This window comes from Chlorocebus sabaeus, chromosome 11, assembly GCF_047675955.1.
Source record: "Chlorocebus sabaeus isolate Y175 chromosome 11, mChlSab1.0.hap1, whole genome shotgun sequence".
NCBI lineage: Eukaryota > Metazoa > Chordata > Mammalia > Primates > Cercopithecidae > Chlorocebus > Chlorocebus sabaeus.
Window position 1 is genome coordinate 99,180,786 of NC_132914.1, and position 71,658 is coordinate 99,252,443.

Consider the following 71,658-nt stretch of genomic DNA (forward strand, 5'->3'; position numbering starts at 1 on the left):
CCTGTAGCTTCAGCTACTTGAGAGGCTGAGCATTGCTTAAACCCGGGCGGCAGAGGTTGTTGTTAGCTGAGATCATGCCACTGCACTCCAGCCTGGGTGACAGAGTGAGACCCTGTCTCTCTCTCTCTCTCTCACACACACACACACACACACACAGAGTGAGAATTGCACCCAAAGATGGGCCTGTTGAACTTTCTTCAGGGCTCACCAAATGTGACCAGAAAAATAAGAAGGGTTCTCATAAGAAGGGTTCTCTGAGTTAGGGCTGCTGGACTTCTATCAACAATTCCTTCTGAGATCCCTTCCACATATACAAACATACACAAAGATATGATGGACAGAAGGCCTTCCAAATCAGATCCCTAACCAAGAATTCCAACAGTATCCCTTCCAAACTAACCTCCTATTCTCTGTCTGAGAAATCTCCCTGAAATCTTCCTCATCAAGGAGAAGTCTCCAGAATCAGGACTCTTCCTATTAGTTAGGGAGAGCCAACTGAGATCTCCCAGGAGCCAAACAAGATAGACACCCTATGATGGAGCTACAAACAGATACCCTGCAGTGGGGCTACAGACAGACACCCCACCATGGGGTTACAGATAGACACCACATAATAGGGCTACCGTTAAGGAATGACTCTCCAGGACTATTTCTCTATTGCAATTAAATCCATGCTCTTGGGGTCGACAGTGTTCTGCCAGTAGAGAGTACCAGAGTCAGCCCCCAGTCCAAGAGAACTAGGTGGCTGCTTGGGCTGGCCTCTGGATCCATTGCTGGAGGGGACTACTGAACCATAGGCAGGTAGTTACAGGGCAATCCCAGACAAGCCCCCAAATTTGTAATTGCCCAACGGGTTCACCTTGTCCACTGCCTAGACAGAGCCAATTTATCAAGACAGGGGAATTGCAATAGAGAAAGAGTAATTCATGCAGAATCAGCTGTGTGGGAGATGGAGGAGTTGTATTATTACTCAGATCAGTCTCCCTGAGCATTTGGGGATCAGAGTTGTTTGTTTTTTTTCTTTTTTTTGAGACAGAGTTTCGCTCTTGTTGCCCAGGTTAGAGTGCAATGGTGCAATCTCAGCTCACTGCAACCTCTGCCTCCCAGGTTCAAGCAATTCTCCTGCCTCAGCTTCCCAAGTAGCTGAGATTACAGGTGCCTGCCACCACACCCAACTAATTTTTGTAGTTTTAGTAGAGACGGGGTTTCACCATGTTGGTCAGGCTGGTCTAGAATTCCTGACCTTGTGATCTGCCCGTCTTGGCCTCCCAAAGTGCTGGGATTACAGGCATGAGTCACTGCGCCTGGCAAGGGATCAGAATTTTTAAGAATAATTTGGTGAGTGGGGAAGGTCAGTGAATTAAGAGTGCTGATTGGTTGGGTCAGAGATAAAATCATGGGAAGTTGAAGCTGTCCTCTTGTGCTGAGTCAGTTCCTGGGTGGGGGCCGTAAGATCAGATGAGCCAGTTTATCGATCTAGGGTGGTTCCAGCTGATCCATCAAGTGCAGGGTCTGCAAAATATCTCAAGCACTGATCTTAGTGATACAATGATAGAGGCAGGAGGCAGAGAAATTCTAGGCAGACGGGCAGGTCTCTGGCGAATCCCCACCCTCAAGCTGAAAAGCCTGAGCCATGGCTCAAAGTGAGAACTTATATCTCTGTTTTCCTGCTTGAATGTTGCCTTTTCCTAAATCACCTATGGCCCTGCCCTGCCCTAGCCTGTGCCTATAAATACCCCAGACTCATCTTCAGAAAGGAGAAGCAGCTGGACACTGGGGACCATGGCTGGACGTTAGAGAGAAGTGACTTGACTTCAAAGGGACAGTTTGATGGCAAAACTTCAGAGAACAATCCGGTCAGAGACAGCTGACTTCAGGGGAAGATTACCTACCCACTCCATCTTTTTTTTTTTTGCTCCCCTTCCCGCTGAAAGCCACTTTAATTAGTCATAAAATCCCCTGCATGACCATCCTTCAGGCAGTTTGTGTGACCTCGTTTCTCCTGGACTCTGGACAAAAGCTCAGGAGCCACAAGTGTGGATTCAAAAGGCTGTCTACTGGCCCTTTGCCTTTGCTAGCAGAGGGCAGTCGCCTACACGAAGGGGCAGTGGGTCCACCGAGCTGTTAACAAAGTTGTCCATGGATGGCAGAGCTGAAAGAGCACTGTAACACACCCCCTGGGGCTTTGGAAGTTGCTGTACCCCTGCCTGGATGCTGCTGAGGGGCCTGCACAAAGTTCACTACTGCTGGTGCCCAAAAGCACTCACTCTGGCTCCTGTACCCATTCACCTGCGTGCTCCCTCCTGCAAGGGGTGGAACACAACGGGCCTGCTTGAGTGGAGTTTGATCCCACTGGTGCTGAAGCAGCCAGCCAATTCCAGTGTTTGTGCACTCCAATTCCTGCCTTGCTCGCTTTCCTGCTTCCTCCTGCAAGGAGTTGAGAGTGGCGGTCTAAGTAAACGAGGCACACCTGTTGCAAGTCCCATGAAAAGGTCAGGGAAATATCCTGCTTCATTAGGAACAGTATAGGGAGGGTCAGAATCTTGTAGACTCCAGCTGCATGATTCCTAAACCATAATTTCTAATGTTGTGGCTAATTTGTTCATCCTACAAAGGCAGTCTAGTGTCCAGGGGAGAAGGGGTTTGTTTTGGGAAACGGCTATTATCATTGTTATCATCTTTGTTTGTGTGGTTGTTTTTTGTTTGTTTGTTTTTTTGAGACAGAGTCTGCCTCTGTCGCCCGGGCTGGAGTGCAATGGTGCAGTCTCAGCTCACTGCAACCTCCACCTCCTGGGTTCAAGCAATTCTTCTGCCTCAGCCTCCCGAGTAGTTGGGACTACAGGCATCCATCACCACGCCTGGCTAATTTTTGTATTTTTAGTAGAGACCCCATTTCCCCATGTTGGTCAGGCTGGTCTCGAACTCCTGACCTCAGGTGATCCGCCTGCATCAGCCTCCTGAACTGCTAGGATTACAGGCGTGAGCCACCGGGCCCGGCTTATCTTTGCTTTAAACCATAAACTGTAAAGTAAGTTCCTCCCAAAATTAGTTCAGCCTATGCCCGGGAATGAACAAGGACAGTTTGGAGGCTGGAAGCAAAACGGAGTTGGTTAGGTCTGCTCAGTTATAATTTTGCAATGGTGGTTTCAATGTTCACTTTAATCAGCTTGTTCAATTGGTGTCTACCAGATTTCTCCTGCAAAGATCTTTTTTACCCTTTCCATACTCAAGTCTTCAGAAGCAAGTCACTTAGTCCACACTCCTTTTTATTACATTTTTACATTTTATGTATTTATTTATTTCAGACAGGGTTTCACTCTGTCACTTAGGCTGGAGTGCAGTGGTTTGAGCACACCTCATTGCAACCTCTGCTTCTGGGCTCAGGTAATCCCCCCACCTAAGACTCCTGAGTAGCTGGAACTACAGAACTACAGGTGTGTATCACCATGCCTGGCCAATTTTTTAAATATTTTTTGTAGAGGTGGGTTTTCACTATATTGTACAGGTTGGTCTTGAACTCCTGGCATGAGCCAACATGCCCAGCTTTAGTCCATACTCCAAGAGAGGGGATTGGCCAGGTGTGGTGGCTCATGCCTGTAATCCCAGCACTTTGGGAGGCTGAGGCAGGCAGGCCACCTGAGGTTAGGAGTTTGAGACTAGCCTGGCCAACATGGTAAAAACGCCATCTCTACTAAAAATACAAATATTAGCCGGGTGTGGTGACAGGCGACTGTAACTCCAGTTATTTGGGAGGCTGAGGCAGGAGAATCTCTTGAACCTGGGAGGCAGAGGTTGCAGTGAGGTGAGATCATGCCACTGCACTCCAGTGAGGTGAGATCATGCCACTGCACTCCAGACTCCGTCTCAAAAAAAAAAAAAAAAAAAAAGAGAGAAAGAGAGAGGAGATATTCCAACTTTTTGAATGGAGAGATAATTGAGGTTTTCACTGCTTGTGAATAAAAACATATAGAAGTAAAGACATGAGGCTGGACATGGTGGCTCATGCCTGTAATCACAGTACTTTGGGAAGTCAAGGTCAGCAGATCACCTGAGGTCAGGAGTTCAAGACCAGCCTGGCCAACATGGCGAAACCCAGTCTCTACTAAAAATAAAAATTAGCCAGGCATGGTGGTGTGTGCCTATAATCCCAGCTACTCAGGAGACTGAGGCCAGAGAATCACTCGAACCTGGGAGGCAGAGGTTGCAGTGAGCCGAGATCATGCCAGTGCACTCTAGCTTGGGCAGTAGAGCGAGACTCTGTCTCAAATTAAAAAAAAAAAAAAAGGCCGGGCACAGTGGCTCACGCCTGTAATCCCAACACTTTGGGAGGCCGAGTTGGGTGGATCACAAGATCAGGAGTTCGAGACCAGCTTGGCCAACATGGTGAAACCCCATCTCTACTAAAAATACAAAATTATCCAGGCTGCAGAATGGTTGTGTTGGCAGGCATAAAAACAACATTAATTTCCTTGTGCATCTCCACCAGAGCTCTTGCATGACTAGGTGCATTGTCAATGAGCTGTAATATTTTGAAATACATCTTCTGAGCAGTAGGTCTAAAAAACAGGCTTAAAATATTAAGTAAATCATGCTATAAATAGATGTGCTGTCATCCAGGTGTTATTGCAGATTTAGCATAATTCTTTTTTTTTTTTTTTGAGACAGAGTCTTGCTCTGTCACCCAGGCTGGAGTGCAGTGGTGGGATCTTAGCTCACTGCAACCTCTGCGTCCCAGGTTCTAGGGATTCTCCTGCCTCAGCCTCCCAAGTAGCTGGGATTACAGGAGCATGCCACCATGCCAGGCTAATTTTTTATTTTTAGTAGAGACAGGATTTCACCATGTTAGCCAGGATGGTCTCGATCTCCTGACTGTGTTCTGCCTGCCTCGGCCTCCCAAAGTGCTGGGATGACAGGCGTGAGCCACCGTGCCTGGCCAGCATAATTCTTAAGGGCTCTAGGATTTTTAGAAGGGTAAATGAGCATTGGCTACAACTTAGTCATCGACTGGCTGCATTAGCCCCTAAGAGAGCTTGTCTTTGGAAGCTTCGAAGCCAGGCATTGACTTATCTCTGGCTGTGAAAGTCCTAGGTGGCATCTTCTTCCAATAGAAGGCTGTTTCATCTACATTGAATTTCTGTTGTTTAGTGTAGTCACCTTTATCAGTGATCTTAGCTAGATCTTCTGGGTAATTTGCTGCTTCTGTATTAGCACTTGATGCTTCACCTTGTACTTTTATGTTACAGAGATGGCTTCTTTCCTTAAATCTCATGAACCAACCTCTGCTAGATTCGAACTTTTCTTCCATAGCTTCTTCACCTCTTTCGGCCTTCACAGAACTAAGAGGTAGAGTCTTGCTCTGGATTAGGCTTTGGCTTAAGGGAATGTAGTGGCAGATTTGATCTTCCATCTACAAGACTAAAGGTTTCTACATATCAGCAATAAGGCTGTTTTACTTTGTTATCTTGTGTTCACTGGAGTAACATTTTATTTATTTATTTATATTTTATTTTATGTATTCATTTATTTATTTAAAATAGAGTCTCAGTCTGTCACCCAGGCTGGAGTACAGTGGTGTGATCTTGGCTCACTGCAACCTCCTCCTCCCAGGTTCAAGAGATTCTCCTGCCTTAGCCTCTGAGTAGCTGAGATTACATGCATGTGCCACCATGCCCGGCTAATTTTTCTATTTTTAGTAAAGATGAGGTTTCACCATGTTGTCCAGGCTGGTCCTGAACTCCTGACCTCAGGTAATCCACTCGCCTTGGCCTCCCAAAGTGCTGGGAAGGGCCAGGCACAGTGGCTCATGCCTGTAATCCCAGCACTTTGGGAGGCCAAGGCAGGTGGATCACTTGAAGCCAGCAATTCAAGACCAGCCTGGCCAACATGGCGACACCCCATCTCTACTAAAAATACAAAAATTAGCTGGGTGTGGTGGTGCATGCCTGTAATCCCAGCTACTCGGGAGACTGAGGAAGGAGAATCGCTTGAATCTGGGAGGTGGAGGTTGCAGTGAGCAGAGACCGTGCCACTGCACTCCAGCCTGCACGATGGGAGTGAGACTCCATCACAAAACAACAACAACAACAACAACAACAACGACAAAATTAGCTGGGCATGGTGGGGCATACCTGTAGTCCAAGCTACTTGGGAGGCTGAGACACAAGGATTGCTTGAACCCGGGAGGCAGAGGTTGCAGAGAGCCAAGATCACACTACTGCACTCCAGTCTGGGTGACAGAGTGAGACTCTGTCTAGGAAAAAAACAAACAAACAGAACTTTTACATTTATAGTGTATTTATTTTAAATATATATGTATACATGCCCTTTTTCCCACTCATTTACATATTTTTATTTGGAAATGTTTATATCAGTACAAGGAAACAATTTGAGACACTGGATGTCGTTAGTTATCATTAGTTTATTATGAAAGAAAAATACTGAAATTATTTACATGAAGAAAGATTTCAGAACTTCAGTGGAATGGGCAGCTTCACGTTGATGCCATTTCAATAGCGACTTATTTCAGTCTATGTACTTTCCAAGAATGTCACCATCTCCAAATAGGAAATAATCCTCGTCATATAGAACTACTTTGGTGCCTCCATATTCCGGGAGAAGAACTTTATCTCCAGCTTTCACGCTAACTGGTTGAATCTCTCCACCCTTTCCTTTAGAACCCGATCCAACAGCGACTACTCATGCTTGCAATACTTTTCCTTGAGATTTTTCTGGAAGCATAATGCCTCCTCTGGTTATCCTTTCAGCAGCACTCCTTTCAGCCAGTACTTGGTCAAAGAGTGGAAGGAACTTTCTAAACGCATGGCCTGCCATGACTCCCTCCGCCTCAGATTGGTACTGTTCTCTCGTGTATACATTATTCATCTTAAGCGACAAATTCTTGTTAGTTCTATAGACAGACAACTCTTTTTTTTTGAGACTGAGTTTTGCTCTTTGTTGCTCAGGCTGGAGTGCAGTGGCCTGATCTCGGCTCACTGCAAGCTCTACTTCCCGGGTTCAGGCCATTCTCCTGCCTCAGCCTCCCGGGTAGCTGGGACTACACGCGCCCGCAACCACCCCCGGCTAATTTTTTGCATTTTTAGTAGAGACGGGGTTTCACCATGTTAGCCAGGATAGTCTTGATCCCCTGACCTCGTGATCCACCCGCCTCGGCCTCCCAAAGTGCTGGGATTAAGGCGTGAGCCACCGCACCCGGCCAGACAATTCTTATATTTGTGTTAAAAGTGATTAGCCAACTGAATTGCTTAATTACATAAGGGTAAAATGATCAGGTGAATTCTCTTTGATATTATAATTTCTTTCCTTAGGGAGAGGTTTTTTTTTTTTAAATTTGATGAATCAGTAGCTGGGCAGGAAAGGGAAAAAGGGAAGGAACAGAGTGATTTTCAGAACATAGAAACCTAGGTAGAGATTACAGTGAAACCATGGTGGCTAGCTTTTGTGATTTTTTTTAATTTTTTTTATTTTTTTATTTTTTTATTTTTATTTTTGAGACGGAGTCTGGCTCTGCCGCCCAGGCTGGAGTGCAGTGGCCGGCTCTCGGCTCACTGCAAGCTCCGCCTCCCGGGTTTACGCCATTCTCCTGCCTCAGCCTCCCGAGTAGTTGGGACTACAGGCGCCCGCCACCTCGCCCGGCTAGTTTTTTGTATTTTTTAGTAGAGACGGGGTTTCACCGGGTTAGCCAGGATGGTCTTGATCTCCTGACCTCGTGATCCGCCCGTCTCGGCCTCCCAAAGTGCTGGGATTACAGGCTTGAGCCACCGTGCCCGGCCGGTGATTTTTTTTATTTTTAAATTTTATTTATTTATTTATTTAAAGACAGAGTCTCTGTCGCCCAGGCTGGACTGCAATAACATGGTCTCTGCTCACTGCAACCTCTGCCTCCCGGTTCAAGCAATTCTCCTGCCTCAGCCTCCTGAGTAGCTGGGATTACAGGCGCCCACCACCACGCCTGGCTAATTTTTGTATTTTTTAGCAGTGATGGGGTTTCACCATGTTGACCAGGTTGGTCTTAAACTCCTAACCTCATGATCTGCCCACCTCTCCCTCTCAAAGTGCTGGAATTACAGGTGTGAGCTACAGAGCCCGGCCTTTTTTTTTTTTTTTTTTTTTTTTTTTTTTCAGACAGGGTCTCGCTCTATTGACCAGGCTGGAGTTCAGTAGCTGCAATCTCAGCTCAACTGCAATCTCTGCCTCCCAGGTTCAAGCGATTCTCATGCCTTAGCTTTCCGAGTAGCTGGGATTACAGGCACTCACCACCATGCCCAGCTAATTTTTGTATTTTCAGTAGAGACGGGGCTTCACCATATTGGCCAGGCTAGTCTCGAACTCCTGACCTCAGGTCATGTGCCTGCCTCAACTTCCCAAAGTGCTGGGATTACACTGCACCTGACCATTTTAAAATTTCTATTTATTTGTTTTTGAAATAGAGTCTCAATCTGTGGTCCAGGCTGGAGTTCAGTGGTGTGATCATAGCTCACTGCAGCCTTGAACTCCGGGCTCAAGTGATCCTCCCACCTAAATCTCTTGTGTAGCTGGAACCGTAGGTTATGCACCACCACACCCAGTTAATTTTTAAATTTTTTGTAGATATGGGGGTGGGTCTCACTATATTGTCCTGGCTTTGGCCTCCCAAAGCATTGGGATTATAGAACTGTGAACTACCATGCCTGGCCAGCTTTCGTGATTTTTCAAAAGCCTTATTTAAAATTTTCTGTTCCGTTTTGTATGGTGGGTACTCACTCCACAGCCACAGTGATCTCTTGAAATACTAGTCTGCCCATGTTCCTAGTTTCTCCTTAATACCAAAAATAATCCTAGATTCTCAGCAGGACTTTAGTGACTTGGCCTCTTTGTTCCTCTCTCCATTTGCTGCCTCACACTTATTTAAGTGCTTTCATAGTCCCAGGGAAGCAAGCTCTGTGTATGCATATTCTCCAGTTGTTTTCTGGGCTTGGAATGGTAATCTCATTTTTCTTTGCCTGGTTAATAATTATTTCCTTTTGAAAAGTCTGAGGTCATCTGTCAGAAAATCTCCCTGGTCCTTCATCTGAGCCGGGGCCCCTGGCCCTCAGCTCTGGGCATGTCTCTACTTTACTTTTTAAAATCCTCTCCTTTCCATTTCATAGACCATATAACATAATTTTGTTATTTTGTTTTTATTTTGTTTTGTATTTTTGAGACAGAGTCTCGCTCTGTCACCCAGGCTAAAGTGCAGTGGTATGACCTCAGGTCACTGAGAAAACCTCCATCTCCCAGGTTCAAGCGATTCTCCTGCTGAAGCCTCCTGAGTAGCTGGGATTACAGGCGAGAGCCATGGTGCCTGGCTAATCTTTTGTATTTTTAGTAGAGACGGGGGTTTCGCCATGTTGGCCAGGCTGGTCTTGAACTCCTGACCTCAGGTGATCCACCCACTTCGGCCTCCCAAAGTGCTAGGATTACAGGCATAAGCCACCACGTCCGGTCTAATTTTGTTATTTTGATCGATCAGTGTCCTAGTCCTGAGGATACTATTACTATTTCATCTTTGTAGCCTAGCGTGGCACCCATGAAATGTGTATATGGCTGAAAGGAACCTACGTTTGGTCACCAATGACCCAACAATTTCGGCCACAAATGTTGGGCTCAGACTCCCTAAATTATCAAAATCATGTGCTTACAAGTGCCTCCAGAACACAAATCCCTTTCACAGGGTTTGAAACGTATCAAGTCACCATTAATATCATCTTAGGCCAAGGCTCCAAGTCTGGGCTACTCCAGAACCCTGAGGGGAGAAAGGGAATTTTTTTTTTTTTTTTTTTTTTTTTTGAGAAAAGGTCTTGCTCTGTCACCCAGGCTGAGTGAAGTGGTGTGATAAAGGCTCACTGCAGCCTCGACCCCCAGGGCTCAAGTGATCCTCCCAACTCAGTCTCCTGAGTAACTGGAACCAGAATTTTTTTTTTCTTTTTTCTTTCTTTTTCTTTTTCTTTTTCTTTCTTTCTTTTTTTTTTTTTTTTTTTTTTTTTTTTTTTTTTGTGGCACGGGTGTTTCCCTATGTTACCCAGGCTGATCTCTAGTTCTTGGGCTCAAGCAATCCTCGCACCTCGGCCTCCCAAAATGATGGCATTCCAAGAGTGATGGCTTTTGAATGCCTCCCAGTGATGGCTATTCACGGTGCCTGGCCTGGGAAATCTTATTTCCAGGAAATATTCTCCAGTTGCGCTCTGCTGGAAAGCAGCACAATGGGACTCCCGGCTCCGTGGGACCGCAGTCCCACCCGCACACCCCGCACCCCACCCCCCTACTCTCCACCCAACCCGTTCCCACCCTGTCTGGGTTTTCGGGTGTTCACCATTGAGGTGGGAACCACATCTGCGCCCCGTGGCCTGACGAACCTCACTGAACACTTCTGCCCGACCCCCGCAGCAGTAGCGCGACCGGATGGCGTGGGTGTCACCACGCGGTGGACACTCTCTCTGCCGCGACGCGCCGGCGGCGGGACCTCGGAGGGGGCGCCCTCGGGGTGCGAGGCCCGGCACTCCGGAAATCCCCCGGGAGGGAGGGGTTGGGAGAAATAAATCCTTTTCTCCAGAGTTGCGCAAGAACCAGCGCGGTAGGGCCAGGGTGGGAAGGCCAGAGCGGGCGTCCCAGCCAGTGACTCCAGGCCGCCCGCCCGTGCCCAACCCAGCCCCAGCCGAGTGTCCGAACCAAAAGCGAAAGGAACCCGACCCCCGCGTCCCCTCCGGCGACTCCGGCGTCGCGTCCGCTGGGAGGTCGCCGCGCGCCTCCGACCCTGCCGGGCAGCTTTGTGACTTCACTCGTTTCGCAACAAGCCCGGGCCGCCCGCGCCCCACCCACTCTGGCCCGGCAGCCTCGCCGCCCGCCACCTCGCTCCGCTCCTCGCGCTTCCCCTCCCTCCGGGGCTGGGCGTGCCCCGGCCGTCGCGGAGCCTCCCCTCCCACCGTCCGTGACTGTCCGCGCCCGGCCGCCGCCTCCAGGCAGCCCGGAGCAACCCGGCACCTGGCCTGGCTGGGCGCAGCACTCCGTTGGCGGCGGCGGCGCGATGCTGTGCTTCCTGAGGGGAATGGCTTTCGTCCCCTTCCTCTTGGTGACCTGGTCGTCAGCCGCCTTCATCATCTCCTACGTGGTCGCCGTGCTCTCCGGGCACGTCAACCCCTTCCTCCCCTACATCAGGTGAGAGGCAGGGTGGGCGCCAGGGCCCCAGGAGCAGGCACAGGGACCAGAAGGAGCGCTGCTGATGGAGAGGGAATGCGTCCGGACCCAGCTGGGGGCGTCGTGTGGTCAGGCTGAGGTATGAGCAGGAGGAGAGGTGCTCCCGACAGCCTGGGATGTTTAGGGAGGCAGTGGGTGGGGCGCCGAGCACTTTTGCCTGTACCTGGAGCGTGGAACAGGGTGGCAGCAAGGAGAGGTTCAGGATAGACGGTAGAGCTTTCAGTCTGGGTATGGGACAGAATCTCAGCAGGACGTTCTCAGGCGATGTTTGAAACAAGGTGGGTCCTGATAGATGACATGTTTTGTACAAGAGGTAGATCCAGGTATATGCTAAACAGCCACCATTTTCACTTCTGCATCCCAACATCCCTTGAAGTGGATGTTTGGGCTCATTTTTCCTGCAAGGGAGCGGTGGTGTAAAGTTGATGAAATATCATCAACGTGACACTGATGTGACACTAGTTAATGGTAGGAGCAGAATTCACACCCAGCCATGCAGAAAGCAACACTGTGCCGCCCCCAGGTCCTTGGAAGTCTGGCTTAAATTCTCTGGAGCTGCACCAGACACCTCTGGACACTGTGACCCCAAAGCCCTCAACTTGTCAACAACTTGTGACATGTTTTGTATTATTTCACCCATTCACTTTTCCTGTGCTTTGGCCTCTACCTTTCCTGAGGGACATTTCAGTGCCAGGGACAATGATCTGATCCTCCTATGTGGGTTCCAGCTCAGTGCCTTTCTCATAGTGGCGGGATTCTTTAAACGTTAGAACCATCCATTCTTATCTAAGTAGTGTGACTCCTCTGGACATGCATTGGTTGGTGAACAGATGATAAGGCTAGTGACACCCAAGGTTTGTTACTGCTATGATAGAAAATGTAGGGCGTCTTCTTCCCTGCAGCCATTCTGTCTGGTGAACAATGTTCTGTGTTTTTTGTTTGTTTGTTTGTTTGTTTGTTTCATTTTTTTGGGGCGGGGGTGGGGAGTGTGGAGAAAGGGGAAACAAAGATCAAGCAGGAGGGGACTAGCATTTTTTTAAAAAAATTTTGTTTTATTATTTCATTTTATTTTATTTTATTTCATTTCATTTCATTTCATTTTTTTGAGAGGGAGTCTCGCTCTGTCGCCCGGGCTGGAGTGCAGTGGCCGGATCTCAGCTCACTGCAAGTTCTGCCTCCCGGGTTTACGCCATTCTCCTGCCTCAGCCTCCCGAGTAGCTGGGACTACAGGCGCCCGCCACCTCGCCCCGGCTAGTTTTTTTTTGTATTTTTTAGTAGAGACGGGGTTTCACTGTGTTAGCCAGGATGGTCTCAATCTCCTGACCTCGTGATCCGCCCGTCTCGACCTCCCAAAGTGCTGGGATTACAGGCTTGAGCCACCGCGCCCGGCCAAAAAAAATTTTATTTTTTTGAGACAGAGTCTCGTTCTGTCACCTAGGCTGGAGTGCAGTGGCGCAATCTCGGCTCACTGCAACCTCTGCCTCCTGGTTCAAGCGATTCTCCTGCCTCAGCCTCCTGACTAGCTGAGATTACAGGCATGCACCACCACACCTGGCTTAATTTTTTTGTATTTTTAGTAGAGACGGGGTTTCACTATGTTGGTCAGGCTGGTCTCAAATTCCTGACCTCAAGTGATCCTTCTGCCTTGGCCTCCCAAAGTGCTGGGATTACAAGTGTGAGGGGAACTCTCACTTGTAATCCCCGTGCCCGGGGAACTAGCATTTAAAAGATGCAGGGAAGAGAGCAATAGGTAGAATAGTACACAGAAGCAAATTTGAAGTACCTATGAAAGAAGAGATGTTATTTATATTGAGAAGTTGTTCCCATCTGGCCTGTTGTTTTTTTTCCATTTATTATTATTATTTTGTATTTTCAGTAGATTCAAAGTCTCACTATATTGCCTAGGCTGGTCTTAAACTCTTGAGCTCAAACAATCCCTCTGCTTTGGCCTCCCAAAGTGTTGGGATTATAGGAGTAAGCCACCACGCCTGGCCCTCCCATCTGGTATTATGCTTGGAAGAAACCTAGGCTTGGTTTCTCATGGCACATCTCAGGCCCAAGTGCCATCATCCTGCTTCTGAAGCAGGATAGATCCTTCTAGACTTGTGTAAAAGTAAAGAGCTATGGCCGGGCGCGGTGGCTCAAGCCTGTAATCCTAGCACTTTGGGAGGCCGAGACGGGCGGATCACGAGGTCAGGAGATCGAGACCATCCTCGCTAACGCGGTGAAACCCCGTTTCTACTTAAAAAAATAGAAAAAACTAGCCGGGCGAGGTGGCGAGCGCCTGTAGTCCCAGCTACTTGGGAGGCTGAGTTAGGAGAATGGCGTAAACCCAGGAGGCGGAGCTTGCAGTGAGCTGAGATCCGACCACTGCACGCCAGCCTGGGCAACAGAACGAGACTCCGTCTCAAAAAACAAACAAACAAACAAACAAACAAAAGTAAAGAGCTGCTTGGCTGGGCGTGGTGGCTCACACCTGTAATCCCAGTACTTTGGGAGGCCGAGGTGGGCAGATCACGAGGTCAAGAGATCGAGACCATCCTGGCCAACATGGTGAAACCCTATCTCTACTAAAAATGCAAAAATTAGCTGGACATGGTGTCCCAGTTACTCGGGAGGCTGGGGCAGAATTGATTGAACCCGGGAGGCAGAGGTTGCGGTAAACCGAGATAGAGCCACTGCCCTCCAGCCTGGTGATAGAGCGAGACTCCGTCTCAGGAAAAAAAAAAAAAAAAAAAAAAGTAAAGAACTACTCTACCTGCAGTGCTCCTTCTTTTGTTTGTTTGTTTTTTTCAGACAAAGTCTCACTCTGTTGCCCAATCTGTAGTGAGGTGGTGGGATCACAGCTCACTGCATCCTCCACCTCCTGGGCTCCATTGATCCTCCCACCTCAGCTTCCTGAATAGTTGGGGGCTGTAGACAGGCATGCACAACCATGCCCAGCTAATTTTAATTCTTTTTGTATTCGTAGAGATGGCATCTTGCTGTGTCCTGCAATGCTTCCTTTTTTTTTTTTTTTTTTAAGACAGAGTCTTGCTCTGTCGCCCAGGCTGGAGTGCAATGGTGCAATCTTGGCTCACTGCAACCTCCACCTCCCGGTTCAAGAAATTCTCTTGACTCAGCATCCCAAGTAGCTGGGATTACAGGCACCTGCCACCACACCCAGCTATTTTTTTTGTATTTTTAGCAGAGACGGAGTTTCACCATGTTGGCCAGGCTGGTCTTGAACTCCTGACCTCAGATGATCCACCTGCCTCAGCCTCCTAAAGTGTTGGGATTACAGGCGTGAGCCACCGCACCCAGCCTGCAGTGCTTCTTATTGAGAAAACAGTAGCCATGTTTGTCCCAGATCTGAAGACTGAGGACAGATCATGTGTGATATTCATTGGTCAGGCTGTCAAAGGCAGGTTTTGAATGTTCATGAAGGTGTCTGATGTAGTTGTGATTAATATCACTCCAAGGTGAACTTGAAATGGGAGACATTCAGAAATGGGAAAATAAGCTGACAAGGTAAACCACTTGTGAGATGCTCAAATCACAGACCCTACAAGGAAGGGGTTTACAATTTACCAAGGAAGCCTTCAGGAAAAGCAGAGTTACAGGAGAAAAAGGCATGGAATTGCCAGGAGTTCTCAGCCAACACACAACAAACATATGTATTGATTGCCCATGTGTGCCTGGGGCTTTTAGGTTGTTTGCTCTCTGCTTGCCTGAGCAGCCGGAGCTGCTTCTGCCTGCTCCTAGAAAACAAGTCCTTGGTGCAGCAACAAGATGTGGGTAAGAACCACACATAGAGAAGAAGGCCGGGCGCGGTCTCTACTAAAAATACAAAAAGTTAGCTGAGCGTGGTGGCACATGCCTGTGAGCCCAGCTGCTCAGGAGGCTGAGGCATGAGAATCACTTGAAACTGGGAGCTAGAGGTTGCAGTGAACTGAGATTATGCCACTGCACTCCAGCCTGGTTGACTTGAGTGAGACTCTTTCTCAAAAAAAAAAAAAAAAAAAAAAAAAGAAAAAGAAAAAAAGAACCAGACATAGAGAAGTGATGGAAGTAACTCTACATTTATCCACTGGCCCTGAAATATTCAACCTTATCTCTCTCTCTCTCTCTCTTTTTTTTTTTTTTTTTTGAGATGGGGTCTTGCTATGTTGCTCAGGCTGGTCTTGAACTCTAGGGCTCAAGCAATCACCTGACCTCAGCCTCCTGAGTACCTGGGATTAAAAGTGTGCACCCCCATCCCAGGCTGACAGTATCTCTCTTAGCTCATCACCTCCTCCTCTCCTCTATCCCTACCCTTTGTACTTCTCTTCAACCACACTGGCCTTGTGTCTTAACACATCAAGCACCCCTCCTTCTCAAGGCCTTTGCGGTGGCTGTTCCCTCTGCCAGGTGTTCTTCCTGCAGCTATTTTTCACTTACCTCTTTTGTTCAAATGTTACCTTCCTGCAGACTTTTTCACTTACCTCCTTTGTTCAAATGTTATCATCTCGATGAGACCTGCCCTTATCACCTTTTTAAAAAATCGCACCTGACCACTACTGGTCCCCATATCCAATCTTATTATTCACCATAGCACCTATCACCTTCTAACAAATCATGTGATTTAACTTATTCATTATGTTTATTTTCTGTCTCCCTTCACTGGATTGTAAGATCCATGAAAGCTCTCAGTATTTGCTGAATGAGTATTTCTTGGATACTCACTCTTTATCCCAGGACAGGGCAGATCCCGTAAGGAAAAGCTTGACATGGCCATTCAGTTTGGTGGCTGGTGATTTGGAAGTCCTCAGGATGAGTTTCCTTTTATATTCTAACATTGTTCAGCCATTCTGATGGTCTGATGTTTTTAGCACAGCTGAACACTTTAAATAAGAACCACAGCCATAAGGAGAACCTCTCCCTAGTATGACATTTAGAATCAACTTTCTTATCAGATGCTTTCTCCTTGTAACATTGTTATTCTTCAGCATATTGGATAAATTGGCAAATGGCTCTTAGACATATGAAAAGATACCCAACTTTATGAATAGGAATAAATATTCAAATTAAAACTCACTGATGCTAGTTGTGATCTACTGGGTTAGCAGAAACCCACATGTTTGACACTAGTACTGGTGAGAATATGAGGAATATGGGGAAACAGTCTCTTTCATACATTGCTTACAGGAAAGTGAACTGATTTCAGTCTCCATGGTGGGACTTGGGCAATATCTATGGATATGACAGATATACGTACACACCCCCATCATTTGATGCAACAGCCATTTTTTTTTTGGAAATTTATCCTATAGGTATACATGCCCATGTGAAGAATGACATTTCTACAAAGTTACTCAGGGCATTGCTTTGAATAACAAAAGATTGGAAACTACAAATGACCATCAGTAGAGAATTGCCTAAATAAATGTGGTTTATTTATTAAAGGATACCTCAAGTGAAAGCTCTCTGTACCTAGCAGATTCTTTTTACGTCAATATACTTGTATGGAAAAATCTCCAAGATACATTGTTACATGGGAAAAAGCAAGATGCAGAACAACATATGTTCTCATTAGTGGAGAAAAAAGAGGAGAAAAATAATATGTATTTGCATTAGCTTGCATAAAGAAACAAATAAAAGTTGTTTATCTGTGTGTGATGGAGGGAGGAGTAGGTCAAGGTCAGTGAGACACTGGCAGATAAGGAGAAAGGATGATTATAAGCCATACCTTTTTGTTTTATTTTTTAGCCAAATGAATGGGTTTCCTATCAGAAAATTAAATTAAAAACATGAGGCTGGGTGCAGTGGCTCACTCACGCCTGTAATCCCAGCACTTTGGGAGGCCAAAGTGGGCAGATCATGAGGTCAAGAGATCGTGACCATTCTGGCCAACATCGTGAAACCCCATTGCTACTAAAAATACAAAAATTAGCTGGGCGTGGTGGTGTGTGCTTGTAGTCCCAGCTACTTGGGAGGCTGAGGCAGGAGAATCGGAACCAGGGAGGTGGAGGTTGCAGTGGGCCAAGATTGCACCACTGCACTCCAGCCTGGTGACAGAGCGAGACTCCTTCTCAAAAAAAAAAAAGAAAAATTAAAAACATGGGCCCAACCACCATGAGATATAACAAGTTAGAATAGCATAAAGTGATATTTCTTATTCTGAAACCATTAACAAAAGCATATCAAAAGGAAGGACAAATAAAAGCTAACCTCAAAAAATTAGTTTAGATTTGCACTTGGGTGCAGTGCCTCATGCCCGTAATCCCACACTTTGGGAGGCTGAAGTGGGCTGATCACTTGAGTCCAGGAGTTTGAGACCAACCATGGGCAATATGGTGCAACTCTGTCTCTACAATAGTCTCGCCTACTCAGGAGGCTGAGGTGAGAGGATCACTTGAGCCTGGAGTCTGAGGCTGCAGTGATCTGTGATCACACTGCTGCACTCCAGCTTGGGTGACAGAGCGACACCCCTGTCTCGAAAAAAAAAAAAAAAAAAAAGATTTGCACAAGGCCACACCCACATTCTCAAGCCGAATCACGCTTAACTTGTTATAGTTTCTTATCAAATTATTAACTTTTTCCAGCTGGTAGACCACTCACTGTCTTCCATCTTCTTTTTGGCGTGTGTCTCTTGCCATGATATCTTGCTCATGATATTCTGTGATCCTTTACTCTTCAATGTTGCCAATTCTAGATCCTGGCTTTTTATTAGCACGTCTCACTTTCCGTGTGAATACAGTTTTGTGGCATAGATTGCGGCCTTTGGCCACCCATATTGTTCTACCTCAGGACCCCACACTCTCTGCTCAGTAGTTGATGACAGACAACTGGGTCACCTAGAATCAAGCCACTTTAAAAGGGGGAACAAAATTGCAGAGTAAATGAAGTAAAAGAAGTTTGGTCAGGTCTTTAACTTCAAAAATGATACTAACAATTAGGAAAATAACGAGTTTAACTTACATTTATATAACAATCACAAATTTTGGGTTATGACAAGTATGTGTTAATTCTTCAGATGCTGATCTTTATAGATAAAATATCTTTATAGAGAAAATGCTTTTTTTTTTTTTTTTTTTTTTGAGGTGGAGTTTCACTTTTGTTGCCCAGGCTGGAGTGCAATGGCACACTCTCGGCTCACTGCAACCTCCTGCCTCCCGGTTCAAGCTATTCTCCCACCTCGGCCTCCCGAGTAGCTGTGATTAGAGGCATGTGCCACCTTGTCCCCGCTAATTTTTTTTTTTTTTTTTTGAGACAAAGTCTCACTCTTATCCGCCAGGCTCAAGTGCAATGGCGCGATCTCGGCTCACTGCACCCTCTGCCTCCCAGGTTCAAGCAATTCTCCTGCCTCAGCCCCCTGAGTAGCTGGGATTACAGGTACCTGCTACCATGCCCAGCTAATTTTTGTATTTTTAGTTGAGACGGGGTTTCACCATGTTGGCCGGGCTCGGACTCCTAACTTCAGGTGTTCCTCGTCCTCAGCCTCCAAAAGTGTTGGGATTACAGGCGTGAGCCACCGCGCCTGGCCTCGCCGGCTAATTTTGTACTTTTAGTAGAGATGGGGTTTCTCTCTGTTGGTCAGGCTGGTCTTGAACTCCCGCCTTGGCCTCCCAAAGTGCTGGGATTACAGGCGTGAGTCACTGCACCCAGCCTTGCATTCTTTTTCCAATACAGAAAAATAGTTTTATGATTATATTATAGTAAGTCTTTCATTTCACATTTAACTTTTTAAGGAAAGTTTTCTTCTCTTTTTGTTTTTTATAAACCCTGGTGTCAAGCGCTGACTTTCAGTAGCTCATAGCAAGGGAGGGAGCTGCTTTGCTACTACGAAACTCTGCCCCAGAAGCAGGTTGTCTATGAGTGGTTTAATACCAGGTTTCCCATTAACTACATTTAGCTTTTGACGGGGCATATGAAGAGGTTCATTTATGCAAAAAAAAAAAAAAAAAAAAAAAAGTCTGAAGACTCCAATTTTCCCGATGGACTTTTTTTTTTTTTTTTTTTAAGACAGAACTTTGCTCTGCCGCCCAGGCTGGAGAGCAGTGGCATGACCTCAGCTCACTGCAACCTCTGCCTCCCAGTTCAAGCAATTCTCCTGTGTCAGCCTCCTGAGTAGCCAGGACTACAGGCTCCTGCCACCATGTCCAGCTAATTTTTTGTATTTTTAGTAGAGACAGCGTTTCACCATGTTGGCCAGTCTGGTCTTGAACTCCTGGCCTCAAGTGATCTGCCCGCCCCTGCCTCCAAAATTCCTGGGATTATAGCCACCGCGCCCGGCCTCCCAGTGGCCATTCTTAATCTGTATGTAAGGATATTGATCTTGTTTATTGCCTGTCTCACACAAAATATACGCTCCATGAGGATAGAGATTTGGGGTTTGTCTATAGCATTTGTGACAGAGCCTGACACATTGCAGGCGCTTGGTAAATATTGGTTGAATGTTGAACAAGATAATTTGTGTCATATGGTCCTGTTTCATTAACCTTGTTAGTTTCCTCCTCTTTAATTGTTAACTGATTCTGCCAGCACCTCATTGTTCATTGACTTTGGTTGCAGTTCTGTTTTCCAGCACAATTAGAAATGAAATCCTTGTGTTTCAGAAGATTTGTGGTCCCAGTTTGTGGTTGATTTGACTTGCATTGTTGACTATTTACAATATTTAATAATAATACTAAGAGGGAACATAGCATGATTAAGAGCTACAACTTTGCAACAGACAGCCTGGATTAGGGTATGGCTCTATTATGTGTCCCAGCCGTAGAACTTTGGACAGGTTACTTGACGTGTCTCTGCTTCTCTATTGGTTAATAATTGCATGTACTTCATTATTAACACGAATTCACAGAAAACTCATTAACACTCTGGTGGGAGAACATAGTATGTAGAAGTACTTGCTATTAGTATTATCAAGGGGGCCATCCACATTGGTCTGGATAGGAAAGGATGTTTGGTTGGGAGCTAACTTTAGAAGTGATCGCTTTATATGTGAATGTAATATCAGAAGCTCTTTTATTTAGTAGCCTCAACTTAATCAACTTGCTGGGTTAACTGATAAATTCGTTCTTTGAAAAATGCACTGACTGAAGCCAATGACCCCTCAAAACTCCTTCCTGTGAGGGCCACTCTGTAGGTACTTGCTTCTCTTACCCATGTCTTTGTATTCTTATCAAATGCCAATTGTGTTTATTCCCAAATTGTATTTATGTTCGTGCCAGTTGTATTTTGTATTGTAACTGTGTGACTTAACGCAACACATATTAACTGTTGATCTGTGTAGGGAAAAAGAGAATTGTAATTTCTAAAAAAATTTGTTTGGGCCGGACACAGTGGCTCACGCCTATAATCCCAGTGCTTTGGGAGGCTGAGGCGGGCAGATCACTTGAGGTCAGGAGTTCAATGCCAGCCTGGCCAACATGGTGAAACCCCGTCTCTATTAAAAATACAAAATTAGCCAGGCATGGTGGCACACGCCTGTAATCCCAGCTACTCGGGAGGCTGAGGCAGGAGAGTCGCTCGAATCTGGGAGGCAGAGGTTGCAGTGAGCTGAGATTGTGCCATTGCATTCCAGCCTGGGCGACAAGAGTGAAACTCCATCTGAAAACAACAATAACAAAAAAAAATTGGTTGAATGCTTTGGAAAGATTAAAAAGAGAGAAATTGTCCAAAAAAAATTTGCAGTCCTTTTGGTAATTGATCTGACAACTGTAAATATTTAGGAAACTGGTGTAAGGAAAACTGGAAGGAGTCTGAATTCAAATTGCTTCAAAAGTGTTTTTAAGACTTCCCTCCACTTTAAAGAAACCAAAATTGGAAATGAGATGATTCAGAGTAGATGTGATTTATATGCCAAGAAGACATAGTGGACCCATACTCTTATAATGGCATTGGTCTACATCCACAGGTGGGCAAATTAATATACATTGATATGCTTTAAGTTAAAATAAAATGTTTGTGGTATGTATTCACTCATACAAGTTTTTAAGACTTTTTAAAGTACTCACTACTGTCATCTTTTTTTTTTCTTTTCCTTTTTTTTTTTTTTTCTTTTTTGAGACAGAGTCTAACTCTTGTCATCCAGGCTGGAGTGTAGTGGCACAATCTCAGCTCACTGCAACCTCTGCTTCACGGGTTTAAGCAATTCTTGTGCCTCAGCCTCCCAAGTAGCTGAGATTACAGGCGCCCACCACCACGCATGGCTAATTTTTGTATTTTTAGTAGAGACAGGGCTTCATCATGTTGGCCAGGCTGGTCTCGAACTCCTGACCTCAAGTGATCTGCCTGCCTCAGCCTCCCAAAGTCCTGGGATTACAGATATGAGCCACTGCACCTGGCCCTAATTTTTGATGACTTTTGCTTAAACCAATTTTTTTGATTACTGAGACGACACAGAATTTCAGGCAATGGTGGTGTTGGCTTTCCAGTTCAGCCGTAACAATGGGTATCACGATAAAAAATACTCAGTTAATGAGGGCTGTGTGCATAAAATCACATATTCTGACATGATGGTAATGACATATCAGTTTTTACAGTGCAGTAATTGTAACCACATAGTATTTCTAATCTATAGTGTCACAAAGACGAAAAGGCAGGCATGCCATTTAAAACCTTTAGCTAAAAAGGTATTATTTTTATTATTGTATTGAGACAGAGTTTTTGCTCTGTTGCCAGGCTGGAGTGCAATGGTGTGATCTCAACTCACTGCAGCCTCCTCCTCCTGGGTTCAAGTGATTCTCCTGGCTCAGCCTCGCAAGTAGATGGGATTACAGGAGCATGCCACCATGCTTGGCTAATTTTGTTCTTTTGTAGAGATGGGGTCTCACTGTATTGCCTGGGCTGGTCTTGAACTCCTGGGCTCAAGAGATCCTCCCACCTCAGCCTCTCATAGTGCTGGGATTACAAGTGTGAGCCACTGTGCCCGGCCTCAATCTCAGTTAAAAAAAAAGTTTCATAGTCATCTTTACCTCACAGTAATTGCCTTTCATTCCATCAAGAACATGCATTGAAGAGTTATTGTGAGCCAAGGACACTATAGCTGACTCCAGAAGAAATAGCTGATACGCCCCTGACTGAAATGTACAACATGTAAACTCACATGAAAATGACAATAACTTGAAAGAAATATAATATAGCACAGCAGAGAAGAGTTCCGGAATTAGAGAGTTCTAGGGTTCTTTCCTCTTGGAAGTCCCCTCTCGTGAGAGAGCTGTTTTCCTTTCTCTTTCTTTTTCCTATTAAACCTCCCCTCAGAAAAGAAAAGAAAAGAGGAGAGAAGAGAAGAGAAGAGAAAAGAAAAGGAAGAAAGGAAGGAAAAAAGGGAATTGGAGAGTTCTAGATGCACAGCTTGGCTTCCTTGTTTACTCTGTGACCAAGTTAGTTTTCTAAGACTGTTTCCTCATCTTTAAGATGGCAATAGTAAGCCGGGCGTGGTGGCTCACACCTGTAATCCCCACACTTTGGGAAGCCAAGGGAGGTGGAGCACTTGAGGTCAGGAGTTTGAGACCAGCCTGGCCAACATGGTGAAACCTCGTCTCTACTAAAAATACAAAAATTAGCCATGTGTGGTGGTGGGCGCCTGTAATATCAGCTACTTGGGAGGCTGAGGCACAAGAATTGCTTAAGCCCATGAGGCAGAGGTTGCAGTGAGCTGAGAGTGTGCCACTACACTCCAGCCTAGGTGACAAGAGTTAGACTCTGTCTCAAAAAAGAAAAAAAAAAAAAAAAGATGCCAGTCCAGTAGTGAGTACTTTTCCTTCTAATGTGAAGATCAAGTAAGATGTGCCTGGCGGAATGTGGTTGCTGAGGAAGTGTTCATTTCTAATTTTTTCTTTTTCTTTTTCTTTTTGATTTTTATTTATTTTTTGAGATGAAGTCTCACTCTGTCGGCCAGGCTGGAGTGCAGTGGCACGATCTCGGCTCACTGTAACCTCTGCCTCCCGGGGTCAAGCGATTCTTCTGCCTCAGCCGCCCGAGTAGCTGGGATTACAGGTATGTGCCACCACGCCTGGCTAATTTTTGTTTTTTAAGTAGAGACAGGGTTTCACCATGTTGCCCAGGCTGGTCTCGAACTCGTAACCTCAGGTGATCTGCCCACCTTGGCCTCACAAAGTGCTGGGATTACAGGTGAGAACCACTGAGGCTGGCCCTATTTTTTTTTGGTATTTGTAGCCACTGGAGTCATGTGGGGATGGTTTCATTCTCCTCAAATAACTTTCCAAATCAAACCACGTTCATCTCCCTCTTTATCACCATACTGGGCTAAGCCACTGTCATCTCTGGACAAACTGCTAAAATAGCTTCCTTACGGTCTCCCTGGTCCACGATTGCCTCTCTATAGTCTTTTCAAAACATCCTTTAAAAACGTGTTGTATGTGTGAACAAGAGGGAACTCTGATGGAGAGAGGGCAGAATTGCTTGTGGGTAGTGAGAAAAGAGCAAGGTGTTTGTATTTGTTGGTAGGAAATTCTTTTTAAGTTTCAGAATAGTTGATATAGCTGAAGGGTGCCCCCCCAATTCTAAAACAGTCATCACCAAGTGAAGCTGCCAGAAAGTTAGCTCTCATAACTAAGAGTAGCTAATAAAATGTAGTATGACTATTCCATACTTATCCCTTTTAAATAATATATTTGAATATTATAAAGATAAAGGAAATAATGGTCTCTTTATACTGGGGCATTATGGGTTTTTTAGATTCTAAGTCCCGATCAATCATCCAAGCAATTAGTCTGTGAGTTTGGAACAATCTAATACATTTCAGGTTGGAGACACACATGATGTTGCATTCTGTTAGCATCTAAGTTCCTCCAATACAACATAGTTCTAGGCTTTGGAGTATTTATATCCTGTGCAGCCAGTAACTTAGAGAACAACGTTTGACCAAGCTTCAGAAAGTCTTCTGTTATCCAGCATGTTTTCTTTGTATCGTTTTCATTCCTTTCAGTATCAAGTGATTATTCACTAGCTTAACATCATAAATTAGTCTGAAGTAGGATGTTACACAAACGACTTGGAATTTTCCACAGTCTGCTTAACTTGCAGAAATGTAAATACAGGAAATGTGGACATAAACGGATTTCCTAGGCACAACCTACCCCTGCAATAACTGTATACACATAACAGCCTCAACAGCTTCTGAACCACAGGCAAATGAACAATTTGCTGGCCTTGTCCTCCCTACAGTTTCCAGAAAGTGCTTTACTAGCAAGGAGGCAAATGAAGTGGTGGGTGGAGCTGGGCAGGGCCCACCACATTGCAGAAACCATGTGGTGCAGAATGATGTGGTAGGAGCTGGGTAGAGAGACTACTGCTGCCAGCCTGAGAACCAACTGGTTTCACCTCTCACTCATTCTCCAGTTTGCTGAATCAGGCACCCAGGCACAGTTAGGCCAACCAAATACTACTACCTCTGCCCTTGCATGATGAAATCATTTAGCTTGAGCTTAAAAAAAATAAAATAAAAAGAGGCTACCCACAGGGTCTCTTGGTTACCTCTTAGTGTTATACTTGTCTGGATTCCAATATCACCAGAAGAAGATGTGACTTAATATTTACTTATGTATGCTGTCCAAAAAAGCGAAAAACAAAACAACAAAAATAAAAATTATTTACTTAATATGTAAGATCAGACATGAAAAGACTTACAAGAACATTTTTTATTGAGAGGTAAGAGCTCTCTCATTTTTATTTTATTTTATTTTTTATTTTCTTTTTTGAGACAGAGTCTTGCTGTGTCGCCCAGGCTGGAGTGCAGTGGCATGATCTCGGCTCACGGCAACCTCTACCTCCTTGTTTCAAGAGATTCTCATGCCTCAGCCTTCTGAGTAGCTGGGATTACAGACGCCCACCACCATGCCTGGCTAATTTTTTTTTTTTTTTTGTAGAGATGGGATTTCACCATGTTGGCCAGGCTGGTCTCGAGCCCCTGACCACAAGTGATCCACCTGCCTCAGTCTCTCAGAGTGCTGGGATTACAGGTATGAGCTAATGTGCGCCCTTCTTTCATCTTTAAACTGGTAATGGGCAAACGCTTTTGTTCTTAAAAGTTTTGAAATGTTCACATTTTGATTTGCCTCTTGGAAAGTTTTCATGAACTATTCTTGAGCAAAATTTCAGCTAATGTAAATTGGTGCTGCTTTGTCACTTAGTGGAAATTTTTTTTGATTTTTAAAATTTTAAAATTATTTTTATTTATGTTTTATTTCCTCACCTCTTTGAATTCTACACTTAGTGGAAATAAATCACAGACTGATACTTGTTACCTGATAGATCTGGGAATTTGTGACTCAGATTGTATCTAACAAATATTTTGCTGATGAATGGGTGAATTCTATAGCTATCTGTGGAGTTAAAAGAAGAAACTGAAAAGATAGGTGTTTCATGAAACAACTAGTTATGAATTTTTGTTGTGTTAACACTGTTGTACTGTTGTAGTGCAAAGGTGTAGGAATGTGGGCTATTGATACTCAGGCATTGATGGTGGGTGTTATAGACTTGGTCATCCTGAAAAATAATCAGATTTACCGTGGCGGTATTTGGCAGAAAGGTTTTACAATTACAGTGTTTGAGAAGTTTCTAAGATCTTGCCTAGTTTACATCTTTCTGGTCTGCAACAAAGGCATAATGATGCCTTCTCATCACCGTGCTGGTTCATTCCCACGGCGTGCTGGAGCTAGCTGGTGTCTGCTCCTGAGCATGGACTGTGCATTTCTTTTCCAACTCCGTGTCCAGTGACCTGCATTTTGGTAGCCCAGATTTTATTTTTATTTATTTGTGTATTTTGTTTTGTTTTTGTTTTGGTTCTTTTGGTAGGCTGAATTTTAACATGTTGGGAGTATTTTCACCACGGAAATTGGCAAATGCCACAAACCAGTCACCCTCCAGAGCTGGCTGTTAAACACTGACCAGCATCTACATTAGTGTTTGCTCCCCACCCCCAATCATTCTCCTAATGGCTTAGTTCCTTGTTTGCTGTTAAAGCAGAGTAGAGGCTGGGAAGTCAGGGAGTTAAACATCTGGATTGGGATAGGGAATCCTCCATGTAGCCCTGTGATCTTGGACAAGTTATATAGCCTCTCTAATACCCAGTTTCCTACTTTGTAAAATGGGGTTGATATAGACCCCCCTCAGGGTTGTGAAGATGAAATGAAATGATGTATGGTAAGCACCTAATGGTGCCTAGTGGGTACATAGCCAATGCTCAGTAAGTGGTATCGATTAGGTTAATTTTTTTTCTTTTTTTTTGCCAGTACTGATATTCATTCAATGGCGATTTGCAAAGTGCTTTTGGTTCCACCTGTATGGTTTTGTTTAATTAATTAATTAATTAATTAATTTATATCTTAGTCCCAAATATTCTGAGCTTCCCTTCACCTGTATGGTTTTTTTTAAAGAAAATTTATTTATTTATCTATTTATTTTTGAGACAAGGTCTCACTCTGTCACCCAGGCTGGAGGGCAGTGGCATGATCTCGGCTCACTGCAACCTCTGTCTACTGGGCTCAAGCAATCTTCCCACCTTAGCCTCCTGAGTAGCTGGGGCTACAGGTAGGTGCCACCATGCCTGGCTAATTTTTGTATTTATTTATTTTTTTAATTTTTTAATTTTTGAGATGGAGTCTCATTCTGTTGCCTAGGCTGAAGTGCAATGGTGCAATCCTGGCTCACTGCAATCTCCGCCTCCCAGGTTCAAGTGATTCTCCTGCCTCAGCCTCCCGAGTAGGTGGGATTACAGGCATATACCACTATGCCTGGCTAATTTTTATATTTTAGTAGAGATGGTGTTTCACCATGTTGGCCAGGTTGGTCTTGAACTTCTATCCTCAAGTGATCCATCCGCCTCAGCCTCCCAAAGTGCTGGGATTATAGGCATGAGCCACTGCGCCTGGCCAATTTTTTTATTTTTTGTAGAGACAGGTTTTCACCATGTTGCCCAGGCTGATTTCGAACTCCTGAGCTCAAGTGATCCATCCTCCTTGGCCTCCCAAAATGCTGGGATTACAGGTGTAAGCTACCATGCCTGGCCTCCACCTATATGGTTTTAAATGTACAGATAAGCAAGAATAAAACATGACCCTGGAATTCAAGTTTTCAGATCACATGTTTGATGTCATGTGGACTCCATACCTGGGCTTTGACATAGTCTTAATTTGCCATCAATAGACAGAGTCCCCAAGTCTGCTCTTCTCTTCTGTCAGAGCATCTGGAGCACCTTCATTCCCACCTTCCTGTCTTTGTAAATGTCCTCCTCATTCTTTCATTGCTTTCCCTTTCTCCACAGCAGGCAAACGACCTTCTTCTCAGTGCTTCTCCTCTGTGTTTGCTCCTATGCCTGGCATGTGGCTGTCTGAGGTTCAGAATTATTCTCAGACCTGTGTAACAAGAACTCTAGGATGAGTCACCTGGTACTGCTTTTTTATACCCTCAGGCCAAGGCAGGGAGGCCTGATTTCCCTGGCAGAGTTAATTGTGTGGCAAAAGTGCTGCCCAAGGTTATGAGCTGTCTCTGCTTTTTTCCCCATTACTGGTTCCCATTCCTGTTTCTCTGCCCTTTCAGCATTGTGCTCAGAAGGGTATCCTCCACCTCAACATTCCTTTAGTGTGAAAAATGGTTATTGTAGAAAAAAGTGGTGATGCTAAATTCTAAATCCTTCAGGTTCTTTTTTTTTTTTTTTTGAGATGGAGTCTTGTTCTGTCACCCAGGCTGGAGTGCAGTGCCATGATCTTGGCTCACTGCAAACTCTACCTCCCGGGTTCAAGCAATTCTCCTGCCTCAGTCTCCTGAGTAGCTTGGATTACAGGCACCCTGTACTATGCCCACCTAATGTTTGTATTTTTAGTAGAGACAGGGTTTCACCATGTTGGCCAGGCTGGTCTCGGACTCCTGAGTCGAAGTCATCTTCCTGCCTCGGCCTCCGAAAGTCCTGGAATTATAGACATGATCCACTGTACCAGGCCTAAATCCTAAACTCTTCAGGTTCTTGCAAGTACCAGTGACACTGAAATTGAATTAATTTGGAATAAAGGCATTTGCTGTAAGGGAGGCCTTTTTTTTTTTTTTTTTTTTTTTTTGAGAAGGCGTCTCACTCTGTCACCCAGGGCTGGAGTGCAGTGGTGAAATCTTGGCTCACTGAAACCTCTGCCCTCTGAGTTCAAGCGATTCTCCTGCCTCAGCCTCTCGAGTAGCTGGGATTACAGGCATCAGCCACTGTGCCCGGCTAATTTTTTGTATGTTTAGTAGAGACGGGGTTTCACCATGTTGGCCAGGCTGGTCTTGAACTCCTGACCTCATGATCCACCTGCCTCAGCCTCCCATAGTGCTGGGATTACAGGTGTGAGCCACCGTGCCCGGCCATAAGAGAGGCTATTAACTTTCTTTTTTTTGAGACAGCATCTTGCTCTGTTGCCCAGGCTGGAGTGCAATGGCGCAGTCTTGGCTCACTGCAACCTCTGCCTCCTGGATTCAAGTGATTCTCCTGCCTCAGCCTCCTAAGTAGCTGGGATTACAGGCACCCGCCACCATGCTCAACTAATTTTTGTATTTTTTAGTAGAGACGGGGTTTCACCATGTTGGTCAGGCTGGTCTTGAACTCGTGACCACGGGTGACCCACCCGCCCGATGTCCCAAAGTGCTGGGATTACACACATGAGCCACTATGCCCAGCCCTATTAACTTCTTTATACTCCAGTTTAAATGTGAAGTGTTAGCAAAACTTAAAAAGTTCCTGCTTTCTACACACACAGGCTCCTTGTGGAATTTTTCAAACACTTACAAGTGCATCATTTTCAATGTGATCAGTTTTTCAATACTTAGATTTCAGAGCTGTTTACAAATGTAGAAACACTCGAAATAAGTACAAGTTGTTTCATGTTGGGAGCTCTTTTGCCATCAGTTTTAAAGTGAGCAGCCTGAAAATGAAAAAAATTAAAGCTTGGCACTAATAGAAAATAGAACATGTTGGCTGGATGTGGTGGCTGGCACCTGTAATCCCAGAACTTTGGGAGGTTGAGGCAAGAGGATTGCTTGAGCTCAGGATTTCAAAACCAGCCTGGGGGACATAGCGAAACCCTGTCTGTAAAAAATAAAAAAGAAAAAAACATGTCAAACAGTATTTTCCAACTCATTTAATTAATTGAAAGACTGTACCTGAAAAATGTTTTACAGAAACCCTTTTATGTTAAAATAATTTACCACAATTAATATACCCTAGATACCTTATTATTTCCATAAAGTATTCCTAGGGATCAATAATATTGTTCAGTTTTTTGTTGTTGTTGTTGTGGGTTTTTTTTGTTTTTTTTTGTTTGTTTGTTTTTGTTTTTTTTTTTTGAGACAGAGTTTCGCTCTTGTTGCCCAGGCTGGAGTGCAAGGTATGATCTCGGCTCACCGCAACCTCCGCCTCCTGGGTTCAAATGATTCTCCTGCCTCAGCCTCCTGAGTAGCTGGGATTATAGGCATGTGCCAGCATGGCCGGCTAATTTTGTATTTTTAGTAGAGACTGGCTTCTCCATGTTGGTCAGGCTGGTCTCAAACTTCTGACCTCAGGTGATCTGCCCGCCCTGGACTCCCAAGGTCCTGGGATTACAGGCATGAGCCACTGTGCCCGGCCTCAGCTTTTTATCATAATATTTTCAGTAGATAACAAAATCTCAGTTATTAGAAAATAAAGTGATGTGTTTAAGTGTATTTAACATGCCAATATTAGAATTTTCAAACATGATTTTATTTTTATTTTGTTTTATTTTTTTGAGACCAAGTCTTGCTCTGTTGCCCAGGCTGGAATGCAGTGGCGCGATCTCGGCTCGCTGTAACCTCTGCCTCCCTGGTTCAAGAGATTTTTCTTCCTCAGCCTCTCGAGTAGTTGGGACAACAGGCACCTGCCACCACACTGGGCTAAGTTTTGTACTTTTAGCAGAGACGGGGGTTTTACCATGTTGGCCAGGCTGGTCTTGAACTCCTGACCTCAGGTGATCCTCCCACCTCCACCTCCCAAAGTGCTGGGATTACAGGTGTGAGCCACTGCGCCTGGCCTCAAACATTATTTTAGATCTTTTTTTTTTTTTTTCAAAGTAGTCACAATTCTTCACTGAGAATGAATACATGCCAAGGTTAGTGGGTTTGATCATTTGAAAAATGGCAACACCATTCATTTTAAACATTTCCTGACTTTTTACTATGGAACCGCTCATGGTATAAAAATGCCTTTTAGATTTTTCAGAGCCAAAATTAAAATACTTTAGAAAAAAATCAGGCTAAATCTTTGGAATTCAAAGTGACTGAACACCTAAAAGAAACACAATATAAAACTTGCCAATTACACGTCTTCCCAGAGGGCTGGACTGAATTTCTTTTGAATAATTTGGACATTTCTTCTCTTTGCCAGTGACACAGGAACAACACCTCCAGAGAGTGGTATTTTTGGATTTATGATAAACTTCTCTGCATTTCTTGGTAAGTACACAATAATTAGTACAAATAATTGAAAAACGCACAGTTCCAAGTGAAGTCAGATGTGTCATTTTTAGTTTGTGTATAATTTTTATTGTATTTTATTTAGTTTTTCTGAGACAAGGCTGGAGTGCAGTGGCGTGATCACGGCTGGCTGCAGCCTCAGTCTCCCAGGCTCAAGCAATCCTCCCACCTCAGCCTCCAGAGTAGCTGGTACTACAGGCACACACCACCACGCCCAGCTAATTTTTTGTATTTTTTTTTGTAGAGATGGGGTTTCACCATGTTGCCAGGCTGGCCTCAAACTCCTGGGCTTCAGTGATCCACCTGCCTTGGCCTCTCAAAGTGCTGAACTTACAGGTGTGAGCCACTGCACACGGCCTTGTGTATAATTTTTTTAAAAGCACAACCTTTGCAGCTAGATTTTTGTCCTACGTTGAGAAACTGAAGTGAAAAGATATAAAAAATTATGGCTTTATTAGAGAACGATACTTTAATGAGTAATTTGTAACAGGATTTGCTGTAGGTGGTTTTAAATACCAAACTTCTGGAATGGATTTTAAGTGCAATTTGGTTTTTAAAAGTGTCGATTTATAGTCAAGACATTTATGTAAGCCAAAGACACCCAATGCATAAGCTAAGTTTCTCAAAGTGTATTCTGAAGGCAAACTGAGGAAAACTCACCTGGAGCTCTGGTAAAGTGCAGGTTCCTGGGCCACGCTACTCAACCAGAACCTTTGGGAGTGTGGGTTCCTGAAGATGTGTTGTAAACTAGCACTCTAGGGGACTTGGATTCTCACTAAAGTTTGTGGACCATTGACAAAGGCATTATCTTACCTGTTAGAGAAAGGGAACAGGTGGAGTAAGAATTAGTATGATTTTTCTTTTCAATTCCTCAGATGTACCTGAGATGCAGTTGATAGGGTACAACCTTGTCGTGAACCAATTAATGTAATGCACATTAATTACAACTATTGTACAATAAAGCTCAGTCTTCTATAAGGTGATCCAAGTATACAGATATTAGATGTGGGGCTTTTTCTCTTAGTCCTTCTATAATCTCCCCCCATGGAAAAATCAAGTGTTTGCCAAGGGCCTATCTTTTAACCAGCGCTTTCTGTTCTTCTTTACTGGTACAGTGTGGGAAGGGACAGTGAGGCTGACCCTACTTAGTGACTTGGCATTTTTGGAATCTGTTCATCCTACTTGGTAGCGGGAAAGTTTCACCGCATCACCATTTGTAGTCCTCCTAAAGTTTTGGAGGTGAGCAAGGGGAAGTAGCAATATGGAGTCAGTCAATCCCAGTGCCCTCTTACACCATCCTTGCCAAGAAACCAGACTTGGAAAACAGAGAGATTATTTTATCACAGCAAGTGATAAATACAGCTTTTGCTTCTGAAGAAAGCAGAAGCTGATATAAGTATATTCATTTAAAATAGTCTATGTGAGCTCATGCCTGTAATTCTAGCATTTTGGGAGGCTGAAGCAGGACGATCTGTTGAGCCCAATAGTTCAAGACCAGCCTGGGCAGTGTAGTGAGATCTTGTCTCTACAAAAAGTTAAAACAAAAAAAAAAAAGAAAGAAAGAAAAAAGAAATTAGCTGGGTGTGGTGATGTGTGCCTGTAGTCCCAGTTACTTGGGAGGATAAAGTGGGAGAATTGCCTGAGCCCAGGAGGTCAAGGCTGCAGTGAGCCATGACTGTACCACTGCACTCCCACCCAGCACCCAGGTAACAGAGCAAGTCCCTGTCTCCAAAATAAAAAAAAAAAAAAAGTAAAAAAAAAAAAAAAATTATGACAAGTTATTAGTTTTTAGCCTGCTTTTTAAAAATTCAGGAATAGATACATTATGGCCATCATACTATGTAAATATACACGCAATTACTTTATCCTTTCCACACATGCATGATATCCTTTGCAAGGATGTATTATCATTTATTTAATCAGTTCCCTATTGTCCAACATTTAGGCTATTTCTGGCATTTTGTAATTCTAATGTTGAAGTGAACATCTTTTAAATGTATCTTTGCATATTTGTGTGAATTTTTCTATAAGATACATTTGCTGAGTTAAAGGGAATACAAATCTAAAATCATGATAGCTTATTCATTTATTCAACATTTACTAAGTACATACTATATGATAGGGTTTGTGCTTGTTTATGACTTAGTGTTGAGGTTACAACAGCAAACAAAACAGACAAGGTCCCTGCTCTCATGGAGGCTACATTTTATTGCCAAATTACAACAAATGGTATTTGGTTAATTTACTAGCTATTTAGAAAAACATACCTTTACCATCCTCCTCACACCATACACAAAAACCAATTGCAATTTAATAAACAAGCAAAACTATGCAATAATTAAATTACAGGAGAATATTTTTTAAACCTTGGAGTAGAAACTTACACAAAACCTAGAAGAATTGACAGATAGGAGTAGATTAAAAATTAAAACTTCTAAATGATGAAAAATACAAGAAACAATGTTAAAAGACAAAGAGCAGAGCAGAAGAAAATTTGCAATATTTATAGCAGATGATAGACTAATGGACATAATGTGTAAAAAGTAACTACAAATTAGAAGTCGACAGGCACAAGAGAAGAATAAAAAGAAAAATTGTAAACATGCATTTCTCAGAAGAAGAAATGCAAATGACCAGTAGATATACTGAAAGTTGCTAAATCTCACTAAATCTCACTAATGATCAGAGAAATGCAAACTAACCCAATAAGTTGCATTTTCATTTATTAGATTGACAGTAATTAAAAAGGCAAAGGCATAAAAAATTGCTCGCAAATTCTGCTGGTGGGAGTCTAAATCGTTCACGGGCTGGAGTAATTTGGCGGTGTTTCTATTGTGCGTGGTTTTTTGACCCAGTAATATTACTTCTAGGAACTGGTCTTTCAGAAACACCTGAAAGTGTGTCCAAAGATTTATATACAAGAATAGTCATTGCGTGTTGTTTGTAGCAGGAAAAACATGGAAACAATGTAAAAATTCATTCTTAGGAGAATGAGGAATAAATATAGTATCTCATACCATAGACCATGATGAGACCCCTGAAAACAATGAAGTAGATCTGTTTGTACTTGCATGAAAAGATCTCCACTGTACGTTGTTAAGTGGAAAAAGCAAGTCATAGAGTAACACATATACTATAATAGCATTTACATGAAAAGGACAACAGCCAAGATATGTGTGTGTGTGTGTGTGTGTGTGTGTGTGTGTATGTGTCTGTTCATGATGGGGAGAGAGTAAGATGGAGTCAGGAGGGACGGGGTGGGAAAGTGGGGAGACTTGCAATCGGTACATTTTAAAAAAGTGATACAAAGCCTCTTTTGTTTTTCATCCTAAAGAAATCAAATTATGAACATTCATCAAAGTTCTCTTCTTTTTCAGGTGCAGCCACGATGTATACAAGATATAAAATAGTAGAGAAGCAAAATCAAACCTGCTATTTCAGCACTCCTGTATTTAACTTGGTGTCTTTAGTCCTTGGATTGGTGGGATGTTTCGGAATGGGCATTGTCGCCAATTTTCAGGTATAACCTGGAGCTTTTTCAGTTAGGAGGAGTGGTGGAGCACATGTGTCTGAGGAGAGTAGCAGAAATGCAAGAGGCACACTTATGCCATTATAGCCATTAAATGCTTGATGAGTTTACAATAAGTGGGTTAGTTTGCTTTTTAAAAACAAACCTTTAACATTTGGAAGTCAGGGCCAAGCGTGGTGACTCACACCTGTAATCCCAGCACTTTGGGAAGCTGAGTTTGATAATGAGGTCAGGGATTCAAGACGAGCCTGACCAACATGGTGAAACCCCATTTCTACTAAAAATACACAATTAGCCAGGTGTGGTGGTGCATACCTGTAATCCCAGCTACTCAGGAGGCTGAGGCAGGAGAATCATTTGAACCTGGGAGGTGGAGGTTGCAGTGAGCCGAGATCGTGCCACTGCACTCGACAGAGCGAGACTCCATCTCAAAAAAAAAAAAAAAAAAAAAAGCATTTGAAAGTGAGTTCTGGTACTTGGGAGAAATGGGGTGCACATTTGCATATTTATGAGAGAGTGCGTGATTCAGAGGAGGCCTTGGGCCTTGCATTGCTCCATGTTCTCATTGATGTGGTTTGATGTGTTGGGAGAGCTACTTCAACTACTGTGATGATTTTATTAACAGTGTGAAAATATTTGTATGTGTTTACTAATTCTACCGTTTAAACCTCTGGCATTCAAAGAGGAGGTTCTCGGTGACATTTCCTTATATTTTTATGACAGTATGCATTTTGTTTTTCGTAACAACAAACATTTATTGAAATTTTCCTGTGACACGTTTATGAAAATATTCCATATTTTAACTCAGACAATTATAATAAAAGCCTTGTAAGATAGGCACTATTATTTTCCCCATTTATCAATGGTAAAATGGAGGCCTAGAGAGGTTAATACTTTCCCAAGATTAGATGAATAATGCGTGGCAGAGGTGGGCTTTGAATTGAAGTCACCTTCCTAGAGCCCGTGAGAGCTGTCCTCAATGCCAACATGAAGAAATACCTGTGACCAAAAAAAGCAAGTACACGATACATAGTTCTACCATCAGGAAGCACACACACAAAAACTATAAAAAGGAAGACCTAGCATTATATCATTTGTCTAGTACAGTGTGGTTATGGCTTAATGGGGGCTAGTATAGATCTATCACTTTATCCTCTGAGTAACCACATCATAAGAGATACAGATGTCAGTTTTTAAACCGTGTAAGGGCTGACTTTAAGAAGAAAACTTAAGTGGTTAAATAATTTCAACTTTTGGTTCTCCTTCAGTCTTCAATGATGTGATTAAATCTTCACAAAAACCAGAAATAGAGTCTTAACTTCCCAAGGAGCAAAGTGTTTGACTTGTCATTGTTCTGATAACTGTATCTTTACAACTTCCTTGTTTGGTATCCCGTAATTCATTTTCGTCATGCCAGCAGCAAACCAACTTGAGCCAACTCAGGAAGATTTTGAGATGTGAGGGCAAGAGAGAGTGTGACTTTTTTTTTGTTTTGTAGAGATAGAGTCTCGCCCTGTCGCCCAGGCTAGAGTGTAGTGGTGCGGTCTCGGTTCACTGCAACGTCCGCCCTGGGTTCAAGTGATTCTCATGCCTCAGCCTACCAAGTAGCTGGGATTATAGGCACCCACCACCATGTCCGGCTAATTTTTGTATTTTTAATAGAGATGGGGTTTCACCATGTTGGCCAGGCTGGTCTTGAACTCCTGGCCTCAAGTGATCTGCCTGTCTTGGCCTCCCAAAGTGTTGGGGTTACAGGCGTGAGCCACCGCACCCAGCCATGATGATTTTTCTTGAGTTGCAATAAATCACATTTTTGAGAATTTCACAGATAATCTTTTTCCCAAATGGGTGGGTGAGATGGCTACTTTTTGGTGTGTCCTCACTAACTTCTGTCAATAGTTTATTTTCCCTCAGAAAGTTTTCTTTTTGAAATTCTGTCATTTGTGGCAACGTGGATGAACCTGGAGAACCTTATGCTATGGGAAATAAGCCAGTCACAGAGGGACAAATACCGAATGCTGTCACTTATATGTGGAATCTAAGAAAATCAGACTTACAGAAGGAGAGAGTAGAATGGTGTTACAGGAGTGAAGAGGAAGACGAGGAGTGGGGAGGTATTGGTCAAAGGGTACCAAGTTTCAGTTAGACTGAATTAATAATTCTGGAGATCTATTATTGCACAGCATGGTGACTATAGTTAATAATAATGTATTGTATATTTCAAAATCGCTAAAACAGTAGATTTTAAATGTTCTCATCACACAAAAAGAATAAGTATGTGAGGTGATTGATATGTTAATTACCTTGATTTAATCATTCCACAGTGTAAGCATACATCAAAACATCTACAGCCAGTTGTGGTGGCTCATGCCTGTAATCCCAGCACTTAGGGAAGCCGAGGCAGGAGGATTGCTTTAGCCCAGGAGTTTGAGACTAGTCTGGGCAACATAGGGCAACAAAGGGATACCATGCCTCTGGAATCACACACACACACACACACACACACACACACACACACACCCCTACAAGCCTCATAAATACGAACAATTATTATTATTTTTTGAGATGGAGTCTCGCTCTGTCGCCCAGGCTGGAGTGCAGCGGCGCGATCTTGGCTCACTGCAGCCTCCGCCTCCCAAGTTCAAGCAAATATCCCTGCTTCAGCCTCCCAAGTAGCTGGTATTACAGGCACCTGGCTCCACGCTCAGCTAATTTTTGTATTTTTTAGTAGAGATGGTGTTTCGCCATGTTGGCCGGGCATGTCTTGAACTCCTGACCTCAGGTGATCCGCCCACCTCGGCCTCCCAAAGTGCTGAGAGGTGTGAGCCATTGCACTCGACCTATAAACAATTATTATTTGTCAATTAAAAATAAAAATTTTTAAAGTTTCCTTTTTAGAAAAGAAACTTTCCAAGGTGTAACCCTGTCAGTATTCACATATTCTTTTTTTGTTGTTGTTATTACCTTTTAAATTACCAAGAGAGTTTCTGAAAAGCAATCCAAAAAGAGTGCTGGGTTTTAACTTTTTGGAAAATTCATTTCTGATCTAAAAATCATTTCTCTGATTTTTTGATTGATTGATTGATTGAGAAGGGTCTTGCTCTGTCACCTAAGCTGGAGTGCAATAGCACAATCATAACCTTGAACGCTTAGAATAAACCTTGAACTCCTCCTGTCTCAGTCTCTTGAGTAACTGAGACTATGGGTGCGTCACCATGCCCAGCTAATTTTTATTTTTACTTTTATAGAGATGGGGTCTTGCTATGTTTCTGAGGCTGTTCTTAAACTCCTGGCCTCATGTGATCTTCCCATCTCCGCCTCCCAAAGTGTTGGGATTACAAGCACAAGCCACTGTACTCTGTTGTATTTTATTTTTCATATATAACTTCCCTGAATCTATATGCCCATGCTAGGAATCTTATTTATTTGTATTTGTATTTTTATCTTTATTTTTTGAGACAGGGTCTTGATCTGTTGCTCAGGCTGGAGTGGAGTGGTGTGATCATGGCTCTCTGCAATCTCTGCCTTGTGAGCTCAAGCAATCCTCCCACCTCAGCCTTCTGAGTAGCTAAAACTACAGGTTCATGCCATCACACCCAGCTAATTTTTATAGTTTTTGTAGATTGTGACTGCCTCTTTTTTTCTTTTTTTTCACTTTTTTTCTTGTGTTTCACCACATTGCCCAGGTTGATCTTGAACTCCTGAGCTCAGTGATACACCTGCCTTGGCCTCCCGATGTGATGAGATTACAGACATAAGTCACTGTGCCCAGTCTTTTACTTATTTTTATATTATTTTTTGAGACAAGGTCTCACTTTGTTGCCCAGGCTAGAGTGCAGTGATGCTATCATAGCCCATTTCACTCTTGGTCTCCCAAGCTCAAGTGATTCTTCCACCTCAGCCTCCCAAGTAGCTGGGACTACAGGCACGCACCATCATGCCCGTCTGATTTTATTTATTTATTTATTTAGAGATGGAGTCTCACACTGTCGCCCGGACTGGAGTTCAGTGATGCAATCTTGGCTCGCTGCAGTCTCCATCTCCTGGGGTCCAGTAATTCTCCTGCCTCAGTCTCCCTGGTAGCTGGGATTACAGGCATGCGCCAGCACGCCTGGCTAATTTTTGTATTTTTAGTAGAGACAGAGTTTCACCATGTTGACCAGGCTGGTCTCAAAGTCCTGAACTTGTAGTCCACCTGCCTCAGCCTCCCAAAGTGCTGGGATTAGAGGTGTGAGCCATCATGCCTAGCCATGATTTTTTTATTTTAGTGGAGATGAATACTTGCTATGTTGCCCAGGCTGGTCTCACACTCCTGAGCTCAAGCAATCCTCCTTCCTTGGCTTCCCAAAGTGTTGGGATTACAGGCGTGAGCCACAGTACCTGGCCCATGGAAGGTATCTTAGGTATACAGAAACTATATGATGTGTAGAAGAGTCAGTGCAGTCATATTTGAATATAACACAAATCACATAATGAATTTCTCCCCTTATTTCTAGGTTTGATACTAGGAAATACATTTCCTTAGAAATAAGTTAAAATGTCTGTTTTTTTTCTGCACCTCCCTTTCTTATGTGGAGAATGCAAATTTAATATCAGTTCATTTGTGCTCCAGCTTGAGGTTGAACTGTCTGGATGGCAAACATTGTGGTGCTGGGGAAGCCCAGGTGGCCTAGGTCAGAGGGAAGCTGGGGGAAGAGTATGTTCACTGTGACCTGAGGCCAAGGGGTGGCTTGTGGCCAAAATCAGGCTCTCCTGGACGACACTTTAACTTGCCCTTTGCAAAGCTTGCATTTTCAAGTTTAAGCTGAGGCCCGGTGGTTCCCTCTAAATGTTCCTTGCCTAGAAGGTTGGTGCCCAGTGCACATTTGAAAGGAGCCAAGGCCAGGTGTGGTGGCTCATGCCTACAATCCCAGCACTTTGGAAGGCTGAGGTGGGTGGATCACCTGAGGTCAGAAGTTTGAGACCAGCCTGGCCAACATGGAGAAACCCCGTCTCTACCGAAAACAGAACAATTAGCTCAGCGTGGTAGTGCACGCCTGTAATCCCAACTACTTGGGAGGCTGGGGCACGAGAATCGCTTGAACCCGGGAGGTGGAGGCTACAATGAGCTGAGATCTTGCCACTGCACTCTAGCCTGGGTGACAGAGAAAGACTCTGTCTCAAAAAAAAAAAAAAAAAAGAGAAAGGAGCTGAAGGTGAGGCGCATTCTGAGTGTGTACAGGGTCTGCACCAACTTTCTGCCTAGACTGGCATAGGGGCTGCCTTCTGGTTGAAATGGCTGGTTACAGGATGGTGGGGACACGGAACTTGTTTAGAAGCTGCCTTTGAAAAAAAAATTAGCTGGAACTGGGTGTGGTGGCATGTGCCTGTAGTCCCAGCTACTTTCGAGGCTGAGGTGGGAGTATCCCTTGAGCTCAGGAATTCAGGGATGCAGTGAGCTATGATCAGGCCACTGCACTCCCGCCTAGGCAACAGAGTGAGACCCTGTCTCAACAGAAAAAGAAGAAAAAGAAGCAGAAAAAGAAGCTGCCTCTGCGTAACAAAAGCAGTGGTTTTACTTAGATGGTGTGTTCATTTGAGGTGCCTTGGGAGGGATGAGTAGAGATTATCAGGGAGCAGGGAGCCTAAAAACCCCAAACCACCCTTGGCACCATCATGGAACGAGTCATGTATTTTTTTTTTTTTCAATCATATCATACCAAAGTTTACTGATTATAGCAAACAAAAATCTCTGTAACGAAAAAGGCAGAGCTGAGTGCAGTGGCTCACGCCTGTAAAACCAGCACTTTGGGAGGCCAAGGTGGGCAGATCATGAGGTCAGGAGTTTGAGACCAGCCTGGCCAACGTGGCAAAACCCCATCTCTACTAAAAATACAAAAATTAGCTGGGCGTGCTGGTGTGTGCCTGTAATCCCAGCTACTTGGGAGGCTGAGGCAGGAAAATCGCTTGAACCTGGGCAGCAGAGGTGCAGTGAGCCGAGTTTGTGTCACCACACTCCAGCCTGGGCACCTAGAGTGAAACTCTGTCTCAAAAACAAAACAAAACAAAACAAAAAACAACAATGACCAAAGAAAATTGTATCTGATATGTATCCTATAATCTTCACTGCAAACACGCAAGACAGAGATGATTATGCCTGTTTTTAGATACAGAAATCGAGGCTTTGCAGTAACGTCACAGAGCCTCATGGTGGAGTCAGGACTTTTAATCCAGGTGTACCAGACTCCGAAGCCCACCATATTCAACCCTCCCACCTCTAAGGCAGACCTCCTTTCCTTGTCCCATGAGCCCAGGTTCGCTGTGGAACAACCAACTTTTTGGCATTAATTTCAGGACCTGGAAGGCTTTTCTTTTGGTAGTCAGACAGCCGCATTTTCCAAGGAGTGGTGCATCTGTGATGACCAACGCCTCAAAGCAGCCCAGAGTGAGAGTGCTCGCGGCTCGATGTTGACAAACCCACCCAGAGTAACGCACATTTGTGACTTTTTCTCCAGGAGTTAGCTGTGCCAGTGGTTCATGATGGGGGCGCCCTTTTGGCCTTTGTCTGTGGTGTCGTATACACGCTCCTACAGTCCATCATCTCTTACAAATCGTGTCCCCAGTGGAACAGTCTCTCGACATGCCACATACGGATGGCCATCTCTGCCGTTTCTTGCGCAGCTGTCGTCCCCAGTATCCTTTTTCACATTTGTGCCTTGTTAAAGGAATAAAACATTCAATGACACTTGTTAAAGAAGGGTAATGAAGACTTTGTAGGGACCACTGCAATGGAGTCTGACAGCGGGGTAAAGAGATGGGGCTCGACTCTGAATACATCCTTGGCAAGTGTGAATTTATAGCCAAGGAGTAGGATGAGGTCAGTGGATGGAAAAGTACTAAAAGGAAACCTCAAGGATGAGGGGGATTCTGGCTAAACCAACCTAACAGGATTCTTGTTGAGTACTGGCATGTGATCAGACATCACCTGAGAAGGGTGGAGGAGGAGGAACCCAATCAGATATTGAGTGTGATCAGATATCAGGGTGGGGGTTCCTTGCTAAACTGACTTAGCCAGGGGTTCTTTGCTGAAACTGGATCTTACAAGGAAGTGCACAGATGGACCTAGGAGAAGTTTCAGGAGCTTGACTAAAGTTCGGCCAAGCAAAGGATCTTTGTCACAGTGTCTTAGCAAAGTTTGACACTTCCCTTCCCCACAACCAAAAAAAAAAAAAAAAAAAAAAGCAAAGGATAACAACCAAATTTCCACATTTTTTCAGAAAAGCAATTGGGATAAAAGTATAGATCAAGCTGGGTGCGGTGGCTCACGCCTGTAATCTCAGCACTTTGGGAGGCTGAGGTGGGCGGATCACCTGAGGTTGAGAGTTTAAGACCAGCCTGACCAACATGGAGAAACCCTGTCTCTACTAAAAATACAAAATTAGCCAGGTATGGTGGCGCATGCCTGTAATCCCAGCTACTTGGGAGGCAGAGGTAGGAGAATCGCTTGAACCTGGGAGGCAGAGGTTGAGGTGAGCCGAGATCATGCCATTGCACTCCAGCCTGGGCAACAGGAGCGAAACTCCGTCTCAAAAAAAAAAAAAAAAAAAAAACAGTGCAGCTCATTAAGAAAATGTCTCAACATTGTCTAGTTAGATCAAAAGTCTCTTTGCGGGGAAGAATGGTGTGAAAGAAGGGTGGAAAATGTAGGAACACTTCAGTTTCTGTTTACTTTCCTTCTCACAGGGCCAGTTTCATGAGCCATATGAAAATATTTATTTTTCTTTGTAGTGCTTGGCTAAAGACACCAAATATTGATATTGTACTCAAAGTAATAGCCCCACGAAGTCCCTCAAGGCTAAACTCTCCCCCTCCCTGCACGTAGGTGGCAAGACAGTTTGGTTTACTCATTCATGTGAAAAGATTTTTAAAAACCTCTAGATCACTTATTACTGAGTAAATTAAAATGTTTAGCCTTTTCTTTTTATAGTCACTAATTTCATTTTCAAAATGAAATCCATTTTATTTTCTAACTCAGCAATCTGAAAGGAAATGAAGATATAAATTTAGCATGCTTGTAGATTCTGATTTAGAGGAAATGAAAGCTTTTTCTTTCTTTCCCTTTTTCTTTTCTTTAATTAAGTACTTAACAAAGAAAAAAAGCCATGGTCTTAAAGAGTTGCAGAATTCCGCATCTTTCAAAATACCATCTGTAGTCATATCAGAGCAAGCTTCAGGGTCATTAAACAATGATGACTAATGTCAGATTGTAGGAAAATCGGAAATATGTTATGGGCGACAATTTTGTTAGTCTGGGTTGAGTTACGGTATAAAGTGGGCAAGATGGAGTGAAAACACGTCACTTCCTTCTAAATATTAAGCTTTGTGTTTCTTTTCTAAAATAGAAACTACAAAATGTGAAGTCTAAGCATGATTTTGGGTTTTTCCATCTTAGGGAAGGACATTTTTAATTACAAAATTTCTAAACACAGAGTAGCCAAATCCTAGTACCAAGAAATTTACCAACAAAATATATACCCTTGTTCCTAAGATAGTTACTTCTCAAATTTCTTGTCTTACTTGTAGATTAAAGGAACACTGTCTCTTCGAATATATCTCCTTCAACTTTTTAATCTTGTGTTAGTTGTAAAATTTATAATAGTGGTTGTAGTGTTACAAGCAAAGTTTCTTGATGCAGGAAAACTTCCATTGCTTCCAACTTTGGAAACAGATCTCTAGATATCAAAGTCAAAGAGTTTTAGCAAAATAAGCATTTCAGGCCTCAGAGTTTCACTTACTAATAATTCTCATTTCTAGGAAGTTCTTTTTTTTTTTGAGACAGAGTCTCGCTCTGTCATCTAGACTGGAGTGCAGTGGTGCGATCTCGGCTCACTGCAACCTCCACCTCCCGGGTTCAAGCTATTCTCCTGCCTCAGCCTCCCTAGTAGCTGGGATTACAGGTGCCTGCCACCACACCCAGATACTTTTCATATTTTTGGTAGAAACGGAGTTTCACCATGTTGGCCAGGCTGGTCTCAAACTCCTGAGCTCAGGTGATCTATCGGCCCCAGCCTCCCAAAGTACTGGGATTACAGGCATGAGCCACCGCGCCTGGCCTCTAGGAAGTTCTTATTATGGGTCATGCCAACAGGAAGCAGCCCCACACAGAAAGGGGTTATGACCCTATTTCAGATTAACTTGAATGAATTCATCCATATGAAAAGATCTTCTGTCTTAAACATTAGCGTGGTATTTATATTTCCTTACAAAGAATTTACAGCATCTTTAAATAGACTGGGCGCGGTGGCTAGGTCAGGAGTTGGGGACCAACCTGGCCAACATGGTGAAACCTCATCTCTACTAAAGATAGAAAAATTAGCCAGGCATGGTGGCATGTGACTGTAGTCCCAGCTACTTGGAAGGCTGAGGAAGGAGAATTGCTTGAACCGGGAGTGGGAGGTTACAGTGAGCCAAGATTGCACCACTGCACTCCAGTCCAGGTGACAGAGTGAGACTTCGTCTCCAAAAAAAAAAAAAAACAAAACAAAACTAGAATTGAAAGCATCTTTAAAATGTCCTGGTTTCTTCTTACTGCAGTGTTTCTGTGTAATAGCCTCATTTGACTACCGAAGAAACCGAGGCACCTAGTGAGGCAGACATTAGAATCCTGCTTCTAAACCTTTCCTGATGAATTATCTGTCTTGCCCCTGGCTTCTAAAGCTTCTGAAAGTCTTCACAGAAGTCACCAACAGCATAAAGTCCAGGTTCCTCTGCATGAGACCCATGATCTGAGACCTCCTATTGCTTCATCCTTGTTTTTACGGCTTTGCCCTCAGGCTTGGCTGTTTCTTGTCCTGTGTTCTTACCCAATCTCTACTTGGCTGGATTATCCTCCTCCACTTTGTCTTGCTAGAGCTGTTGGTTCAACATGGTACCCACATGTGGCTTTTGCATACTTGAAGTGTGGCTAATCCCGATTGAGATGTATTGCTCATGAGGATAGGAGCCTTAGCCCCTGGCATTATTAGGCTGGACTGTAGGCGTGTGTCAGTCATCCCTGAGGTCTGATATGGGGCGAATCTCTTTGATTTGCCAGCTCTTTGGGCCAGGAAGGAAGGGCTCACCTTATACCCAATTACCCAACAGAAATCTATTTTTTAAAGATAATAGTTTGAATTTCTGTAGCTTATTTTTGTATATGAGCCTTGGCACTTTGGAATTTAAAATTTTCCTTAAAGCTGCTACCTTGGAAATAGTATTTTAGGCTAGGCACAGTGGCTCATGCCTGTAATCTCAGCACTTTGGGAGGCCAAGGCGGGCGGATCATGTGAGGTCAGGAGTTCAAGACCAGCCCAACCAACATGGCGAAATACCATCTCTAATAAAAATACAAAAAAATTAGCCAGGCATGGTGGTGGGCGCCTGTAATCCTAACTATTCAGGAGGCTGAGGCAGGAGAATGCTTGAACCCGGGAGGCAGAGATTGCAGTGAGCCGAGATCGCGCCATTGCACTCCAGCCTGGGTGACAGAGTGAGATTCTATCTCAAAAAAAAAAAAAAAAAAGGAAAATAGTATTTTAGGGAAAAAGTATTTTTATTCAGTGGGAAGTACTCAAAAAGAGCCATCTTGGACTGCTGCGTCAGTCATTTTGACCAAATTTAAACAGCTAGTTTAAGTGGGAAGATCCAGAAACATGCAGGGTTGTGCAAAATGTAGCCTCAAATTTTAATAAATTTTACTATACACACTGGAAAACTATTGTGAAGGTATTTCCATGTTGTGATTTAACTCTCATCATTGAATTTAAAGTTTGAGTTTATAAGAAGCTAATATAACTGGTTTGATGGTAGAAATGTTGGTATTAACATTTTAATTGATGATAGAAATGTTGTTTCTAACACTGTATAATGATTATATTATTGGGAGAATAATCTAGTCTTAACATTAAAGGAACTGTTGTGTGCTGTAGTTTCCTTAACTGTTTTCCTTTTTCAGTGATTGTCTGTGCTTCACTAATTTCCATAACCAAGCTGGAGTGGAATCCAAGAGAAAAGGTAACATTTAAGTTGTTGTGAATGTGGCTGTTGGACGTGGTTGTGTGAGGTTGTGGCCAGGCTAGGTCTAGGGAAGATCACTGCCATTTTTTAGAACATTGCAAAATGTGAAGTAAACATGGTATGTAATCAATTTACTGTCCAATCATTTGGCAGTGTGTAGTAATTAACTGTCAGGGTAATTCCAAATGCTTTCTGGAATTATATTCAAAATTTTGAGTTCCTAATTTCTTTGTTCTTCTTTTTTTTTTTTTTTTGGGACAGAGTCTTGCTGTGTTGCCCAGGCTGGAGTGCAGTGGTGTAATCTTGGCTCACTGCAACCTCTGCCTCCCAGGCTCAAGCAATTCTCCTGCCTCAGTCTCCCAAGTAGGTGGGACTACAGGCGCCCGCTACCAGGTCCAGCTAATTTTTGGTTTTGTTTTTTTCTGAGACAGCTCTGACACCTAGGCTGGAGTGAAGTGGCATGATCTCATCTCACTGCAACCTTTGCCTCCTGGGTTCAAGCGATTCTTGTGCCTCAGCCTCCTGAGTAGCTGGAACCACAGGTGTGCACCACTATGCCTGGCTAACTTTTGTACTTTTAGTAGAGACAGGGTTTTTCCCATGTTGGCCAGGCTGGTTTGGAGCTCCTAGCCTCAAGTGATCCTCCCACCTCGACCTCCCAAAATGCTGGGATTATAGGCGTGACCCACCGCACCCAGCCCTCTAATTTCTTTCTTTTCTTTCTTTTTCTTTTTTCTTTTTCTTTTTCTTTTTTTTGAGACAGAGTCTCGCTCTGCCACCCAGGCTGGAGTGCAGTGGCACAATCTCGGCTCACTGCAAGCTTTGCCTCCCGGGTTCACACCGTTCTCCAGCCTAAGCCTCCTGAGTAGCTGGGACTACAGGCGCCTGCCACCACGCCCAGCTAATTTTTTGTATTTTTAGTAGGGACAGGGTTTCACTGTGTTAGCCAGGATGGTCTCGATCTCCTGACCTCATGATCCGCCTGCCTCGGCCTCCCAAAGTGCTGGGATTACAGGCATGAGCTACCGCACCTGGCCTCTAATTTCTTTCTTAAACACTTCAACTATCTATCCTTAGTAAAAGAGTGTGAATGAAGGTGTTTGGTGGCCAAAGGGAGAGTGAAATGTTAAGTAGACAGGACGATACCAGCTCCAGTGTGGTGTATAGTTCATTTCAGGATAGAGTGAGAAATTGCTGCAGCCAGGGATCATTGTGCAAGGGCGTAGTGGCTGTAAGAGGCAGGCAGAGAGGCTTGTACTTGACATAGGTGACCAGAGTAAGATTTTGAAGACTTTTTTTTCATGAGACGGAGTTTCACCCTTGTTGCCCAGACTGGAGTGCAATGTCATAATCTTGGCTCACTGCAACCTCTGCCTCTCCGGTTCAAGCAGTTCTCCTGTCTCCGCCTCCCAAGTAGCTGGGATTATAGGCACGCGCCACCATGCCCAGCTAGTTTTTGTATTTTTAGTAGAGACAGGGTTTCATGAAATGTGTTAGCCAGGATGGTCTCGATCTCTGCCCTTGTGATCCCCCCGCCTCGGTCTCCCAAAGTGCTGGGATTACAGGCCTGAGCCACTGCGCCCGGCCTGAAGACTTTTGAACAGTAAAGCAAATAGAAAGAGTATTATCAGATGAGCGTTAGACAGAAGCAATGCCTGGGATGGCTTGGACAGCTTGGCATTAGGAAGGTAAGGAGAAGGCAGTTCTACTAGTTCACATTTCAAATAGGGGCAATCTGATGGGTGTTGGCAAATGACTAACACAAGAATGAAGTGGCATGATGAATCAAAGGTGACTTCTAAGTTTTTATCTTAGATGAACCAAAGAATTTATTCCCTTGACCAGAAATAAGGCCCCTAACAGGGATAAATAATTTAGTAGGTGGAAGTGGATGAGTTTGGTTAGAGTTGATGACTCTGAGGTTATCATGATATATCAATGTTAGAAACATGGGCCTAAGCCAGGCGCTGTGGTTCATGCCTGTAATTCCAGCACTTTGGGAGGCTGAGGCAGGAGGATTGCTTGAGTCCAGGAGATCAAGACCAGTCAGGGTAACACAGTAAGACCCTGTCTCTACAAAAATTAGCCAGACATTGTGGCACGCGCCTGTAGTCCCAGCTACTTGGGAAGCTGAGGTGGAAGGATCGCTTGCACCCAGGTGGTCCTAGACTTCTGGTGGGACTGGGAATCAGAGTATAGGGTAGAGTTATTAACAGTGTGGGGTAGACCAGGACTTTTTGGACCAAGGATCAGAACACATGGAACCAAAAGTATGACATTGAGATCAACTCATTCTATTAGATACCTATAGTAGGGGTTCATCTAGATGCCTTATAGGAGAATCAAGGATGCCCCAGGAAAGAAGAGAGTTAGTGAGAGACCAACAGAAGATTCTTTCCCTCAAGGATCAGGCAGAAGAGTACCTCCAGCAAAGGAGAAGTAAAAGGATCATGGACCAGCGAGAAGAACTAGACTTGTGTTGTATGGTAGACCTCATTAATGAGTCCCTACCACACGCAAGACTGTGAAAGATTGTAGAGGGCAGGGTAGCCATGGGATAGAGGATCCTGAGGGATTTTATAGTTCAGAGGGGCAAACAGCCAGTTGTCAGTGGCTAAACATAATACTTTGAAGAATTAAAAAATGCTGAACTGGACTTCAGACAACACAATGTGGAAATGCAGAAGCAATAGCAATTAATCCTAATGATGGAATGAGAGGACATACGATCCCAGAGACTAAGGGAAGGACATTTTTCAAAGGCAAGGGAAGTGGCTAACCATGACATATGCAGCTGAACAACCTTTAGGAATGAAGTCCCTCAATTTCGGCAATAAGGGAGTCAGTGATATTTGTCAAAAAGTAGTTTCAGTAAAATGCCAAGGTTAGAAATCAATGGCAAGAAGTTAAATAGTGAGAGGGATGGTTCATTCATTCAGCTGTCAACCAAATGTTTATTGAGTCCTGTTCTGGACTGGAGGTAAGAGGTAAAGGAGAAACACCAGGGTGGCTAGAGGGGACAGCAGGATTTCCAAAGGAGGAGAACTCTGGCAGGTGATGGAAGCCTGCCAAGACAAGAGAGAGATAGAAGATGGTGAGGAAGAGAATGATCCAGACAAGAGATCAAATAGTGCTTCTTGGCTGGGCACGGTGGCTTATGCCTGTAATCCCAGCACTTTGGGAGGCCGAGGCAGGTGGATCACTTGAGGTCAGAGTTCAAGACTAGCCTGGCCAATATGGTGAAACCTTGTCTCTACTAAGAAAAAAAAGAAAAAAAGAATTAGACAGGTGTGGTGGCACACATCTGTAGTCCCAACTACTTGGGAGGCTGAGGCAGGAGAATCGCTTGTGCCCAGGAGTTGGAGAGTTGGAGGTTGCAGTGAGCTGAGGTCATGCTAATGCTCTCCAGCCTGAGCAACAAGAGTGAGACTCCATCTCAAAAAAAAAAAAAAAAAAAAAAGAAAGAAAGAAAGAAAAAGATTAAAAAAGGGCTTCTTTAAAATGTAACCTTAAAATGGTCAAATTAGCCAATAGGTTAGACCTAGACAAAAGGCAGCTTCCCCCCGCCCTTATATGTGGGGAATTAGCCCCATCATGCGAAGGGGGTTCAGTTCCCCTTTCCATTGGTGAGAACCTTTTCCGAAAGTGAGACCGCATAGCGGAGCAGCTCAGGTGTACTTTACTTTTCAGCCACTCGGGGGAGACCTTCTACCACAAACCCGCTGCCGGACAGGGCTGACGAAGTTTATTTCCAGGCAGTTAAAAATCTGTTAGATTCCACTTCCTATCTTACAAATGTGAAAAGTACATGGTTTTCTGTTCACTCCATAAATGACTGTGCCACTCTTGCATTTCCTTCTGTTCCTAATATCAAAGGATGTAAAAAAATCCCTTTACATTAATTCACTGAATAATCATTTAGGTACTGCCCCAGACTTCTGTGTAGCGCTTTACAGCTTTCACAGCGCATTTATGTGCAGTGACTTACTTGGTGGTGGTGGTGGGGGGGTGATAATTATAACATCACTGTCTCATTTCACATAGCAAGGATATTAGGGCTTTGCCTGCATTCAGGACTCTTGGTTCCATGTACTTTCATTAATATCACACTTAAGAAATTCCCCCCAAAGTTCTGCCTTTATGTTTAGAAGCCATTTTCCTTGTTCAGGAATGATATGGGATGGGGCAGGTCCCCTGGTACTGGTACCAAAAGGAGCAAGCCTCTGTTCTCTACATCCTACTGTAGACTGGTCAGGTTCTCCTCGCTGTGACCTAGCATGAGAACAGTGGGTGGATGTGACCATGACAAGGAGAGTGAAGAGTGATGCTTGGAGGGCTTGGTGTGCCTCCACTAGATCTGTCTGGATGAAAACAGGATCAAAGAAAACAAATGTCAACCATGGAACTGCCCTGTGATCCAGCACGTTACTCACCCTTGCAGCCTACAGCAGTTTGGGGCAGAGCAGCAGTGGGATCAGCCCTCAAGGGCACATGCCAAGGGCAGAGCAGCCCGTGTAGACAGCTTCGGAGGGCATGGGCGTGTAGGGAGTTAGGGGCAGCTCCTCGTTTCAGCAGAGCAGAAAGTGATGTAGGAAATCAGAGAGGGCACACTGACAGTCCCCAGGCCTCATTTGGTATGTGAGCTGTCAGAATGCAGACGTGCATTTTTGACTTAAAGTTTTATTTATTTTTATTTTGTTATTATTATTTTTTTTGAGATAGAGTCTCGCTCTGTCACCCAGGTTGGAGTAGAGGGACGCAGTCATGGTTCACTGCAACCTCTATACCCCAGGCTCAAGTGATCCCCCCAGTTCAGCCCCCCAAGTAGCTGGGACTGCAGGGGCAGGCCACCACGCCCAGCTAATTATTTTTTGTCTCGTCAATGTTGCCCAGGCTGGTTTCAAACTCCTGGGCTCAAGTGATCCTCCTGCCTCAGCCTTCTGAAGTGCTGACATTACAGGTGTGAGCCACTGCAACAGAGTTTTAAAATTAGTTTCCAGCACTGAAAAATCAGGAGATATCACACACAGACACACACACAGTGTTTTGTTTTGTTTTGTTTTGTTTTTTTAAACCTCTTTGAAAGCAGCACTAGTGTATTATTTTCCCATGGAATTAAGCTGATGAGGCATGGGCTCCCTAACTTCCCTCTCTTTTCACAACCACCAGTTTTATTTATTATTGCTAATTTTCTGGGCTCCATAGGCAACTGAGTTTGGACCATCTGATTGAAGCCATTCTCCTTGGCTTCCATTCTCTCATTCCTGACTCCGAGAAGGTATGCAGTTAACCTGCGGATGTCCATTATTAGCAGTTTCTTTGTAGCTGTATTTACCTTAGGATGTTAAGCAGAACTATTTTCTGAATGATCATTTCTATATAAACAGGGAAACACGAAACCTAGGGGACTAGTTGACCAGGTTCACCTAGATGTGTACACACATTCTCTGGAGCAACCGCGAGAGTGCTTGTCAAGCATGCCCTTACATTTAGGGATTCTCAGCGGAGGGAGACCAAGTCATGCCTTGTATGGAAAGTTCTTTCTTCTGTTGAGTCCAAATTTGCTTCCCAGTCTCAGCCATTTTGTAGTCCTTAGTCTGCCTTTTGAAATGACAAACTCATCTTAAAACGAGAGTTTGTGGTAGCTGGAAAGAACTTTGGAATATCTGCCTTCGCGTTCTCAGTGGGCAGGTGCCCTGACACTTAGTAACGTGGTTGTGCTTACCTTATATCCTCAAAGTTCTGACTTATGCTCACTGGACAGCTTTTTCCTTTGGTTGAACCTCCTCATTGTATTTCAGTATGTACATTAAAGGGAGTCTTTTAGGCTGAATTCTGTTTCTTTTTTATTGGCATTAGGATTATATATATCACGTAGTGAGTGCGATCTGTGAATGGACAGTGGCCTTTGGTTTTATTTTCTACTTCCTAACTTTCATCCAAGATTTCCAGGTAAGTGTTTATCAATTCAAATGCTTTAAATTGCTGACAATTAGGATTCGTAAAAATTTGCAGAAGACATTTTGCATTTTTAAAAAGAGCACTTCTTTTTTTTTTTTTTTTTTTTGAGACGGAGTCTCTCTGTCGCCCCAGGCTAGAGTGCAGTGGCCGGATCTCAGCTCACTGCAAGCTCCGCCAACCGGGTTCACGCCATTCTCCTGCCTCAGCCTCCCGAGTAGCTGGGACTACAGGCGCCTGCCACCTCGCCCGGCTAGTTTTTTGTATTTTTTAGTAGAGACGGGGTTTCACCGTGTTAGCCAGGATGGTCTCGATCTCCTGACCTCGTGATCCGCCCGTCTCGGCCTCCCAAAGTGCTGGGATTACAGGCTTGAGCCACCGCGCCCGGCCAAGAGCACTTTCTTTTTATCTTTAATGTGTTTGACAAAACTATGTAAGGATTGTGCAACTTCATGTATTAGCTTCTTCCCAATGGGAAGCATCTTTAATAGCTCTCCCACCAATGAGATTTTCATATGTCCTCTGCTGTTTGATATTAATAGTCATGTATCCTGCTTGTTTTCTTTTAGGAGGTCTCACTTACAAATTCCAAATAATAGAAAGTAAATAGATCTTTTTAAAACATAAAAGTATGCCGGATGCGGTGGTTCATGTCTGTAATCCCAGCACTTTGGGAGGCTTAGGCAGGCGGATCACCTGAGGTCGGGAGTTCGAGAGCAGCCCGACCAACATAGAGAAACCCCATCTCTACTAAAAATACAAAATTAGCTGGGGGTGGTGGCACATGCCTGTATTCCCAGCTACTCAGGAGGCTGAGGCAGGAGAATCGCCTGAACCCAGGAGGTGGAGGTTGCGGTGAGCTGAGATCATACCGTTGCACTCCAGCCTGGGCAACAAGAGCGAGACTCTGTCTCAAAATAAATAAATAAATGAATAAATAAAAAGTAAAAGTGTGTTGTTCAAAAAATATTCCCAAAGCAGATAGAAGATGGGACTACATCAGATTTGTCCACAGGAAAAATCTTACATTTTGAGACAAGTGAATTATTAGCTCAAAGGATATAGAAAGCCAAGAAAATTGTTTAGGACCTAACTCAAGGATAGCACAAACCATAGTGAGATCATTCCTTAGGTGGTGCAAAGCTGTTGGAAATGTCATCGTCAACGCTGGGATTGTTTAACTTCTTTTAAACCTTTTTCTTTCATTTTTTAAAATAGAGTGTCACCCTAAGGATATCCACAGAAATCAATGGTGATCTTTGAAGAAAGAAGAATTTGATCTCACTCAGTGAATGTTGCAGGACATTTCTAGAAGTGCTACAGAGGACGGACAGGGTTTCGAGGCCGCCCTGATTATTGGGATGCATCTGCAGCACATACAGGACTTGAATTTCGTTAAGAGTTCCTAATAGTTGTACTATTTCTAAAGATGTGTTTCCTAGAGAATGTACAGCCTTATGACATTGTAGTGATGTTTTTATAATTTTCTAAGTAGATTTTTTTATATTAACAAATTCATATACAGAAAAAATAAGGTGTTACAAAAAATGGAGAGCTCTTATTTTTGTACAGATTCTGTCGTTTTTTTTTAATTTGTGTGCGATTTATGGAAATACATTAAATGAGTAATTTAGGTACAGTACATTTGTTACGAAGTGAAATCAGGGGATATTCATTTGTAAATTTTATTCTTAATGAATGAACTGTATAATTTTTTTTTATCATAAGAGCATTTATAAAATTCAATTTATAAAGATCATATACCCAAATCATAAAAATTTAGTTAATACATTAACACTAAGATACTGATTTTTAGCTGAACTAAGCAAAGTGCTTCAACTAAGAGACCTTTATACCACCATGTACAGTAACTCCAAGTGAATATGGAAGACCTTGGTTTTGAAATTCTGCCACCCACCTTGTTTCTCCCTGCTCATGAGGCCGCACTTTTTGCTCTCGCTGCTAACTGGCCATTCGTAGTGAGTGTAATTACAGGTGGAATGGTTTCAGTAAGTCAGGTGAAAGCCACCCTTTATTGTTTTTGGCACAACTTGATATGTAGTCTGACTCAGAACTGAAACTCACATCTCAAATTCATTTCATGCCAGTAAATGTGGCAAAGGCCCAAGAGCGAGACAAGGAGAAAGGAGAAAGGGGCAGCCAAGAAGAACTTCTGGGTGAGGGTGCTATTTATATGCTCCTCCTTTTCATGCCTGTGACTGGATGTCCCTCAACACTATAGGAAATATGAGTCATGCCCATTGTATTAAGCAAGAACTACAGACTCCATCTTTTCACCCAAATCATGAATGGCCAATAAAAAGCAAGTTTTTCCAGAGGAGGAAGCAGCCCTTGAAATGTTATGGCTTAGGCCTGAAAGGTGAAGAGCAGGAATTCTGTCTTTCAAAGACCCTAGAGCATAAACCCATGTGTGGCCAAGTGGGATCAGCCCTCAAGGGCACATGCCAAGGGCAGAGCAGCCCATGTAGACAGCTTCAGAGGGCATGGGGGTGTAGGAGTTGGGGGTAGCTCCTCATTAACTATTTGTTGGGTGAGTATAGGGGTGAGGCTCAGTGGCAGTCAGGTACCTCTGCAATGGCAAGCTGTCTCCCCTCTATGTGTTTAGCATATGTTGTTAGAACACGTCCCACACCCCTACCACTGCCATGTAGGCCCTGTAATAAGGCTGAGTAGAGAAATCTGGTAATAAAAGGCAAATGTAAGCGTGCTTTCTTTAAGATGCACCATAAATGGTTTTCTTTAAGTGAATGGAAGAGTTTGACAGAGAAACACCTTTGTAAGCAAACATTAAGAATGCTGGCTGGGTGTGGTGGCTCACACCTGTAATCCCAGCACTTTGGGAGGCCCAGGCAAGAGGATCGCTTGAGCCTGGGACTTTGAGTCCAGACTGGGAAACGTGGCAAAATCCCTACAACAAAAATACAAAAATTAGCCAGGTGTGGTGGCATGTGCCTGGAGTCCCGTTCCTTGGGAGGCTGAGGTGGGAGGATCACCTGAGCCCAGGAGGTTGAGGCTGCAGTGAGCCATGTCAGTGCACTCCAGTCTGGGCAACAGAGCAAGACCCTGTCTCAAATAAATAAATAAATAGAATGCTAATCATTTCTGGGTTCACTGTGACTCGTTGTAATGCTGGGGATCCCCTTTGTAACACTGGAACTGGAAGTGACGAACGCTATGTCAAGCATTCATTATTCTGAAGAGGAGGAGAGATGCCACATACCTTTCCCATGGGACCTGTGGTGGAATGAATCCATGGTTCTGCCTCACTTCGAGCAGACTTTTGTTCTCAGTACTCCTCACGATGGATTTTCATGCTTCATTTTCACATCTCTCTGCACAATTAGATTGGGAGCTCCTTGAGGGCAGAGTATGTGCCTTGATCTTTATCTTTGTAATGCCACAATGAACACAGTGCCTCCTGGTACACTGTAGGTGCTTAAGAAATACTCACTGAATGCATGCATGCATGAAGGAAGGAAGGAAGGAAGGAAGGAAGGAATGACTGAGGATGTTTGTAATGCTATGATGTAGAATGGGATTTACTCTGCTTTACTGGTTAGTTTCTTAATAAACAAATAGTCTGCATCGCCTGGTAATGTTGACTGTTTCTCTTTGTGTACTGTAAACATTTCAGTTGTTTGGACATCCCCATTCTATGACAACTATCTTCAACCTGGACAGTTACCACAGACATTGCTACATGAGCTAGACCAAATGTACACCTGTCTTGGCAAACTGAGAAGGCCAAAAAATCACTCCAGACCACCATATTCAGCAGATTCCATGCAACCTCTAAACGGTCTTATTCACATTTTGGTATTATTTCTAATTTCCATGAACTTGCATTTCCTTGGACCTCATGGCTGAAAGAGTTAAATGAAATGAAATATTTCTTTATTTTAATTTTTTTTTTTTTTTTGAGTCTCATCCTGTTGCCCAGGTTGGAGCGCAGTGGCGCAATCTAGGCTAACTGCAACCTCCGCCTCCCGGGTTCACGCCATTCTCTTGCCTCAGCCTCTCGAGTAGCCGGGACTACAGGTGTCTGCCATCACGCCCGGCTAATTTTTTGTATTTTAGTAGAGACAGGGTTTCACCGTGTTAGCCAGGATGGTCTCGATCTCCTGATCTCATGATCCGCCCGCCTCGGCCTCCCAAAGTGCTGGGACTAGAGATCCATTTGGACTTCATAAAAGTATGATTAAGATTTAAACTTTATGCTTTCTTAATTCATGTAGTTTTCCATGTGGGCACGATTGGTTCATCTTCGTAGATTCTCAAACGTTAGCATCAGAAGTTTATGTCAGTCAAGATTCAGAGATGAGGAGATCAGAAATCCAACAAGAAGGAGAAAAGGGAATCAGAAATCCAACAAGAAGAGGAAAAGGGAATCTATATTGCCTCAAGTAACTGAGACATTCAGGAGTGGAACTGGCTTTATGGGTGGCTGGATCTAAATGTGCCATTAGGACTCCATCTTCTCTTTCCTCCTCTCAGCTGGCTTCATTCTCAAGCAGGCTTTCCCCTGGTGGAAGTGAAAGGGCATCTACAACCCCCAGACACACAATCTATCTAGAAAAAGGCGGGGGAAAGCAAGCACCTCTCAACAGTTCCAACCACATGCCCATGAATTGTCTCTGATTGGCTGGCTTGGATCACATGCCATTGGGAGGTCTGAGGCTCTGATTGGTGAGACATGAGTCACATGTTCACCCCTGGAGCAGGGAGGGGTTAACACCACCAAAACTAGTGGGCTGATGGTGACTGAAAGTTTTTTCTCAGAAGAAAGGGGTGGAAATGGGTCTCTAACAGACAAAAAAGCAGCAGATTCCACTGTGGAATTAAAACCCCTTTTCCCTTCATACCCCCCCCGCCCAAAAGCCAACTTAACTCGCCTCACAGTAAACCAAAGTATACTTGCTAATAACCTTTTCAAATTTGAAAGTAAATAAGCCATTTAGATAATACAAAAACCTTATGTTAACTCCAAAGTTATGTTTATATTTTTTAAAAGTTCTTGTTTTATTATTTAGTCTCTCTTATTTAGAATCAGTTTTCCTGATTTCTAATCAAGTGGGTCTTTTTTTTTTTTTTTAAACACTAACACAGAGGATTCCACAGAAATTGCATTTTATAAACCAAATTAAGTGCATCAGTGTTGTGCTGTGTTTGGGTTTCCTAACATCCCTTACATGTGGCATTGTCCCATGTTCCCATTTTTACTCAGTTGGAGACATACTAGTCTGGTGTTTGGGCCTGGAATGAGGAAAGGGCAGTGGGAGGAAGATAAGTGGTATCCCATTCTCTCCCACTGCCTGATTCTGGCAAGCCAGTAAGCCCAGCCGTCTCCCCACACACATACTCTTGGTCTGGCTCTGAATGCCCCACATTCTCCAGTCCAGAATGTCATGCATCTGCATCATGTCTGTTGCACAAGAGAGCAACCACAGCCTCAAGCCCTGGAGTGGAATTTTCTGACTCTCCTTGGTCACTCCCAGCAGATTCATCTTCTTTTCTTTTCTTTTTTTTTTTTTTTAAGATGGAGTCTCGCTCTTGTCGCCCAGGCTGGAGTGCAATGGTGTGATCTCGGTTCACAGCAACCTTCGCTTCCTGGGTTCAAGCGATTCTCCTGCCTCAGCCTCCCAAGTAGCTGGAATTACAGGTGCGTGCCACCACACCCAGCTAAGTTTTGTATTTGTAGTAGAGACGGGGTTTCACCATGTTGGCCAGGCTGGTCTCGAACTCCCGACCCCAGGTGATCCACCCACCTCGGCTCCCCAAACTGCTAGGATTACAGGCGTGAGCCACTGTGCCTGGCCCCAGATTCATCTTCTAAAATGAAGGGTAGCAGGTTTCCAGACCCATATTGGAGTTGGCAGTGACCGCCAGAGTCCATGCTTGGAAAATGCTGAAGAAGATGTCAACAGTCTGTCTTGTGGTTTAAGACAAGGTGGTGTAGGGTGCCCAGAAAGCCTGTAGTTTAGGTAGTTCCTCAGCAACAAGCACTGCTCTGTGCCCCACCATCCTCAAGGCCAGTTCCACCTCTGGATGTCTCAGTTACATGAGTTGATAAAAGTCTCTAACTTCAATAAACTGGAGTTAGATTACAGATGATTAGACCTGTAAGAGTCCTGACTGATACCAGATACACAAGAGTTCCCCTAATATGAAAATACAGTAAACTACTATCATCTGGAGTCATTTTTATTTCATTTTTTTTCTTTTGTAGTTTTCTTTATTCAGTACAGACTTGCCTTCAGAGGAAAGATCATTTTTACCTAAGTGGATTCACCTGCCCCCACTCACAATCCTCACCCTCTGAACCATTTGTTTTTATTTCAAAAAATTTGAGTAATATTTTCACAATTCAAAACTCAAAACAATATGAAAAGGTATACTGTGAAAAGCCTTTTTGCTTTTCCCTACCTGCATTTACTCAATTAATTCACTCTCTCCTTGCAGATGTCCACTTCTTTTTTTTTTTTTTTTTTTTGAGACAGAGTCTTCCTCTGTCGCCCAGGCTGGAGTGCAGAAGCATGATCTCCACTTACTGCGACCTATGCCTCCTGGGTTCAAGCAGTTCTCTCTGCCGCAGCCTCCTGAGTAGCTGGGATTACAGGTGCCCACCACCATGCCCAGCTAACTTTTGTATTTCAGTCAAGATAGGGTTTCACCATGTTGGTGAGGTTGGTCTCAAACTCCTGACCTCAAGTGATCCGCCTGCCTTGGCCTCCCAAAGTGCTGAGATTACAGGTGTCAGCCACTGTGCTCAGCCTAGATATCCACTTTTTATCAGATTTTTATGAAAATACAAGCCAAAACAAGTATTTTAACATGTTTCCCTTTTCATTTTTACCCCAAATATAGTATACTGTACAACCGGTTTTGAGTCTTTTTTGACATAGCAATGTATCTTGGAGATGTTTCCTTTATCAATACATAGAGATCTCCCTCATTTTTAAGGTTAATTTGCTTTGTTTTATACCTGTACAGTATTCCATTGTATGGCTGTGCCATCATTTATTTAACAAGTTCCCTATTTGATGAGCAATTACATGGTTTCCAAATTTTTGCAATTACAAGTAGATGACTTTGTACATACATCATGTCACACATGTGCAAGGAAATCTCTAGGAGAAATTCCAGTGAGTGGGATGTTGGGAAATCCATCTGTTATTTTGCAAATGTTATCTTGCCTTTAGAACCTTTTCACTTGAATATTTTTATTGGGAATCTTTTTTTCTTTTTCTTCTTTCTTCCGTTCATTCTTTCTTCTTTTTTTCTCCTTTCTTTTTCTTCCTTCTTTCTTTTTCTTTTCCTTTTTTTTTTTTTTTTTTTTTTTTTTTAAAGACTGGTCAAGTGCAGCAGTGGGAGTGGAGAAGGAAGACAAAAATCTGTAACTGGGCTGGGCATGGAGGCTCATGCCTGTGATCCCACACTTTGGGAGGCTGAGGTGGATAGATCACTTGAGTCTAGGAGTTCAAGACCAGCCTGAGCAACATAGCAAGACCCCATCTCTACAAAAAAATTAGCCAAGAATGGTGGTGCAAGCTGTGGTCTCAGCTACTCAGAAGGCAAGGGAGGAGGATCACTTGAGCCTGGGGAGGCAGAGGTTGCGGTGAGCAGAGATTGTGCCACTGCACTCCAGTCTAGGCTATAGAGAAAACTAAACTAAAATAAAGAAATCTGTAACTGGTTGTGAACAATTAGTTGTAAACACCAGTGCACTCGGACAAGCCAGGAATCTTTCTGATTACACACATTTTCTCCTAACCTGAGGATGCTGAATATAAGTTCACGTTTCCTTGGTGACTCAGTCATCCATGACTGTAGATAGGTGCAAATGTGGATTCTGCAGTAGATGGTGTGGGACAGAGGCCTGCCAACTTGGTCACAGGCCTTCTACAAACACTCCTTCTGTTCCCTCTTTTATGTAACCACCTACTGCAGGGAGTGCAAGGCTGTGTGCTCCTCTTTCTGATGACAGCAGAACCTGTTGTCCTACCACAACCCTGACATGTCTTCTTTTATGGGCAAGAGTGTCTCCAGTTCACTTGGGTTTTTCATTATGACATTGCAAACTTTTGCAATTAGTTGCAAAATTTTGTCAATGCCTCTTTCAGTTTGTACTCACTTTTCCTTTTTGGTATCTCTCTGAAGTCCATTACTTGTCTTATACTTCTTCCCTATCTTTTGAGGGGATTGTATTTTTGTTGTTGTTTTGTTTGTTTGTTTGTTTTAAATTTTGAGGCAGAGTCTCGCTCTGTCGTGAGGCTGAAGTGCAATGGTGCGAGCTTGGCTCACTGTAACCTCCACCTCTCAGGTTCAAGTAATTCTCCTGCCTCAGTCTCCTGAGTAGCTGGGACTACAGGCATGTGCCAACACGCCCAGCTAATTTTCGTATTTTTAGTAGAGACCGGGTTTCACCATGTTGGCTAGGATGGTCTTGATCTCTTGACCTCATGATCCGCCCACTTCGGCCTCCCAAAGTGCTGGGATTACAGCCGTGAGCCACCGTGCCCAGCTGGAGACGATTGTATTTTTATAGACATCAACAATTAAGCACAATATTCTCTTCTCCTTTCTGGCAATGTGATCCAGGACAGAACACCAGTGGCAACCCACAGAACTTTTAATCCTCCCTGACCTTGTAGCTTGGTGGTCAGTGCAGAATGACCCAATGAGTGGGGGACACCAGTAATGCAGTAGTCAGAAAGAGAGAGAGAGGAAAGAATCTTTACCTTTGAGAAACTTAAAAATTGACTTGGAATTAATCAGCTTTAAGTTTGCCTAAATGTATCCTTTACGTCATTTGGAAAAAGAAAATATTATTTGGAATTACCTATGGGGAGGCATCATAGTTTTTTCAGAACCAGGTATTCACGGACTTTCACCTAAAAACTAGGGATATTTCTTTATCTGCTTACATGATCACTTAGGTTCTGTTAATACTGATTATTTCCTGTATCAGACACTGTGAGGGCATTTCCTCATAGTTAACCCTATTTTTTTAATGAGGAAATTAAGGTGTAGCGAGGTTGTCACCAGATACCAAATGATGGGGCTAGAACCAAACCCAGGACTGTGACTCCTATGGTCAACCTTTGCCATGCTGACAGTGTGATTCTTAGTCACTGTCTTATGAGTATGAATTAATTTGTCAGCTTTTCTAGGGTTATATAATATAGGGCCTTGAGAAATGAAACCCTTACGCTGGCAAGTTTAGAAAAATGGGTGAAATGTTTGGACTGCCACTTCAAAAGGGCAGGTCCTGGTTGAACTCTGGGCATCTAAGACTTGTGGGGGTAGGGGCAGGTGATAGGAATCAGGAGTAGAAACAGTAAGAGAGGGTCTATATGATACACCTGGTCTTTGGTGGGAATGGGGATCAGTTCTTGTATGAGTCCGTTTCCACGCTGCTAATAAAGACATACTGGAGACTGGGTAATTTATAAAGAAAAGAGCTTTAATTGGTTTACAGTTTCACATGGCTAGGGAGGCCTCAGGAAACTTATAATCATGGCGAAAGAGGAAGCAAACACATCCTTCTTCACATGGCAGCAGGAGAGAGAATGAGAGCTGAGCAAAGGGGGGTGCCCCTTATAAAACCCCCACATCTCGTGTGAACTCACTATCACAAGAACAGTATGGGGAAACCATCCTCATGATTCAATTATCTCCACCTGGTCACCCCCTTGACATGTGGGGATTATTACAATTCAAGATGAGATTTCAGGTGGGGACACAGCCAAGCCATATCAGTTCTCCTGCATCCACCACAACCCGAGGAGGAGCACGGAAGAGGCCAAGTATTCCACTGGGCGGTGAGACGGGTGCAGCAGGCTTTCAGTACGATTCAGGCTCTGGTGGCTGTGAGGTGTGGATTCTTAGGACTCTCAACTCTTGGTATCTTTTGCTTCTGGATGGTGCAGTAAGAGGGACTGGGGGTTGTCTTCCGTCTGTGTGGACTTCCCAAAGGAGAAGTCATGGTGAGGCCCAGGGAAAGGAGCATCTAGGTTACCACAGGGCTGGGTAAAAGAAGTCCTCAGAGCTCACTTTTTAAAAAAGTTATTTTAATTTATTATTATTTTTGAACACTGTTGGTGACCATTATTTTACTGTGGTAAAATATAACATAAATTTTATCATCTTGGCAATTTTTTTTTTTTTTTTTTGAGACAGGTCTCACTCTGTCTCCCAGACTGGAGTGCAGTGGTGTGATCTTGGCTCACTGCAGCCTCAATCTCTGGGCTCAAGTGATTCTTCCACCTCAGCCTCCCAAGTAGCTGGGACTACAGGTGTGTACCACCATGCTTGGCTAATTTTTGTATTTTTTGTAGTGACAGGGTCTCACTATGTTGCTTAGGCTGGTCTCAAACTCCTGGACTCAAGAGATCCTTTTGCCTGGACCTCCCAAAGTGTTGGGATTATAGGCGTGAGCCACCATGCCTGACCATTGTAGCCATTTTTAAGTGTGCAGTTCAGTGATTTTGAATACATTAATAATGTGCAACCATCGCCACCATCCATCTCCAGAACCCTTTTAATCTTGTAAAACCGAAACTCTGTGCCCATTGAACAATAACTCCTGATTTTCCCTTGCCCCAGCCCCTGGCAACCATTATTCTACTTTCTGGCTCTATTTTGACTATTCTAGATACCTCATATAAGTGGAATCATACAGCATTTCTCTTTTTGTGACTGGCTTATTTCATTTAGTGTAATGTCTCAACATCATCCATGTTGTAGCATGTGTTGGAATTTTTTCCATATTAAGGCTTAGTAAGATTCCATTGTATATTTATACCACACTTTGTTTACCAATCATCTGTTGATGGACACTTCAGTTGCTTCCACATTGTGAATAATGCTGCTAAAAACTTGTGTGTACAAATATTTCTTTGAGACCCTGCTTTAAAATCTTCTGGGTATATACCAAGAAGCGGTATTGCTGGATCATATGGAAATTCTATTTTTAATTTTTTGAGGAACCACCATACTGTTTTCCATAGGAACGGTACCATTTTACAGTCCCACCAACAGTACACAAGGGTTCTAATTTCTTCACATCCTCGCCAACATTTGTTTTTTCCTATTTATTTATTTATTTTAGATTTGAGGGTCTTGGTATATTACCCAGGCTGGCCTCCAATTCCTTGGCTCAAGAGATCCTCATGCCTCAGCATCTCAAGTGGCTGGGATTACAGGCACAAACCACAGCACCTGACATATTTTCCATTTTTTTGGCTAGTAGCCTTCCTAATGGGTGTGAGGTGGTATCTCATAGTATTTTGGTTTGCATTTCCCTAAGAATTAGTGATGTTGGGGATTTTTTTCATGTGCTTATTGGTCACCCATATATCTTCTTTGGAGAAAGATCTGTTCAGTTCCTTTTTGAATCAGATTGTTTTCCTCAGCCCTCAGTCTTGTCACATGTGTGGATTTGATATCAGATCAGCAGCACGTAAATTAGCCTTCTTGGAGCTGAAGCAGCAGTAGTAAGTGGTGAGGACTCTGGCTCCTGGGTTCCAGCTCTCTTGCTCTCCCTTGCTCATCAGGCTAATTATCAGCACGAGTGACAGGAAAGCCTGGAAGACCAACTTCACCTTCTTTAACAATCTTTTTACTCAGGGTCAGCCCAGAGTAGCGGGTTCCGTGTACCACCTAAGACATCTGATTTAAGGTGAAGAGTGATGTATTTAGAATTGGCCAGTGCTTTGACAGCTGCAAACATAACCTTTAACATGAGTATTAAAATGAATACTGAGCTTAGTTCAGTCTTTCATTTCCTTTTAATACTTGAAAAGCTACAGTTTTGTTTTAAAGTTCCCTTAAAAGACTCTAGCAGGTGAATTTATTCTTCTGCTTGACTGCATTTGGACCCTTAAGTAAGAGCCACCTTGATATTGAAACCGGGAAAACCCTGCGTCTCTGGCCAGAAGAAGCAAAGGTATGTTCTGAGATTTATTAAATAATTACCTAGTTGTTGACAAGTTGTAGGCAGGAGAAAAAAAAAGCTGAGATGTTGGCAAATATGAGTAGAGATTAGTAAGAATCTTGAGTCATGAGGCTTATAAATGTGGTAGAACATTTTGGTGTTACTGACCTTTGACTCAGGACAGTTGAACCAGGTGATGTGGTCTTCAGACCCAACCTGGCCTTGGCTTGGTATATATTTATATTGACTGTCTCGATGACCGCAGTCAAATGTGATCCAGTTGTTTGAAGCATTCACAGCAATGACTTGAAGAGAATAAGCAATGAGAAACAAAACTCGGAATTTGTTGGCCTTTGTGACAGCCCGGCCGCAGTTGGTCTGAATAGCACATAGGGAGGGTTTCCTCATTGCTCTGAAATTAATTTAATTCAGAGCACCAGAGAGGGAGGATGTTTTCACTTGGTGATACCTTCTATCCATGTTCCAAACTTCGGCCATCTGTGCTTCTTTTGAAATTTCTCGTCATGCTGTGTACCATAATTTACTTAATATCTTGCAATGGCTCCTTAACTTAAATATTTTCATTTTAAAGAGAAACTTCTCCTACTGCTTTTTCTCCTGGATTGCCTAGCTTGGTCGATGATGTTACCATCTGTTGAGTCACCCAGGGCAGAAACATGAGCGTTATCCTAGACATCGCACTTTGCTTAAAGCCCACGCCTCATGTTCTGTTAACATTGTCTCCTGGCTGGGTGCAGTGGCTCACGCTTGTAATCCCAGCACTTTGGGAGGCCCAGGCTGGTGGATCACTTGAGGTCAGGAGTTCAAGACCAGCCTGAACAACATGGTGAAACCCTGTCTCTACTAAAAATAGAAAAATTGACCGGTGTGGTGGCACATGCCTCTAATCCCAACTACTCGGGAGGCTGAGGCAGGAAAATCGCTTGAACCCTGGAGGCAGAGGTTGCAGTGAGCCGAGATTGCACCACTACACTCCAGCCTGGGCAACAGAGTGAGACTCCATCTCAAAGAAAAGAAAAAACAAAAGGCTCCCATGTACAGTATGAATAGATAATTATCATCTAAATTAGGGCGTTTTGGGGAGCAAAGGGGACACTAATTGTACCCAGGGTAAACTGTCTGAAGCAAATGGGGATATGCAGTCAACCCATGCATATGGTCTTGAATCCTCTTCTCACTACATTCTCCCTACTATCACTGCCTTAGTTCAGGCCTTCAAAATTATTTGCTTAGACTAGTGTAGTAGCTTGCTACTGTTTCCTTGACTTCAATCTTGGTCCTTTCCAATGTGTCTTACACACTGCACGTAAACATTTGATCTATCACCCTTTTCAAACCCTTCCGTATCTGCTCATAATGTCATGATACATTTCAAATTCCTTAGCGTGGCTTATGAGGTTCCTCATAGATCTGGTCCCTTCTAACCTTCCAGCCTGTTTACTCTTTTAGCTATTGTTCTATTCACATTTATTGTCACTGTGGGTGGTACAATTTTAGACTCCAGGAATATAATAACAAGATGAGTTTTTGCCCTCAAGATATTTATAGTGGAGTAGAGAAACAGTCAAGGAATGCTGTAGCAATATGTACCATGGCAAAGCACTGCAACCTATGGCTTCACTATTCAGGGTGTTGTCCAGGAACCAGCAGGATGACCATCACTTGGGAGCGCTGTAGAAATGCAGAATCTAAGTCCTATGGCAGTGGCTCAAATCTGTAATCTCAGCTTTGGGAGGCTGAGGTGGGAGTATCACTTCAGGCCAAGAAATTGAGGCCTGCCTGGGTAACATACCAAGACCCCATCTCTCAAAAAAAAAAAAAAAAAAAAATTAGCTGTTGTGGTGGCACACATCTGTAGTCCTAGTTATTTGAGAGTTAAGGCAGCAGAATGGATGGCTTGAGCCTAGGAGTTTAAGGCTTCAATGAGCTATGATTGCACCACTGTGCTCCAGCCTGGGCAACAAAGGGAGACTCTGTCTGAAGAAAGAAAGACATGCAGAATCTTAATCTTAGTGCCCTGAGCCAGACTCAGTAAATCTGAATCTGCATTTTAACAAGATCCCTAGGTGATTGGCGTGAATGTCAGTTTTTGAAGTCCTGGTCTATGGGACCACGCTAGTTGAAGCACTTGATTCAGATCCCCAGGAGCGGTCATGCCTGGCAAGAGACTTGGAGAAGATGGAGTTTGCTAAATGAAGGCGAGAAGGGAAGAGGCACATGTCCTGGACAAATTGGCATGTGCTTTGGCACATAGGCAAAAGAGGATGTGCTGTTTGAGGAAAGTTACAAGTTGTTCCATATTTTGGGAGCAAATTGCTGATGGTGGCCTCACTTAGCTCAGACATGCCATCAATTCAAGGAAAAATGTGATCAAATTTGATACCTCCATCTCATCTTTGAGCCAATCCTGAAACATAGTGATTAAGAATGATTACTTTGATTCATAAAGGAAAAGCAGAATAGAAGTTACCAGGAGCTGGGGACAGGGGGAGATGGGGAGTTACTGCTTAATGGATAAGAGTTTCTGTTTGGGATGGTGAAAACTTCCTGGAAATGGATAGTTGTACAACATTGTGAAAGCCATGAAATTGTAAATACTTTAAAATGGTTAAAGTGGTAAATTTTATGTTATGTATATTTTATCATAAATTTTTAAAGAGTAAGTACTTTGGAGTTAAGATCTAACTTTCAAGACCTACCATTTCCTTTCTGTCATGCGCCAGTCAAGTCAGACAACATCTTGGTGTCTCAGTATCCTTATCTGTAAAGTGGGAATAATGCTGGCACCTGCCTTGTAGACTTGTCATGAGGATTCCTTGAAGCAATGCTTGAAAGCACCTGGGAGCTTGTTGGTGATCCTTATGCCTGCCCATTGAAGCTCGAAATGCCCAGCCTTAGCACATTGCCTGGCACAGCCACAGCTGTGCATGGCAGATGCTGTTATAGCCCTTCCACCTCCTCTTTGATTGCACACCCTCAACTGTCTTCTCCCTGTACAGCAGCAGTTTTCAACTCTGGCTGTACATTAGAATCACCTGGAAAGTTTTTTAAAACCCTGTTGCCTAGAGTGATTAAATCAGAATTTCAGAAAGTCAGATGGAAGCATTATTATTTCAGGTGATTTCAGTGCGCAGCCAAGGTGAGAAACACGGTTCTGTAGTACCGGTTTGCAAACTTTAGTGTGCATCAGAATCACCTGGAGGGTTTGTTAAAACACAGTTTCTGGGACCTGCCCCAGAGTTTTCAATTTAGTGGATACTCTCCTGCTTCATTCCACCATCTATGTGGCTGCTCTTTGCTTTTGTTTGCCATCTGTATCATTTTACCCTCTTCCTAATAATCTCTTCCAGACCCATTAATGAAATCTTTGTTCAAAAGATTTGCCAATAGGCATCTTCATGCCAGTGGTGTCTGTATTCTCAAACCTGTTCTGGCTTTTGACACAGTTGACTATGTCTCAAAATTCTTCTTTGAATTCAGAGCTGCCACTCCTGGAGTTCCCTCATTTCTCTTTCCTTCTCCTTCCTCTACTTGGAACTCAGGACTCTCATGACCTTTCTTTAGGTCCCTATTTTGTCCCTTAAAAAGAGCATGGTCTTAAGTGTGAGACAGATGTGGGTTTATGTCTTGTACTTGAGCAATTCAATCAAACTCTGAGCCTCATTTTTCTCACAGGTAAGTCATGGGTGATAATAGTGCCCCTATAAATAATACATCCCTGACACATAACACTCAACTTTAGCTGTTGTACTGTTTCACCTTTAAAAACATTGCAAAATCTTGACCTCAGAGAGAATTCCAGGGGTGGTGGGACTTGCCCAAGGGATGCAAAGGGGAGAGCTGAGAATACAGAAAACACAGCATGGAGGAATGAAGCCAGGATTTACCAAAAGCAAGGAGACGGTCCCAAGAATTTTCCAGGAGACCTAGGCAGACAGGGAAGTGACTGATGGGATCTGATAATAGGAACTGACCAAGAGACTCCCTATGACGGCATTAAAACGTGGGCCTGACGAACACAGGGAGGGTGTTATTAATGACACTAAGATGGGCTATGGAATGGCCCCAGAGGAAACTCACAAGGGGATTTCAACCCCATCAGTGTGGAACTCAGTCACTTTGGCAGGAAACAAAGTGAGAAGGAACCTGTTACGGTTTGCACCATCTATTATAGTTGGTGCAAAACATGACCGTGGGGTGTTACACAGAGCTCTCATTACAAGATAAGGTCTCTGCGTGCCATTTCCCGTCGATGATGTTATTCAGCAGGATGGCTCACATGTTGAAACTTGAAACTCCTTGGGTGAAAAAAAAAATCCCTCTGCAGGCTATACCAGATGTTGCTTGTTGTAGCTCCTCGAGCCCAAAAAGATGAGTTAATCCTTGAAGGAAATTATTTTGAACTTGCATCAAACTCAGAGGCTTTGATCCAACAGGCCATGGCAATTAAAAACAAGGCTATCAGAAGAGCTGTGGGTGGCAGTCCTGTCTCTGAGAAAGGAACAGGGCCACTGGCTGACGGATGCATTCCAGAATGCCTCCAGATGCAGAGGGCCACACTTAGTGTGATGTTGTGAAAATACTGCACTTTAAACACATGTAGCCATAAACAAAGCTTCCTCACCCTTTAAAGACCTCACAGAAGTATCACTCCAAGATGCTTCTCCTCTCCTGAATGCTCCGGGCCTTGCTGACCTCAGTTACCTTGAAGTTTCTCTTACCCTCATCACCCACGGCACACAGTTTACCACTTATTATTCTCCAAATACCTAGTCTCCTTTCTCCAGTTATATGGTGAGTTCCTAGACATCCTAAACCCATTATATTCGATATTCCTCTATTTCTCTGAATGCCTAGAGACAGAGGCCTTAATTAATTAGAATTAATTAACTAATTCTAAGAGGAACATAATTTAAAAAGCATAATGTTCCCCTTCGCATCCCTGAAATGTAGCACAGCACCTGGCATGTAGCAGACACTCAATAAGCAAATAGGTGCTTATTAAATGAGTGGAATTGTTGATTGATAGCTAAGTTGAGTTGGCATGAAAAGGTAGATAAGGGAAGTTTTAGCAGGCATCTATTATATTGTTTACCTAGCACCTCACTCCTCTCCTTCCAGAAGTTTCTCTTACCCAACCCCATCTTTGTAGCTGCCACAGGAGTTGACACAGACTGCTTCAGTGAGTTCTTTTTTGAGACGTCTTGACTTGGAACCAGAGACAATGTTGAGATAATGTCTTTCCAGTGACCAAATCTATGTGGATGTACTGATAAATTTAGGAGCTATTGGCTCCCATGTTTTTCACTACACAGAGAAGGCTCATCTCTAGCTGGAGTGAAGAATGAAGCTAATGAAGAGATTAAGTGGAGCAACAGAAACAAGAAGAATCAAAGAGGACCTTGCTGGTGTTCATGGCCCTCACATTATCTCTTAATACCCTTCCCACTCCTTTTGCCTCAATGAATTTGAGTTAGGTCTCTGTCACTTGTAACCACCCAAGTCCTAACTACTACAGAAGACCGTCTACTATTATTGCATGGTAGATAATAAAAAAGAGGGGATGAATAAAATCTCATGATACCAAGTGATGAAGTCTTGCAAACAGGAATTTTTCAAAACTTCTCATCCTCATCTGTGGCTTTAATAAGCATCTTTTCACCACCCCTCCCAGAGCTGGTGTATGCCAGATATAGAGGAGGCACATAGCATACCTTGATGCTGCCATTTCTGGTAGCTTGGGTCTTCGCTTTTCATTTTCAACAAATTTTTTTCCATTTGTGTATTTGTTGAGAAGTTCAGATGCCTGGGGCTGCAGTGCCATCTGTGCGTAATGAAAAACATTCATAAAGAGTTTCTAAAGTGCACAAAGGGTGATGTGCTCTCTGAAAGCAGCCATGGACTTACACCAAAATACAGTCTCCATGAGCAAGGGCAGTGGGAAAGAGCCTTTGCACAGTTCCATGGTAGAGAAGATGGTTATAAAGACTGAATGGTGTTCACATTTTCTGAACCTCAAACTTGGGCACATAGTACATGAGGGAATTTATGGAAACAACAGTACAGCTTGTTTGATGTTGGGAAACCAGCTTGGCATCACTGGTAATCATGTTTCTAGAGCTAACCTTTAGCATCAAATAATCTTTACCATCTATTCTAGACGGGCTAGTTTACTTACTGCCACTCAAGTGGCCCATGTTGGTTTTATCCTTGGCATATGCCACGAGTTCTGAGTGTCGAATAGTTCTTCCTTCCTTTATCTGTTTTCTATTCACGTCCTACCTATCCTCCAGGTCCAACTTTCTTACCTCCTCCAGAAACCACTGTTCTGTCTAATCTTCCGCACCTGACATTTCATTATTCATTCTAAGAATGGCAAATACATGTCATATAAGCACATATCCACTCTCCACACATCCGTGACAGATATCACTAATTGATGTTGGTGCTCCTTCCTTGTGTAGCTGGCAAAACCCTCAGAATTCTTCCCACCACAGCACTGGAGGCAGCCACTAAAGGCTGACTGGAGTTCTGTGAAGCCTAGTTGCTGTCTCTGATCTATCTATTCCCTTATACTGCTAGTTAAAGTTTCTGAGCCTGCTTGTCTTCTTTCTCCAGCTCAGCTAAGTCCCTGAGGGTGGGCACCATGCCTCAATAATCATAACAATGACAATCCTAACAATAATAGCAGTGGCAAATATTCATTGAGTACTTATATGTGCTGGCATGTGCTGGCCATTTAGCAAGTATTATCTAATGGAACCCTCAGCACATTCCTCTGGAGGGGGTATTATTACCCCCACTTTACAGATGGGGAGTCTGGGTCTTAGACACAGTAAGGATGTAGCAGAACCAGAACTTGACCTCCAGGTATTTTCTCTTATCCAAAGTAGTGCATTATCTTGACCTCCTTTGTATCTGTGCATAGTAGGTGCTTAATGCAAACTTGTTGAATAGGAGCTTTTTAGAAAGCAATGAAGTTCTTCACAAGAGACAGAAAGAAATTGAATTGAAAATACCAGAAGCAAATTCTCTTCCCCAGGGAGTTAGAACATTCTTGAGAGAGGTTTACTAAACTCTTCCAACATCCTTGGCTAAAGGCAACACCATTCCCCATTCCACAAGTAAACATGCTTTATGGATACAGAAATACTAAAGACCAACTCCAGTGAGTGGGAGGGATCATGGTGAAGAAGTGGCCTGGGAGCCTCCTGGCAGGGGCCTTGCAGTGCCTACTACCACCCAGTCACTGGCACCTTCCTGGGCCTCAGTTTCCAGACTTGTAGAACGATTCATTTGGACTTGATTAGCACTTCCCAAGTGTGTTCCCTGAATACTGGCCCTGCAAGAAATTCATATAAAAAGTGGTTCTGTTGTCAAGCACGATTGGGAAATTGCAGTTCCCTTGGGAGAGATACAGTCCATATTAAATGCTCTGAGAAGGCCAGCAGGAAAGAAGCTCCTTATTTAATGTTACTTAATTCTTATTTAACCCAGCATTTCCTAACCCTCTTTGGCTTCTCATAATAACAGCAAATATCTCTCATAACTAATCCCATACTTGGTAAAACAAAACAAAACAGAACAGAACAAAACACACAGTTGGCTGAATATATTCTAAGGAGCTTCCCTCATATTCTGTAAGTGTATGAAATAATAATATAAGTTGACTATAGACTGCCCCTCAGTGAATCGAAGGTGGAAACACAATTTTGAATTTTTGAGATGTATCCAAAAAGTTTAAAGGGTTTTAAGACAAGGAACCAAAAGTTTAGTGGTTCATGCTGCCTGGTTATTTTCACCATATGAACGACAGGGGGCACTAGGGGACTGTAGTGACGGCCACTTCTCCACACACTCAGCAAGAAAGGGCAAACCAAAGTTGCAGCAAAGAGAGGCAGGGATTTCAGCAATTCCTTTTCCAGCTGAATGGAAAGCTACCGAGAGCAAACTCCTTTCCCTTTTGGGTTTCTCTCTGGCTTTCTGTTGGAGGAATACAATGAGACAGAATCAGGATAGGTAACATCTTTCTTTTGCTCATTCCCTTTGTAGATAGAAAATCACAGAAAGCAACTCTTTTCAACAACTGCTTGTCAGTGGTTTGTTTGCACCTTGGGGCAACTACATTCTACTGTGGAAGTTCTGATTGAAGAAACATAGAGCCTACAAGTGGAGAAATGTATGGTTCTTTCCTTCACCAGCTTTCTCATTCTAAAGGGGGAATAAATTGTACATGTGAGGAAAAGAACAAACTTCTTTAGGACATAAGTTCTTTGTAATTTAAATTTTTTCTCTAGACTTTGGGCTCAAGACTTATACAATAAGACTCTTTTTAATGATGTGGCAGGCTATAAAAGGGTTGGAGGCAATTGAGAGAGGAGAGGAGGGAAGGGGAGGGGAGGGAAGGGGAGAGGAGGTTATTACCCGCCAATACTGCCCCTACACAGAGCCTCCCACATATGTGGATATACCACATAGCTTTTTCTCACTT

At 43.6% G+C, this 71,658-nt stretch overlaps 1 protein-coding gene and 1 pseudogene across 2 annotated transcripts; one reads left to right on the forward strand and one right to left on the reverse strand.

Moving 5' to 3' along the window:
- Nucleotides 1-6,479: 6,479 nt before the first annotated feature.
- On the reverse strand, nucleotides 6,480-8,088 carry LOC140712878 (10 kDa heat shock protein, mitochondrial pseudogene; annotated as a pseudogene).
- Nucleotides 8,089-10,575: 2,487 nt separating this feature from the next.
- DRAM1 (DNA damage regulated autophagy modulator 1) lies at nucleotides 10,576-54,807 on the forward strand. Of its 2 annotated transcripts, XM_008004422.3 has the most exons (7): nucleotides 10,579-11,190; nucleotides 30,581-30,648; nucleotides 34,047-34,189; nucleotides 40,693-40,870; nucleotides 45,171-45,229; nucleotides 51,092-51,184; nucleotides 52,409-54,807. In XM_008004422.3, exons 1-7 carry the CDS (start codon nucleotides 11,060-11,062, stop codon nucleotides 52,451-52,453), a joined length of 717 nt encoding a protein of 238 aa, XP_008002613.1. In that variant the 5' UTR covers nucleotides 10,579-11,059; the 3' UTR covers nucleotides 52,454-54,807. The 2 variants fall into 2 exon arrangements, with proteins under 2 accessions (XP_008002614.1, XP_008002613.1); XM_008004423.3 differs by lacking the exon at nucleotides 51,092-51,184 and having other exon boundaries at nucleotides 10,576-11,190.
- Nucleotides 54,808-71,658: the final 16,851 nt, after the last annotated feature.

Bases quoted from the DNA above. Each gene is read 5' to 3' on its own strand.
- DRAM1 (XM_008004422.3), top strand. From the start codon at position 11,060: ATGCTGTGCTTCCTGAGGGGAATGGCTTTCGTCCCCTTCCTCTTGGTG. The intron at 11,191-30,580 runs GTGAGAGGCAGG...TCTCTTTGCCAG, and splicing joins CCCTTCCTCCCCTACATCAG to TGACACAGGAACAACACCTC. The intron at 40,871-45,170 runs GTATCCTTTTTC...TTCCTTTTTCAG, and splicing joins TTGCGCAGCTGTCGTCCCCA to TGATTGTCTGTGCTTCACTA.